A 72,089-nucleotide genomic window follows, 5' to 3' on the forward strand; every position below is an offset into this window, starting at 1 on the left:
GATTTCTTGTTAACAAACTATAGTTTTACTAAATCTATTTTGTGCACGATACAAGTAATTTTTCAACAATTTTTAACAGATTATTTCACTTATAATTCACTGTATCACAATTCCAGTGGGTCAGAAGTTTACATACACTAAGTTGACTGTGCCTTTAAACGGCTTGGAAAATTCCAGAAAATGATGTCATGGCTTTAGAAGCTTCTGATAGGCCAACTGACATCATTTGAGTCAATCGGAGGTGTACCTGTGGATGTATTTCAAGGCCTACCTTCAAACTCAGTGCCTCTTTGCTTGACATCATGGGAAAATCAAAAGAAATCAGCCAAGACCTCAGAAAGAAAATTGTAGACCTCCACAAGTCTGGTTCATCCTTGGGAGCAATTTCCAAACGCCTGAAGGTACAATGTTCATCTGTACAAACAATAGTACGCAAGTATAAACACCAGCCGCCATACCGCTCAGGAAGGAGACGCGTTCTTTCTCCTAGAGATGAACGTACTTTGGTGTGAAAAGTGCAAATCAATCCCAGAAAATCAGCAATGGACCTTGTGAAGATGCTGGAGGAAACAGGTACAAAAGTATCTATATCCACAGTAAAACGAGTCCTATATCGACATAACCTGAAAGGCTGCTCAGCAAGGAAGAAGCCACTGCTCCAAAACCGCCATAAAAAAGCCAGACTATGGTTTGCAACTGCACATGGGGACAAAGATCGAACGTTTTGGAGAAATGTCCTCTGGTCTGATGAAACAAGAATATAACTGTTTGGCCATAATGACCATCGTTATGTTTGGAGGAAAAAGGGGGTTGTTTGCAAGCCGAAGAACACCATCCCAACCGTGAAGCACGGGGGTGGCAGCATCATGCTGTGGGGGTGCTTTGCTGCAGGAGGGACTGGTGCACTTCACAAAATAGATGGCATCATGAGGAAGGAAAATTATGTGGATATATTGAAGCAACATCTCAAGACATCAGTCAGGAAGTTAAAGCTTGGTCGCAAATGGGTCTTCCAAATGGACAATGACCCCCAGCATACTTCCAAAATTGTGGCAAAATGGCTTAAGGACAACAAAGACAAGGTATTGGAGTGGCCATCACAAAGCCTTGACCTCAATCCTATAGAAAATGTGTGGGCAGAACTGAAAAAGCGTGTGCGAGCAAGGAGGCCTACAAACCTGACTCAGTTACACCAGCTCTGTCAGGAGATTTATAAAAACATTCTTTCAGTTTGTTGTTATGGGGTATTGTGTGTAGATGGCTGAGAGAAATAAATGATTTAATAGATGTTGAATTCAGGCTGTAACACAACATAATGTGGAATAAGTAAAGGGGTATGAACACTTCTGAAGGCACTGTAGGTCTAATTAAGTGCAGATGATTTCCCACTGTTCACGTCTACTGAGCTAAAATAGTTTTACCGTAGAATAGTTTTCTTTGGAACCTTGGAAGAGAAGTGAATGCCTCTGCCTTTCGATGATACAGTAAGTTACAGTGGTTATCTGTTGGGATTGATCCCTAGGCTAGTGTTGCTGTATTGCTGTTAGCTATGCGTGAGAATAACCCCTGGCCCCACCCCTCTTATGTGGGGAACATGATCAGGCTTTTGGTCATCAGTGCATTGGGAAGCCCCTCCATCCCAACCGAAAGCCCACTGTCAGTGCCTAACAAACACGCAAACTTCCGCTCATGCAGGCACAGAACTACAAAGTCCCATACACACATATATCCCCCACATTCTTAACAATGTTTCATTATACAGTATATACATACACGTTGCATGCAACAATTCCACACTCGTAGACACACAAACACGCTCCAAGGAACACACATTCATGCAAGTTATCCCAAGCACACACTCTCACAAATTCAAACCCAGCCCTTTTACAGAAATGGGTGGGGCTTTCCCTTCACACAGTCCCTCAACCACACTTCCCAAAAATGTGTGAGAGCGAGAATGAGAGACAGAGAGCACAGGGCGGTGCAAGCAAGGGGGGGAAATATTGATGAGGATGATGGACCTGATGACGAAGAGTAGAGCATTGTGAGGATGTGTGGTTCTGGACGAGACAGGAATCTCTAATGAAATCAGATCTGACAGTCAGCAGAGGAGATAAAAGATAGCAGACGGTCCCCACCAACTGATTTCTCCGTTCACTCCACTGCCAAGGACTGTTCAAGGTAAGCTCTGCTCTACCACAGACTACAGCGTTTTGTTTTACAATAGTTAGCAGGATACTGCTTAATGATCGTCAAGTGTTTTTTAAACTTCATTGTGAAGTTTTAATTGTCCAGGCAAAACCAAAAGCTATCACTGTGATTATAAAGTAGACGACTGTTAAGTGTGGTTTTCTGTAACCATCAATAAATTGTATTATTTTGGGGTCTTACTGTATGCAAATGATGTGGGAATCAGTTTTTGAAGAGACCTGAAACTCCACTTTCAGCCCTTAACAGATTTTGTTCAGGAACTTTTGTAAAAAATCGTCTTTCATGTCACTTTCTATTACATTTGTGATATTGTTAGTCTGTGTAACTTTCCACATATGCTCACCCTCCTGTTTGCTGGATGGATCTTTTGTGACAGGCAAATTGCTGACGCTTCAGTCATGGAAATTGGGAGAAAAAAAAATCACAGCAATTAATGATGAACTGGAAATGTTTTAGCCATTATACTGTAGAAAGTTCCAGCCCACTCCAGACTGTGGTTTGGTGAGGCTGGGAATGATTATATCAGAGAGGAGACATGGTTTTTAATGTCAGCCGTCTTTCAAATAGGGACCTCATGAATTGAATATTGCTGAGGAGTCAGAAAAGGCATGTAAAATAGGCATAGTTTTCAGATCGTTCTGTGTGTAACTGCAACACAGCAGTGTTTATACCTTCTTTATGTGCTTGTGTTGTGTTTCACAATCTCAGAATGACCCCTGCTTTCCAATGGTGCTGTTAAGTCATATCTGTCATGTCTTCCCTCCCAATACTTAGCGGGGAACTGCGATATGATAACATTCAACTACAGTTTCTTAAGAGAAAACATCTGCCATTATCATCTGCCATTATCAGAGATAATGGTGTTAAAAGATAGATGGGAGGTGTTGAATGGAATTGAAGGATGGGACTAATAACAACAAACAATAACAAGATAACTAATAATGTAGGCACGCTGTGTCCATAATAAGTGTATGGGTTGTAGGTGGGGAGCTTTTGTGAAGGAGCACAGTTAGAAAGATATGGCATATAGAAGCAAACCGGACGGACATCATGAAAATGATCGGAGAGGTTGAGAGTAGAAGAAGTTCAGGAGAAAGAACAAACAAAATGTAATTACTGTAAAATTGACTGTGTCCATAAAATGTAGATAGTGGGTATGGGCTGGAAGTAGAGGCTTAGGCGTTGTTGTTCACTAGTTTACTCCAAGTGGGGAAAGGGTGGCGGGGTTGGAAAGTAATAAAGGGGAATATATATATATATTTCTTAAGGATATGTATGTATGTATGTATGTATGTACAGTGGGGAATAAAAGTATTTAGTCAGCCACCAATTGTGCAAGTTCTCCCACTTAAAAAGATGACAGAGGCCTGTAATTTTCATCATAGGTACACGTCAACTATGACAGACAAATTGAGGAAAAAAAATCCAGAAAATCACATTGTAGGATTTTTTATGAATTTATTTGCAAATGATGGTGGAAAATAAGTATTTGGTCACCTACAAACAAGCAAGAGTTCTGGCTCTCACAGACCTGTAACTTCTTCTTTAAGAGGCTCCTCTGTCCTCCACTCGTTACCTGTATTAATGGCACCTGTTTGACCTTGTTATCAGTATAAAAGACACCTGTCCACAACCTCAAACAGTCACACTCCAAACTCCACTATGGCCAAGACCAAAGAGCTGTCAAAGGACACCAGAAACAAAATTGTAGACCTGCACCAGGCTGGGAAGACTGAATCTGCAATAGGTAAACAGCTTGGTTTGAAGAAATCAACTGTGGGAGCAATTATTAGGAAATGGAAGACATACAAGACCACTGATAATCTCCCTCGATCTGGGGCTCCACGCAAGATCTCACCCCGTGGGGTCAAAATGATCACAAGAACGGTGAGCAAAAATCCCAGAACCACACGGGGGGACCTAGTGAATGACCTGCAGAGAGCTGGGACCAAAGTAACAAAGCCTACCATCAGTAACACACTACGCCGCCAGGGACTCAAATCCTGCAGTGCCAGACGTGTCCCCCTGCTTAAGCCAGTACATGTCCAGGCCCGTCTGAAGTTTGCTAGAGTGCATTTGGATGATCCAGAAGAGGATTGGGAGAATGTCATATGGTCAGATGAAACCAAAATATAACTTTTTGGTAAAAAATCAACTCATCGTGTTTGGAGGACAAAGAATGCTGAGTTGCATCCAAAGAACACCATACCTACTGTGAAGCATGGGGGTGGAAACATCATGCTTTGGGGCTGTTTTTCTGCAAAGGGACCAGGATGACTGATCCGTGTAAAGGAAAGAATGAATGGGGCCATGTATCGTGAGATTTTGAGTGAAACCTCCTTCCATCAGCAAGGGCATTGAAGATGAAACGTGGCTGGGTCTTTCAGCATGACAATGATCCCAAACACACCGCCCGGGCAACGAAGGAGTGGCTTCGTAAGAAGCATTTCAAGGTCCTGGAGTGGCCTAGCCAGTCTCCAGATCTCAACCCCATAGAAAATCTTTGGAGGGAGTTGAAAGTCTGTGTTGCCCAGCGACAGCCCCAAAACATCACTGCTCTAGAGGAGATCTGCATGGAGGAATGGGCCAAAATACCAGCAAAAGTGTGTGAAAACCTTGTGAAGACTTACAGAAAACGTTTGACCTGTGTCATTGCCAACAAAGGGTATATAACAAAGTATTGAGAAACTTTTGTTATTGACCAAATACTTATTTTCCACCATAATTTGCAAATAAATTCATAAAAAATCCTACAATGTGATTTTCTGGAAAAAATTGTCTCATTTTGTCTGTCATAGTTGACGTGTACCTATGATGAAAATTACAGGCCTCTCATCTTTTTAAGTGGGAGAACTTGCACAATTGGTGGCTGACTAAATACTTTTTTCCCCCACTGTATATATATATATATATATATATATATATATATATATATATATATATATATATATATATATATTTTTTTTTTTTAAACATGGGGGATTGGAAGTGATGCAGACAATTACATTGATGGAAGTTACAATCTATCTGCAATATTAAGCTGATCTACCCCCCAAAATAAATAATATTAATATTAATAATAATAATAAAATATATAACATACAACATTTAAAAAAAAAGAGTCATAGATAAAGCCAGGGAACGATTCTGTAATTATTGTCCTTCCTGCTTAAAATGGCCTAAATAAAACCCAATTTCTGTGGCTGTGTTCAGTGGAAGGACAACCACGCTGCCTTGGAAACACGTTTCCTCAGAAACACTCATACGTCCCAGCCACAGAGAAAATAACATTCTGCTGCCATTTGACTTTAATAACGGACCAGGGTCATTATGGAGAGAGCACCATCCTCCAACTAAAACACTTGGTGGTGCACTAAGCCACACTTAAATGTTTTATATTTTATGTTGAATTTTGCGCTTCTTTTACTGGTACTTTTCAACATTAAATTAGTGCACTTATTTTTGACATTTTTCCTTACAATACTTGCAGTTGTTTCCTCTTCCTTACTTGAAGCGCTTACTCTACTGTGAGTGGCTCTGGATGAGTGTCTGCTAACTAGGGTTGCAAAGCTACCGGTAATTTACCAAAGTTACCGGAATCTTCTGTAATTTTGGTAATTAATAGGCAACTGATGGTCATTTTGCTAATTTATACTTGAATAACTTTTTAAAAAATTATTCATATATAGTATTCATTTTTTATATCTGTGTCAATATTGTCCATGAGTTTCTAGTGGATAGACCATATGGTTCAAGAGAAATTAGCTTGATTAATGATAAAAACATCTAATCAACAATAGCATTATTTTCAATTAACTTTGCAACTCTTCCAACTATTGTCCTTTTTCACAACTGCCACCAGTTTGGCCGCAAAACATTTACAACAAAGATATATTGACATAGTAAAATATATCAAAGTGCGTAAAAATATATATAAAGAATATTTAATGCTGAAAACCTCATATTAATATTCACTAAGTTGATGGTTTATAGTTAGGATAATAATTGACAGCTTTGTAATATTTTGTAATTCCACAATGAGGGCCAGAGATAATTACAGACACCTGTGAAAATCTGAGGTACCCAAAAAGGCCACAAGATGTCATCAGTAAGCTACCAAAATTCTGGTAGTTTACTGGTAAACTTCAAACGTTTCCAGTAATATACCCTCTGCAACCCTACTGCTAACTAACTGACTAAAATATATTTTTTAAATGTAGCCTTGCATGCCAGGCCTTTAGGCTGGTGTTAGGCTGGTGGACTAGTCTGTCTGTTCAGATGATACTGTAGGGGTAACATGTGTAAGCATGGTGAGACAGAAATGTCTTTCTTACTTTGAACTCTGGCAAGGGAGAAACTACATAGAGAAATAACAGCCACTGTGGATCCAATCAAAGATAGAGATACATGAAAACCACAACATCACATTCTTATGTAGCCTATCTCACACAGTGTCTTTAAACTATGAATGTATGGTAGTATTTGTGGTTTACCCTCATTTGAACAGAAATGTGTGTAATTTCTAGTCCCATTCAGTCCAACGATTAAGTACTATTAAAGGAGAAATCAGCAGTTGAAACAATAACAAAGCGTTTCCCCGCCCCTGTTTCGATAAAAAGCTGAGGAGTGGGGCTGGAGAAATTTAACCACTCTCAAATTCATAGACAGATGCAAGGATTGACCATCTATGATATCAACATTATAGTTTTAACCGTGTTTTGAGGTTATATAGTGTTTGTTTACATTTACTTTGTTTACAAACATTGGAGTAAAACAAGATTATATTTGGGGTTCTGATGGGCTACGACAGTTGAACTAAGCTCATGAGGTATTTCTAAGTTATATTCTTCAAGAATCAATGGTTACATACAGTATATATACAAAAGTATGTGGACAACCCTTCAAATCAGTGGATTCGGCTATTTCAGCCACAACTGTTGCTTGCAGTTGTATACAATCGACCACACAGCCATGCAATCTCCATAGACAGACATTGGCAGTGGAATGGCCTTACTGAAGAGCTCAGTGACTTTCAAGTGTCACCGACATAGGATGCCAACTTTCAAACAAGTTAGTTTGTCAAATTTCTGCCCTTCTAGAGCTGCCCCGGTCAACTGTAAGTGCTGTTATTGTGAAGTGGAAACGTCTAGGAGAAACAATGGCTCAGCCACAAAGTGGTAGGCCACACAAGCTCACAGAACGGGACCGCCGAGTGCTGAAGCGCGTAGCGCGTAAAAATCATCTGTCCTCGGTTGCAACACTCATTACCGAGTTCCAAACTGCCTCTGGAAGCAACGTCAGCACAAGAACTGTTCGTCGGGAGCTTCATGAAATGGGTTATCATGGCCGAGCAGCCTAAGATCGCCATGTGCAATGCCAAGCGTTAGCTGGAGTGGTGTGAAGCTTGCCGCCATTGGTCTCTGGAGCAGTGGAAACGCGTTCTCTGGAGTGATAAATCACGCTTCACCATCTGGCAGTCCGACGGACTAATCTGGGTTTGCAGGATGCCAGGAGAACGCTACCTGCCCCAATGCATAGTGTCAACTGTAAAGTTTGGTGGAGGAGGAATAATTTTCTGGGGCAGTTTTACATTTTCGGGCTAGACCCCTTAGTTCCAGTGAAGGGAAATCTTAACAATACAGCTTACAATGACATTCTAGACAATTCTGTGCCTCCAACTTTGTGGCAACAGTTTGGGGAAGGCCCTTTCCTGTTTCAGCATGACAATGCCCCCATGCACAAAGTGAGATCCATGCAGAAATGGTTTGTCGAGATCGGTGTGGAAGAACTTGACTGACCTGCACAGAGCCCTGACCTCAACCCCATCGAACACCTTTGGGATGAATTGGAACGCTGACTGCGAGCCAGGCCTAATCCCCCAACATCAGTGCCCGACCTCACTAATGCGCTTGTGGCTGAATGGAAGCAAGTCCCCGCAGCAATGTTCCAACATCTAGTGGAAAGCCTTCCCAGAAGAGTGGATGCTGTTATAGCAGCAATGGGGGAACCAACTCCATATTAATGCCCATGATTTTGGAATGAGATGTTCGACGAGCATGTTTCCACATACTTTTGGTCATGTAGTGTATCATTAATTAATACTTCCAAAAAATGGATGTAACAACTGCCGATTGCCCCTTTAAGTCAACAGGTGGCCTGATTCTAGTACTAGACGGTAGGCTAGTCTGTTTGGCCTGCACCCTCCCATGGTCTTATATCCACAAACCAATTTTACAAAAGATTATTTCAAGAGATTATGATACAGCTTTATTTGTCTGATGCATTTTTCACCTCACTCATTTCATTTATTAAGTCTAATTTTACTTTGTGGATTTTTGTTTAGTGTCACACGCAAACACATACTGGTTTATAAAATGTACATTTTGTTTGTGTGTGCATGACAAAAAAGCTAACCCCTCTTCCTCTTTTCTAGGAGCATCAATGGACCTGTCAATTAACATCCACCCCTTTCTCCTCCTCCTTGCCATCAGTGGAGTTCTTGGAGCGTGCCCAGATGGATGCCAGTGCAGAGACAGCAAAATCCTCTGCCAAGGCAGGTCAATCACAGAGTTCCCGTCCTCAGTGCCTGGCTCTACCACCACCTTCTACATCTCCAACACCAACATCATCGCTCTCAAACCCCATGACTTGGCTGGTTTTGCCGAGGCACTTGGCATCTTTGTGGTCAAAGACACTGGGATCAGAGAGGTGTTCCCTGGCACCTTTGACCTCAGCCATAACCTGGGTGCCCTGGGCTTCACAGGCACTGAGCTGAATGACCTGCCTGAGTCCCTATTTCTAAATCTGGTGAAGCTGGAATCTCTGACTCTGAGCGGCAACAAGCTCCTGGTGCTTCGCCCCGCCTGGCTCTACTCCCTCGCTGCTCTTAGGACCCTGGACATAGGCAAGAACCTCATCACGTCTATACCTGAGGAGGCCTTTCGCTCCATCACCGAGCTGCAGCATCTCAGCCTAGCCAGGAATAACATCAGTCAGCTCTCAAGGAACACCTTCAGGGGCCTGAGCAAGCTCAAATCCCTGCGTCTAAACCGGAATGCTCTCAAGGAGATCCCTGCCGGAGCTTTGGATGACCTGGTGAGCCTGGAGGAGCTTTCTCTGCAGGATAATGACATCACTCATCTCCCCGCTAACCTGTTCTCCCAGCTGCAGAGCCTACAGAAGCTTTATCTCTCCAGCAACCGGCTGACTTCCCTCCCACAGGGGATTTTCCTCAACCTCCCAAACTTGGCCCAGATCTCCCTGTATAAGAATGAGCTCCAGAGTCTGTCCCCAGGGGTTTTCGGCCCCATGGCCCTGAAGGAGCTGTGGCTATATGACAACCGGCTGACACACCTGGAGGACAACACCTTCAGCAACCTGACCCAGCTACGTCTGCTGGTGCTGAGCCAGAACCAGATCAGCTCTGTGTCCACAGGGGCCTTCAGTGGGCTGGCTGAGCTGGGGGAAGTATCCCTGCACACCAACCTCCTCACCAGCCTGCAGGAGGGCACCTTCCAGGGGCTGCCAAAGCTGGTCAACATCTCCCTCAAGCACAACTACATCCGCGCCCTCCCCGCCAGGCTTCTCCAGGGCCTGTCCCAACTTGGCCAGCTGGTCCTCCACAACAACTCCCTCCCCAACCTGCCCTCAGAGCTCCTCAGCACCCTAACGGTGGCCAAGGAGGTGCTGCTGGTTGACAACCCCTGGAGGTGTGACCAGGACATCGTGCCACTGCGAGACTGGCTGAGACGGCACCCCACCAAGACCAACCTCAGCGCTGTGGTGTGCCTCACGCCCTCTTACCTGAGCGGTGACATTATAGCCAACCTGACCAACGACGAGCTGATGCAGGACACTACGACCGTCCCTGATATCACCCCCACAGAGAAGAGGAGGAAACCCCACACCCCACCTCCCAAGACGAGCACCCCCTTTCCTGCTGCAGAGGCCACGCCCACCCAGGAGCAGGGGGAGGACACCAGTACTGGGCGGGGGAACGGAGAGGGTGTGTCCAGGAACACGCAGATCATTATCACCGCAGTGGTCTGCACCGCCGTCATCACCAGTCTCATTGTCTGCTGCGTCTGCTGGAGGAGGAACAAGAGAGGAAGCCGCAATCTTGGCCGCAGGAACAAAAACAACTCAGTCATCTAGACTGGCCCAGAGGCCGGAGCACCACATAGGAGGTGTAATGTACGCTAACATGCCAGAGCAAACAACCTTATGATGCCGTTGTTCCCAATCATCTTAGCACAGGAACCCATCATGTCTCTATTAAGAACCCATGACCAAGGACAGACTAGCTGGGCCCTGCCTTTTGGGAAACTCCACTCTGATGGAATAAGTGGCTCTGCTTGGGATTCCATAATATGATTGCTATTACCTGATTTTACAAGTCCCTCTTGAAGCTCTTTAGCAAGCTTGTTGTGGTCTGATGTTTTGCAAAAAAAAAAAAAAAAAAGATATCTCATAAACTGTAACAATAATCACATGGAAATGGCATGGATGGTATGCACAAAATGCCATGCATGTTTTCCTTTTGACTACTGGAAAAATATTTCATACTGAACAAATGTAATTTTCAACATATAGTCTAATCACATAGCTGTTGATTTTCAAGTAAAGCTTTTTTAAATCTGATTTACTAACTGAAATTAGGCTACTTATTGTGTAATTTTATATCAAGGCTTATTGCAGTAATTAATAGATATACACTACCGTCCAAAAGTTTGGGGTCACTTAGAAATGTCCTTGTTTTCCATGAAAACATACATGAATTGAGTTTGAATAGGAAATATAGCAAAATGAATAGGAGATGTAGTCATTGACAAGGTTAGAAATAATGATTTTTAATTGAAATAATAATAGTGTCCTTCAAACTTTGCTTTCGTCAAAGAATCCTCAATTTGAAGCAATTACAGCCTTGCAGACCTTTGGCATTCTAGTTGTCAATTTGTTGAGGTAATCTGAAGAGATTTCACCCCATGCTTCCTGAAGCACCTCCCACAAGTTGGATTGGCTTGATGGGCACTTCTTACGTACCATACGGTCAAGCTGCTCCCACAACAGCTCAATAGGGTTGAGATCCGGTGACTGTGCTGGCCACTCCATTATAGACAGAATACCAGCTGACTGCTTCTTCCCTAAATAGTTACTGCATAGTTTGGAGCTGTGCTTTGGGTCATTGTCCTGTTGTAGGAGGAAATTGGCTCCAATCAAGTGCCGTCCACAGGTTATGGAATGGCATTGCAAAAGGGAGTGATTGCCTTCCTTCTTCAAGATCCCTTTTACCCTGTACAAATCTCCCACTTTACCACCACCAAAGCCCCCCCAGACCATCACATTGCCTCCACCATGCTTGACAGATTGCATCAAGCACTCCTCCAGCATCTTTTCATTTGGTCTGCGTCTCACAAATGTTCTTCTTTGTGATCCGAACACCTCAAACTTCGATTTGTCTGTCCATAACACTTTTTCCAATCTTCCTCTGTGAAGTGTCTGTGTTCTTTTGTCCCTCTTAATCTTTTCTTTTTATTGGCCAGTCTGAGATTTGGCTTTTTCTTTGCAACTCTGCCTAGAAGGTCAGCATCCCGGAGTCGCCTCTTCACTGTTGACGTTGAGACTGGTGTTTTGCGGGTACTATTTAATGAAGCTGCCAGTTGAGGACCTGTGAGGCGTCTGTTTCTCAAACTAGACACTCTAACGTATTTGTCCTCTTGCTCAGTTGTGCACTGGGGCCTCCCACTAGTCTTTCTATTCTGGTTAGAGACAGTTTGCGCTGTTCTGTGAAGGGAGTAGTACACAGCGTTGTATGAGATCTTCAGTTTCTTGGCAATTTCTCGCATGGAATAGCCTTCATTTCTTAGAACAAGAATAGACTGACGAGTCTCAGAAGAAAGTTATTTGTTTCTGGCCATTTTGAGCGTGTAATTGAACCCACAATTGTTGATGCTCTAGATACTAGTCTCAAGAAGGCCAGTTTTATTGCTTATTTAATCAGCACAACAGTTGTGATAACATAATTGCAAAAAGGTTTTCTAATGATCAATTAGCCTTTTAAAATTATAAACTTGGATTAGCAAAAACAACGTGCCATTGGAACACAGGACTGATGGTTGCTGATAATGGGCCTCTGTATGCCTATGTAGATATTCCATAAAAAATCTGCCGTTTCCAGCTACAATAGCCATTTACAACATTAACAAAGTCTACACTGTATTTCTGATCAATTTGATGTTATTTTAATGGCCCAAAAAATTGCTTTCCTTTCGAAAACAAGGACATTTTAGGTGACCCCAAACGTTTGAACGGTAGTTGCATTCGGAAAGTATTAAGACCCCTTCACTTTTTCCAAATTTTTGTTACTTTACAGCCTTTTCTAAAATGGATTAAATTGTTGTTGTTTTTCTCATCAATCTTCACACAATACCCTATAATGACAAAGCAAAAACAGGTTTTTAGAAAGTTTTGCACAAATAAAAAACGGAAATATCACATTTACATAGGTAGCTCTCCGAATGCACTGTAGGCTGGTTTTATCTCATTGCAAACGGTTATGCTTCACAAATACAAATCAAGTAAAATGTTATCTGAAATAAATATGCTACATAGTAGTGATATTCTGAAATGCTCAAGAGACAAGGGTTTATTGTGTGGCACAGTGTGATAAAAATGCTATTTTAACAACATTGTGTTCAATTGATGTGGGGGCATTCCAATTCTCTTCTTCAGTATTTGATCAAGTTGTACATCACAAACACTTGTTCCTCAGGAAAACTGAAGCTTGGCTATTGGAGTGAGAAGTCAACACACTAATCAAATTTGGATTGCATTCCGAGTAGGCTACAAAAGAGATTCATGATCAGATGGGTTTATGCCAAGGTTTCATGATGGGGTTGGCTGGGGTTCACATTAAGAGCTCTGCTATGACCTTGGCACACAGTGGTTGTGTGGGGGCAAGATTCTGACTTTATCCTTGTACATTCCATGTGTCTAATGCTCGCTGATGGTATTTAGCGGCGGAATGTAAACCACAAATCAACCAATGGTTTTACAGTTAATTAGAGTAGACTATAAAACACTCCCATCTAGTAGCCACATAATACGTTATATTTGACCTGTCATGCTCAACAAAATTTCACAAACCATAAAATCCAGGGCCTAAAGCAAGGTTAGTTGACTAGCTAACTAGGCTAAAATAGTAGGCCTAAATAGCATTAGGCTAATTATTTGTCACACAGCTAATGTACCTAGAAAATAAACACATTACTATGAGAAAACACACATTAACCTAGACAATAGCTATACTTGCCTAGCTAGTCAGACTGACCAAAGGTAGCTAGCTAGCTAGGTAGCTGAACAGAAAAGAAAGCTACCTTACAAAAATATATATTGTCTAACGGGGTGTCTCTCAAGTCCAACCTAGGGTTACAGTCAACTTCAATAGCTAAGTCACAGTCATGGTCTTCACCGGCATCTGTGTAGGGCAGGGTTCTTCAATTCCGGTCCTGGAGGGCCGAAACACCTCTGTTTTTCATCCTCTCCTTCTAATCAGGGGCTAATTCAGACCTGGGACACCAGGTGAGTGCAATTAACTACCAGGTAGAAATAAAAAACAGAAGTGTTTCGGCCCTCCAGGACCAGAATTGAAGAACCCTGGTGTAGGGAGAAGAGTTGAAGGGTTAAGAATTGTACATCATTTCAGAGTAACATGGGACATTGTCTACAGAATGTTCTGATAGTCTAGCAGTCTCGCAGGAATCAAATGAGCCGTTCTTGCCTGTATAATACACAGCATGGGGCACATGTACGGTTATAGGAGACATTGCCACAATATCAGAACATGCCAAAACAGCCTCAGTAGCAGCCGCTACCGATCTCAAACAGGAAACCATTCCCCTGATCACAGTATCGAGTCTTTTAGAATAATAACCAACAGGTCTATATATCCCACCCTATGATACTGTGTCAAAACTGCTGACATAAACCCACCCGTCTCCAAAGCAAAGAGGTGGAAGGGTTTAGTATGGTCTGGCAGACCCAAGCAAGGGGTAGACATTAATGTTTGTTTCAATTTTACCAATGCCCACCTCAGCCTCATCAGTCCATACCACAACTTCACTCACCTCCATCTTTCTCCCATAAATACAATCCTGCAGCAGTTGAACTATCTCTGCATAGTCTTTCAACCACGGATGACAGAAACCAGCCACATCCAACAAAGACATGTGCTGCTTGGTAATAGGTTTAGGCAAAGTTTGAATTGCCTCTAATCTATCTTTGGAGAGTGCGCGACCCTCAGATGTAATGTCATGACCAAAATATTTAACGGTGCTCCAGCATAATTGCATCTTACTGGGGGAAACTTAATGACAATTTTCTGTCGAATAAATCAACAATGCCAGAGTGTCCTGGTGACATATCTCCTCTGATTGCGAGCAAACCAACAAATCGTCAACATACTGAACAAAAATACTCGCTCCAGGAGCAACAAAAGAAGAGAAGAGAAAAGAAAGAAAGCATTAGCCCCCCCCAAAATAAAAAATAAATACCTGGAGGCACCTGGGATAAAAATGGTAACAGTGTTAGGCACCAGCTTTAACAGCATCGTTGACTATTCTAAGGTTTTGCACAAAACGATAATGACCAGATGGTTTCCTAACAGGTAAAATTGGTGTGCTACAGGTTGTATTTGGGCAGGGAACCAGAGCGCCTCTTTCAACTAATGCACTATGAAAGCCTTTCGGCTTCATTGCAAAGAGTTTACTGAGCTTTGTAAGGTCTGTGCATCTTCAACGATTATCTTATCGTTACCTCCTATGCATACATATGTATCTTCAATGGTGCTCTCTATAGTCTCTATATTCTCCATAGTTTCTATAGTCTCTGAGTCTCTATAGTCTCTATAGAATATATATAGTCTCTATATTCTCCATAGTTTCTATAGTCTCTGAGTCTCTATGGACTCTAAAGAATATATATAGTCTCTATATAATATATATAGTCTCTATAGAATATATATAGTCTCTATAGTCTCTCAGTCTCTATAGTCTCTCAGTCTCTATGGACTCTATAGTCTTGCCGCTATTTCCTATACATATAGAATAACACCTCATGCTCAATAACACCTCATGCTATTATCAGTGGTTCTCAGACCACGTAGACACTTCTCATAAATGCCTACAGACAATTTTCAGTGGGGATTTAGTCTTCTAAAGACTATGGTACCTTTCTTAATTTGTATGTTTAGTTTTATTGTTTATTTTTTATTTTTTATACAAATTCATTTATATTGACTTACTCAAATCAGTTGAGTTGTCCTTCTAGGTTTCGTAGATGTTGTCTTTCCTCTCAGATGCGTCCCACAGTGAAGGTCTGTTAAGGGTGGGTCCTCATCCTCTTTTAGTGAGATGAGAATTTCCCTTTACACCCTCCCAAGAATGCGCCACCGGTGTTCCCTCTCAGATCTTCACTGACCTTCACTTTCATCTTCAAACATTTTCCCTCACAATAGGCAATTTTTAGATTGAGGTTTAGGGTGTATAGGCTATCTTGAATAATGCAGCATGTAAGCTTTCAGCAAACTTTCGGCAGGTAAAGGAAGACATTGCCACCTGAAGGCTACTTTCCTAAATGAATGAAATAAACTCTTCTAGCTACTACTTCATGAACCTGCTAGTTTATGAATACAATACGTAAATTCATAATTATGAACCAAATCTGCTACACTTAAAGAGGAATGATTTCCCCTGCTGCATGTGATGTGTGTCTGTGACTTCTGCAGCGGTACCATTCAAAATGAGCCATTGTTTAGATCAGACCAGTGACCTTTGACACAGTGCCACTGTATCCTGTATCTCATAGTGTGTTCTGGAACTCACTGAATCACTGGTCATGGCATAACCAACCAAAGGACGCATACACATTTCAAATTAACATTGACATGACAACACAAAATCCACAGCTACTCTAATTGAACCTGTATGGACACTGGCATGTGTATGTGATTATTAGAAACTAGGAAGAATATAGAATACAGTACTAGGGCAAAACCATAAAACCACTGCCATTTAGCTTCAACATTTTAGTATAGCCCCCACCAATGTGTGTTCTATGGGCTCACGGCTCCTTCTTATCTCTGAAAGCAGAGGGTTCTCTATCCACGCCCCATGATAGCACACTGGAAGCCTGCTGTGGGACTTAGATAGAGCTGATAAACAGGAGTAAACTATAAAACGGTGTGTTTGACTGACTCTCTCTATAACTGTCTTAATCGCCTCTCTCGGTTATAAGCCTCAAGACGAGAGGAAATCATCAGGTATGGCTGTTTCCTTTTGTGTCAGATGTCACTTAGCATGACATGTATTAGTTGACTAGCATGTACAGTATACCATCAATGCTCTGCTTAGAATTTATTGTTTTGCTGCAGGTATCACTTTAGAGATGTTTTTCTCGGTGAATCAGTAATATAAAGGTGAATATATAAAGTTAATTGCAATATCAAAACAAAATCTTTCTATAAAAAGTTGTATATATTTTCAGGAAAAAATGACTAGAAGACACACCTTCATCTGTTTTCTGCCTTTGCTGATTGGGTATTCATCTCAGTCCTGTGACAAGGAGACCCACTGCCCCAAAGAGAAGCAGGGTGTTTATGGCAGTGATGTGACACAGATCCCGGTAAGTCTGAAAGCAGGTGTCACAGAGGTCTTCTTTGTGGACAGTCAAATCACTGTCATCCCAAAGGGGGCCTTCGCCACCAACACGAAGCTGGAAAAGGTGGAGTTCATCAACACCCCCACCGTGTCCATAGAGAACGGTGCTTTCGAGGGATTGGTCGACCTCAAGGATATTGAGATCTCCAATACCCGACTAACATCCGTGCCTGTAGACGTCTTCCAAGGCCTGCACAACCTGGAAAAACTTCTGCTGAAACACAACATGATCCGTAGTCTGGAGAAAGGATTGTTTGATGGCCTTAAGAAACTGAGAGATCTCCAATTACACATAAACGAGATCAACACCATCGAGGAGGGGACGTTTGATGACCTAGAAAACCTTCAGACCCTCCATCTGGCCAAAAACAACCTCAGTTCTGTGTCCTCCGCCCTGTTCTCAAAGCTGCACAAACTGCAGGTACTGAGGCTCTATGACAACCAACTGACCGCCATTCCTGACGATATATTCGAAAATCTATCCAATTTAAAGGAGATCGCTCTACAGAGTAACAAAATAGCTGCAATATCAGCCAATTTGTTCCCGCATAAAGACAAATTAAACAAGATACTTTTGGACAATAACATGTTGACTGAATTGCCTCCAGAGATGTTTGTGGGCTTTCCTCTGCTTAAAATATTGACACTGAATGGAAATAAACTTGCAAGTCTACCTCCTGTCCTCTTTGGAGAGTTGCCTAAACTGACTGAGTTGAGTCTCATTCAAAACAGTCTTACCAGCCTTCCTCAGGGAGTATTTAGTCCTCTTAAGAAACTCAGGAAGTTGGATCTGTCTAACAACCAATTGTCCACCGTGTCTGAAGAGTCTTTTGAGGGCCTTGAGAAGCTAACAGAACTCAATCTTCAATACAACCAGATCAAATCATTGAAAGCAAACACCTTTGAAAAGCTGACATCACTAACCACCCTTAGACTGGCTCATAATAGCCTGGGGACACTTCCAGAGGATATATTTGAACCCTTACCAAAACTCAGCAAAGTCTATTTAAACAACAACATTTGGCATTGTGACTGCAGGATGGTCCCACTCTTCAAATGGATGAAGGCAAACCCTGGCAAGATCAAGTCCACGTCTCCTGAGATCTGTAATCAGCCAGAGGATTTAAAGGGACAAGAAATCATGTCTCTCACAGAGGATCAGCTCATATGTCCTATATCTCCTCTGACCACCACCCCTTTACCCACCATAACCACCACCACGACCACAGCAACCACCACAACCCAAACAACCACACCACTTGTAACCACCATGCCCACTACTACAGTCACAACTACATTTCCAACTACTCAGCCACCTACAACCACTCAGCCAACTACTCTGCCCACTACGACACCAACAAGCACAGAGCCTACGACTACTCAGCCACCTACAACTACTCAGCCAACTACTCTGCCCACTACGACACCAACAAGCACAGAGCCTACGACTACTCAGCCACCTACAACCACTCAGCCACCTACAACCACTCAGCCAACTACAACCACTCAGCCAACTACAACCACTCAGCCAACTACAACCACTCTGCCAACTACAACAACTTTGCCAACCACAATGGCCACTACAACTGAAGCCACCACCCCAACTACAACCACTATTGTGACCACCACACTAATAACCACAACTCCGATACCCACCACCAAAGGGACAACCACAGCACTGACCACAACCACATTACCCACAATCACAACCGCAACAACCACCACTTTAGCTCCTACCACAACCACAACCACCACCTTAGCTCCTACCACAACCACCACCGTAGCTCCTACCACAACCACCACTTTAGCTCCTACCACAACCACAACCACCACCGTAGCTCCTACCACAACCACCACTTTAGCTCCTACCACAACCACAGCTCCTACCACAACTACAACCACCTTAGCCACAACCACAACCACAACCACAACCACAACCACAATGACCACAACCACTGTCACAACCCCAATACCCACCACCACACCTTCTACCACTCTCCCAACAACCACCATCACAAGAACCACTCGGAGAGATTCAACGCAGCCACCAACCACGCCAAGGATCTTCAGCTGTCCCGACATATCACCTTCTCGTCGCCCGTCCCCCTCCTACTACACCCACCAGGCCTGGAGCAAGGCCTCACAGTGCAGGGCCCGGATGATATCATACACATGCATGCTGTTGGTGGAGATAGGCTGCATCCTGGTGCTGGCTAAGTTCACCCTGTCTCTGTATCGCTTGCTCCAGCGCAGGGAGAGGCTGTACACCCGGGTAAACCTGACTCAATTCTCCTACAGGAAGGAGGTGATGCTGAGGCCAGTCAAGGTGACAGAGACTGTGGGTTTGTGATCGTCCTCAGACAATTGCTTTCATTTTTTGTGAAATTCTAATTTCTGGATAAGGCTTAAAATACAGGACAAAATATTGCTATGTCACATGATTGTACAAAACACAAGGCCCTAGTAATGGGATAAGGTGGAAGAAAATAGGGAATGTTGGTCATCTTTTCTGAAAAATAAATGAACACAAACATATCTTTGGGGTGCAGCACCCCAGGAGTAGTCCAATACAGTAACACGTTATGTAAGACATAAACATATTGTCCATGCCGGGGTAATTGTTGCTCATAGTGAATAGGCCTACTTAGTTCATACTCATCTAATAGTTTAATGCCCATACAATATCTACTGTTCACTGAGTATACCAAACATTAGGAACACCTTCCTAATATTGAGTTGCACCCCCTCCCCAATTTGCCCTCAGAACAGCCTCAATTCCTTGGGGCATGGACTCTACAAGGTGTCAAAAGTGTTCCATAGGGATGCTTGCCCATGTTGACTCCAATGCTTCCCACAGTTGTGTCAAGTTGGCTGGATGTCCTTTGGGTGGTGGACCATAGTTGAAGATACTGTTCTTTATTTTCAAACAAAATAAATGTTGTTCCTGTGACCAACAGTCATGGTAGAAAAGTCTATCTGCATTGTATACTGATAAAAATAAATAAAAAAAGAGACCTGCCACTGGCATTAAACAAAGCCTTTGTGTCCATGTATGCTGGTGATTCAAACACATACGCATCAGCAACCACAGCTAATGAAGTTACTGAAACCCCTAACAAAGCGTTGCAGTCTGTTTTGGAATGGGTGGCCAGTAATAAACTGGTCCTGAATATCTGTGAAACTAAGAGCATTGTATTTGGTACAAATCATTCTCTAAGTTCTAGACCTCAGCTGAATCTGGTAATGAATGGCGTAGCTGTTGAACAAGTTGAGGAGACTAAATTACTTGGTGTTACCTTAGATTGTAAACTGTCATGGTCAAAACGTATAGATTATATGGTTGTAGAGATGGGTAGAGGTCTGTCCGTAATAAAGAGATGCTCTGTTTTTTTGACACCACACTCCACAAAGCAAGTCCTGCAGGCTCTAGTTTTATCTTGATTATTGTCCAGTCATGTGGTCAAGTGCTGCAAAGAAAGACCTAGTTAAGCTGCAGCTGGTCCAGAACAGAGCGGCACGTCTTGCTCTTCATTGTAATCAGGGGGCTAATATTAATACTAATATTAATATTAATACTATGAATATTATTATTATTACTATTATTAATACTATTAATACTAATACTAATATTAATACAGTCTCTCTTGGCTAAGAGTTGAGGAAAGACTGACTGTGTCCCTTCTTGTTTTTATAAGAAACATAAATGTGTTGGAAATTCCAAATTGTTTACACACAGCACGGACACACACACTTACCCCACCAGACATGCCACCAGGGGTCTTTTCACTGTCTCCAGGTCCAGAATAAATTCAACGAAACGTACAGTATTATACAGAACCATTAGTGCACGGAACTCTCTTCCATCTCATATAGCGCAAGTGAACAGCAAACCTGGGTTAAAAAAACGAATAAAGCAACACCTCACGGTACAACGCCTCTCCCCCAGGTGACCTACTTGTTGTGTGTATGTAATGACATGTATGTGTAACTGATAGATGCACACACACACTACATGTTCATGTTTTTAAATGTATTTAAATTGTAAAGTCTTTTTTAGTCTGTAATGTATTTTTCGTTTTGTGTCGCACCCCAGTAAGACTAGCTGTTGCCATTGGCATCAGCTAATGGGGATCCTAATTAATCTAATCTAATCAAAAGGAACATTAGGGGCTCTATTCAATCAGATCCGATTTAGCCGATATCCACATAGCTACACTTTCTCATTCTGAACTTCTAACGCGAGTGGGACAGTTGTGGCTTCATGACATTGATCAAAAGCAGCCGCACACTGATTTGACAGCTCCATTTACAACTTCAACACCAAAAAAACATCAGCTATGCAGGTGTTGTATCACCAGTTAGCGCTGGATCTGATTGAATCCAGGCCACGATGGAGTACTTGGACTGTTGCTTTATACTGCATGTCCACACTAACAAGCCTTCCACATAACAAATGAATCTGTATCGGCTTCCTGCTGATTCTAGAACTAGTCACAGGGGCACAGCTGCCATCCACGTGGCACATCTGTAGCATGTTACACACTACCTTTACCCTCTGGCTCAGCGTTTCCCAAACTCTGTCCTGGGTAGCAGCACTACACAGCTGATTCAAATAATCAACCAATCATCAAGCTTTGATTATTTAAATCAGGTATGTAGTGCTAGGACAAAAAAACTAAACATGCAGCCCTTGGGGTCCCCCAGGACCGAGTTTGGGAAACGCTGCTGTAGCTATAACCCTTCCCCAGGTAACATTGCATGGAAACCTCAGGTGTGCCAGTTTAGGGTTAAAACTAAAATGTGAAACATCTGGAGAGGATTGAGGAGAGGGTTGGGTATGTTGTGTGCACCAGTATGTTGTGTGCACTACCATTCCCCACCAGCAGGTGGAGTTAGAGGTGAATGAAAGGTGGTTCATCATGAGACGATGAGTGGGAAAACACAGCATACTGTCACCACAGTACACGGTAGTTATGTAATCTGAAATAGACCAATAATTATCCTACTCATTACAATAATGTGTATGGGGATGACTCAGAGAGGCATTCCTTCAAAGCACAGATGTTGTATGAAAAGACTGACTCTAATAGTACCCCAGAAATGAGTATGGTTGTCTGGACTGACTGAGGCAAAAATAATGTGAGTGACCAGATGGATGCCTCCACATGAGCTCAGCATAACTCAATGGCTACAAAACTTCCTTGACATTCTTTCACTAGAGCTCTCCATAGCTTGTGTGAACAGCGGGAGGGAAGGGGGAATAGGAATGGGTCGCACCTTCCGAGAAGGGGGGAGGAAGGTAGGACAGACAGGACAAATAATGCTTATTTTAATATATTTTTTTGCTGTTTTTTGTTTCTTTATACATGGACTATTGTAATAGTATTGCCTGTCAGTGATCTGAAACCCTCACAAAAAAAGAATTACAAAGTTGGGAAGAAAAAAAAGAAAAGACTTGTTAAGTTATGAAATGAAAGCAGTTCACTGAGCCATGGACAAAGTGGTGAAAAGCCAGTAGAGCAATAACACATGACAGTGTATGGAACCTCTCAATCCCACAGGCTGGGGATCAGTCAACACAAAGGTAGTGGAGTGGAGACCCTGAGAAGAGCAGTGTGTTTGGGGTTACCCAGGTCAGTGCCCGGTCATGGCCCTGGAGGGAGTGCGTCTGTTAGCCAACCGCTAAACGCCTCAATTAAGCCCTTTATGAGGAGCTCAGCTAGCAGCTAGCACAGGTGCAGGGCAGGAAGCCAGCCTCATTAACCAAGGAAGAAGAAGAGGAGGGGGGCACGGGCCAGCGGTGAACCCACTGTCATCACATGTTATTGGAGGGCTGAATGATGCCATTGTCCTTGCTCATAGAGAGGGAGAGAGAGAGAATGGGGAGAGGAGGGGACAAAGTGGAAGGGATGGAGAGTTGACCAGTCCTGACCTATTGCGCAGTAGAGTTGCGACTCTCTCGAACTCTTCAAAGCTCTTCAAAGTGCCCGGGGCGATCAGCTGTGTGGCTGTGACAGGACCCAGGTCACATGTCAATGGAGGCATGGGCTTCATCCCAAATGGCACCCTATTCCCTATTTAGTGCACTGCTTTTGGCCAGGGCTTTGGTCAAAAGTGATGCACTATATAGGGAATACGGTGCCATTTGCGGCATGGCCAGGGAGATTGAATTGGAGGCAGCCTGTTCAATGCTCATTAGAGGCTGCATCCTCACATCAAATGTAATAAATACATATTGCAGGTGCTACTACAATAGATTATGATTTAAATCAAGTTATGCACGCATATAGATCCAGTTTCAGTCCAAGCACTGTGGTATATGGAGAACTACTGTCAGTAGGTCAAATATTACTAGCAGAAGTATACAATTAGTATGGAATATCTCTTCATTCTCTTGATTTGATGGAAAGTCTTTCTGACGTTACAGTCTAGAATAGCCATTAGATGGCAGGATTGGATCATATTGGCGGACTCAATACTAATGGTTTTGTACAATGTGTATAAGTACATATCTCTTAGGCCCTCTGGAAAACATTGTATAATATTTCATATAAAGCATAATCACTATTGACACAGTATGTGTTGAGTTTATGCTATGTTTAGGAGAATATGCACCTAAATACTTATGTTCAGCCTATTTCCTTATTTTATTCAGTATGAATACCACAGACATAGTGGCCCCATTCCAATTATTCCACTAGGTGGTGCTGTCCTCCTATGAGAACCAACAGATTTTGAGAGATAAAGTTTCTCCTGTCAGTTTTTAGTTACTACTGCTATGTCAAAGGTGCACTCTGCTCAGTTAGAGGAAGCATTATACCAAAAGACAGAACATATATGAATATACATGACAGCACCCACCATAGCACAACGATGACTCAGCTGTATGAATCATCTGAGAACATCAATCTACCAGCAAACCATCAGTAGAGAGAGGCTGGATGGAAAGAGAGAATTTGTTTGTTTATAAAAGCCACTTACTTTTCAGCTATTTTCATTTGGGAATCATTTCCATTCCAGTCACAGAACATTTCTATACATTCTAATGTTCTTTACAGAACATTTCTATACATTCTAATGTTCTTTACAGAACATATCTAAACACTTTAATGTTCTTTACAGAACATTTCTATACATTCTAATGTTCTTTACAGAACATTTATATACACTTTAATGTTCTTTACAGAACATTTATATACACTTTAATGTTCTTTACAGAACATTTATATACACTTTAATGTTCTTTACAGAACATTTCTATACACTTTAATGTTCTTTACAGAACATTTCTATACACTTTAATGTTCTTTGAAGCAAAACGACATTTATGGCGGAATGACGTGTGCTGATTCTGTATCGAAATGTATTTCCAATTGATCCTAACGGGGACTGAGTGTTCGTTCCTCAATAAGATGACTAAGATGATATATCACAGATTGAAAATGAATTCGGGTGTGTACTAAACGGCACCCTATTCACTATAAAGCTGCACTACTTTCTACCAGAGTCTATATGGAATATGGTGCCAATTGGGGTGACGCATGGCTGTGTGTCACTGCCATGTTCTCCATCTGTAAGGGTTTAGAACGAGGGGACTGTTCCGTTGTTGATTTGTACTACGATCTTACCAAACGATCTTACCAAACGATCTTACCAAACGAGGCCAACCACACATACGTCAGAAGTATCTCCAAAGAGGACGCATCCCAGTTTCACAGTTTCAATGAGCGCCTCCCTCGCACGTCAACAGTCAAAACCAGCACATGCCAGGGATTCTTGGGTAACTCAATGCAGATTTGAAAGATGCACATGCTCCGTCTCAAACACACTTGCCCGGATCAATTACACATTGACAACTGCATATTACCACATCCACACACTTGGATGTGTGCAAGCAATCCCACATGTACGCGCACGAACATGCATGCACAGCCTACACTCGCACACACTGTACAACACACACTGTATTCGCCATTAAAGATCTCCAAATAGTGGGCATGGTATTCTTGCTGCTCTTCTTTCCGATTCAAGGGACTAGGGGAGATGAAACTGTGTGCTTACAACAAGTTAAAACCTAAACAAATACAAGTGTCCTCAAAGGAGACAGCTTCTTTTTTTCCCTGCCTCTCTTTAGGGTTGAGGAGTTGACAAAGGCAAACAAAATAGGCCACAGTAAGCAACTTCTCCACCCCAGCGACCCTGGACACAGCAGGTAGCCTGGAGAAAGGGAGTGGAGAGGGGAAAGAGTCCATCATAGAAGAGGAGGCGGACAGAGATGGTGACACCTTGAATACGTCGGAATAAACCCACGGGTCAGAGGTCACCAATGTAGACAAGCTCCACAAACCCTGAAGCCCATTGGAAGCCTCAATTAAAACCAGTGCGGTAATTTGACTGTTTTGTCCAGAAAACAGACAAACAATAATCACTGGAATTTTGGGGAGTTGCAACCCACCCTTTTGCCCTCAGAACAGCCTCAATTCGTCGGGGCATGGACTCTACAAGGTGTCGAAAGAGTTCCACAGGGATGCTGGCCCATGTTGACTCCAATGCTTCCCACAGTTGTGTCAAGTTGGCTGGATGTCCTTTGGGTGGTGGACCATTCTTGATACACACGGGAAACTGTTGAGCGTGAAAAACCCAGCAGCGTTGCAGTTCTTGACACAAACCGGTGCGCCTGGCACCTACTACCATACCCCGTTCAAATGCACTTCAATCTTTTGTCTTGCCCATTAACCCTCTGAATGGCACACATACACAATCCATGTCTCAATTGTCTCAAGGCATAAAAATCCTTCTTTAACCTGTCTCCTCCCCTTCATCTACACTGATTGAAGTGGATTTAACAAGTGACATCAATAAGGGATCATAGCTTTAACCTGGATTCACCTGGTTAGTCTATGTCATGGAAAGAGCAGGTGTTCATCATGTTTTATCCACTCAGTGTATATTTGCTATGTGTATATTTGTATTTATGCATGTATGTATTTTTTATTGGACCATACAGATCCATTGAATTGAAAATCCTGCCTCTGAAATGTCTGTCTCAGTCAAATAAAACCATAAAGATGTTTATGTCTGATAGATGATAGATGATAATATGAGGGGTATAGTTGTAGCCAGAGCCATCTAAATATATGCCTCCGGTTGTAACCATGGAGACATCCTTGTTTAGCAGTATGCGGTATGCACATGAATTTCCCCATTCCCAACATGAAATGGATAAAACGTTATAAGACCTTCGGCCGCAAAGGAAAGCTACAGTTTTATGATGCAAATCACAAACACAAGCAAAATGAGTCTGAGTCACAAATGTCACCTTATTACCTGTATAGGGCACTACTTTAGACCAGGGCCCTATACCCTTTATAGGGCACTACTTTAGACCAGGGCCCATGGGGAATAGTGTGCAATTTGGGACACAGACTGAGCCTTGTAGAATCAGCCCAGTCAGCACAATCACCAACCTGATCAACACACTGTGGTCTGACCAGGACCAATCACCAACCTGATCAACACACTGTGGTCTGACCAGGACCAATCACCAACCTGATCAACACACTCTAGTCTGACCAGGACCAATCACCAACCTGATCAACACACTGTGGTCTGACCAGGACCAATCACCAACCTGATCAACACACTGTGGTCTGACCAGGACCAATCACCAACCTGATCAACACACTGTGGTCTGACCAGGACCAATCACCAACCTGTTCAACACACTGTGGTCTGACCAGGACCAATCACCAACCTGATCAACACACTGTAGTCTGACCAGGACCAATCACCAACCTGATCAACACACTGTGGTCTGACCAGGACCAATCACCAACCTGATCAACACACTGTGGTCTGACCAGGACCAATCACCAACCTGTTCAACACACTGTGGTCTGACCAGGACCAATCACCAACCTGATCAACACACTGTGGTCTGACCAGGACCAATCACCAACCTGTTCAACACACTGTGGTCTGACCAGGACCAATCACCAACCTGATCAACACACTGTGGTCTGACCAGGACCAATCACCAACCTGATCAACACACTGTGGTCTGACCAGGACCAATCACCAACCTGATCAACACACTGTGGTCTGACCAGGACCAATCACCAACCTGATCAACACACTGTGGTCTGACCAGGACCAATCACCAACCTGTTCAACACACTGTGGTCTGACCAGGACCAATCACCAACCTGATCAACACACTGTGGTCTGACCAGGACCAATCACCAACCTGATCAACACACTGTGGTCTGACCAGGACCAATCACCAACCTGTTCAACACACTGTAGTCTGACCAGGACCAATCACCAACCTGATCAACACACTGTGGTCTGACCAGGACCAATCACCAACCTGATCAACACACTGTGGTCTGACCAGGACCAATCACCAACCTGATCAACACACTGTGGTCTGACCAGGACCAATCACCAACCTGATCAACACACTGTAGTCTGACCAGGACCAATCACCAACCTGATCAACACACTGTGGTCTGACCAGGACCAATCACCAACCTGATCAACACACTGTGGTCTGACCAGGACCAATCACCAACCTGATCAACACACTGTGGTCTGACCAGGACCAATCACCAACCTGATCAACACACTGTGGTCTGACCAGGACCAATCACCAACCTGATCAACACACTGTGGTCTGACCAGGACCAATCACCAACCTGATCAACACACTGTGGTCTGACCAGGACCAATCACCAACCTGATCAAAACACTGTGGTCTGACCAGGACCATATTCATAAAGCGTCCTGGACTAGGAATGCTGATCTAGGATCAGGTCACCCCTGTCTACAGATGAATGATCTTAATTTGATAACTATTTTGTTACTGCACAGCAGGAAATCTAAATTTGTAGTGTATTTGAGTTTTAAAAAGGCGTCTAAAGTTTGTAATTTCTGCTTTGAAAATTCAGAGGTGTCCATAAATTATAATACACATAATAATTCACATTTCCTGTTGCTGCAGGATTATTTTCCTGCTGTAACAAACTGGCTCAAATTAAGATCCTACATATGTATGTAATCTTATAAATGTTGACCTAAATAAAACAACTGATCCTAGATCAGGACTCCTACTCTGAGACACTTTATGAAAACAGTCCTTGACCACAAAGATATTCTCAACCAGACCGTCAGTGAGCCCACATTCAATTAATACAAACTGATGATCAGAAATAGTCTAACTAACATTCTGAAAATACTTTTTCAGTTGCCAATGTAAATCAACATTATGTAAGGAGAGTTTTAAAGTAGCCATGTAAACTGTGATGGGAAAACCAAGATGATGACTAGAAACAGAAGTCTCCAGACCCTTGCTGTACCTTTTTCCATACACACTTAACACAAGCAGTTGGACAGAGAGAGAATCTATGAAGCCAGGGCCCGGCATGCTAATTAACCAATTACTAGCACTAATTGCCATCTCCTGAGGAGAGGTTAAGGAGTGGGATCAGGGCCTCCCTGGGCGTCGATGGCTGACTCTCTGCCACCGTGTCATCCATGCTGGGGCCTAATCGAGTTATTATATCAACAAATCTCTCATCAGGGGCCCAGAGCCTGACACTCCCAGAAAGACACCCAGAGGGGGACGACAAATTTCCAGCAGCAGGAAGCTGGAGCTGGCCTGCCAGGCTGGATGAATGGTACCTGCAGCTCCCGGTCAAGCTCCCGTTGGGAGGACACTCACGCTGGGCACCACAGCCACCACTCTACCCCGCTGCTCTGGAGGTTGTGAGTGTTATAGTATAGGAGTGGAGGAATCAATGAGGAATACAAGGGGGACATTATTCGCAATGAGCAATACAAGGGGAACACAATGCGGTGAGTTTAGAGGGGAGCGCAGCCCCTGTGGCTGTGAGAGGCGACTGATGGTCAGGGTTTTAGGTGGCCCTTGTCTGGGAGGATGTTCGTGTACTGTTAATCTGGGGTCAGGGACGCACCTCAGCCCTCACACATCACTCACTGACAGCAGCACTCATTGATGACCATACCAAGTCCTCTGTCATAAACTTTCAGACGGTACGTGAATTAAGTTATTTAATCTTTCTCTCTCACTGACCAATGCTACTTGATGGCTTTCTGTCTCAGAATAGAGCCTTTGACTGAGTCACTCTGGTTCCTAGCTGAGGTGAACGACAAAACTGCCGATTGATCCAAATTCAATACTTTTGGAATATATGGAAGTTGTGGGGAAAGACAAGGGCTTAATTAAAGCAAGTGAGTGTAAAAAATATATTGAAAAGGAGCGTGTCTGTGCAAGTCAAGCTAGATAGAGATAAAACTTAAGACAATAAAATGACAAACCACTCTATTACTGTTAAATTGTTATGTGTTAAAACATATTCAACTAAACCAAACTAAACCAATGACATTGCTAGATGGCACTGCAAGGCCGTTCATCGAGGAATCCATGGTTGAGAACATTTTGTTATCTAACTCTGAGAAGGAAAGGCTGTCCGGAGTAGCATGTGTGTGTGGTGAAGTGGATGCTGATTCCATATTTCTAAACCATATTCCATATTTCTAAACCATATTCCATATTTCTAAATGATATTCCATATTTGAAAACCATATTCCATACTTCTAAACCATATTCCATATTTCTAAACAATATTCCATATTTCTAAACCATATTCCATATTTCTAAACTCTGTGTGGTCAAAGAAAACTGTGTTTGTGTTCCCCTTGCTGACGGTGCATGGAGGCATGACTCTGAAAATTCCCTGGAGGCACAGAAGTGTGATAAGGAGGAAGAATGGGTTCTGGCTTAGCATTCCAAATGTTTGACATGGTCTTTTACCACCCCACCCCATCCCCCCTACACACACACACACACACACACACACACATACACACACACGCGCACACACACACACACACACACAAGGATGCACTTGAACATACACACAGACGAGTGTATGTGTGCACACACTCACACACACACACACACACACACATACACGCATGCACACCTATATCAACAATGGAACTAGTCCAGGTGCCATCAGAGTTTTGATTTCAGCCGGAGATACATTTTTTATCCTGAGGTATGGACTTGTTCTGAGCTTAGCCACAAGCCTCTGACCTCACCACTCGTTACTGCCTCTTACGGGCCCATTCATTTAATTACCTTTTCATAGAAAAGTAGAGACTGCACGGAATTAGCCTGTCCACTCCGCTACCTCTTAAAGTTAAGATGCCCCTTTATGCCTCTCTATTGAGCCTCCCTCTCCCTGGGAGTGTAGCGTAGGGCAGGGCAGGTACAGATGTAGGATCGTAATTTAATCACCCTGTTGCAGGAGAACTTTCCTGCAATGCAGGAAATGTAAAGTTTGTAGTTTATTTGAGGTTTAAAAAGGCTTCTGAAGTTTGTAATTTCCACTTTGACATTTCAGAGTTGCTGTATTAACCCCTATAAAAATGTCCATTAATTATAATCCACATAATAATTCACATTGCCTGTTGCTGCAGGATTATTATCCTGCTGTTGTAAACTGGCTCAAATTAAGATCCTACATCTGTATGCAGCAGCCCCGTGGGGGTCTGACCTCTGGCCCTCACTCTGGAGAGGGACTCATGCCCCATCCAGCCATCACAGCCCTCCGCAGCTGCCTGCTGATCCCAACAATGAGGCCATTTGGCTGGGCCGCTGTGGGCAGAAAGACCCCCTGGAGCTCCAGCCTCCATCCGGAGGTCTTTCACTGCTCTCCCTCTCTCGGCCAGGGCCAAGCTTCCAGTCTGAGGGGGGGCCCGGTTCTCACAGAAAGAGAGGGAAACTCTCTTTATGAAATAACGAAGGAGATACAAGAGAGACAATGGTCTTTTAGAGGGGCGTCTTAACCCACAACAAACAGTGTCAACATCTGTGAAGTGGGATAGACACAGTGTCCGATCTGAGATAAAAAAGAGCCTTTCCATCTGGGCAGTAACTGAAAAGGCTACAGTGTTTTTGTTGTTTATGACAGGGGATTTTGGTGAAGTCTTTTCAGTGGCAGTTGAACCGCACTGTGACGCGCCATGGAGGACTTTGTCTCACTCGAGAGCTAGGGCGAAAGATAGAGCGGAAGCTTTCTTCCAATGGCGCTCTCCTTTCGGAGGGGTGAAACAGATTCAAGTAAAACGCATCAAAGTCCCCAGGGGAGTGTGGCAGGATGGAAGGAGTGAGGGGTGATGTGTGTGTGTGTTAGTGGGGTTGTGCAAGGACACATGGTAAGTGTGTTGAGTCCCAGCTAGCACATTTGGTTCCTTGGAAGTTGTGGGAGCGTACTTTTGGTTTACCATTGGTTCTGGAAACAAAGCCATACATTTCCTGACCGGTAAAACAGAATGTTTTCTAAACCTGTTCTGGGAACGTACATTTTTAGGTTGCAGGGAGGTTCTGAGAGCGTTTTATTTTGGTTCCCTGAATGTTTTCCTGGGAGGTTTTATTAACGTTTTGAGAATGGAAATAATAGGTTATTTGAAGATAATTAAATAATGTTCTGAGAACATGTTTGCATGCAAAATGGCATAAGGATAACAAAGTCAAGGTATTGGAGTGGCCATCACAAAGCCCTGACCTCAATCCTATAGAAAATGTGTTGGCAGAACTGAAAAAGCATGTGCGAGCAAGGAGGCCTACAAACCTGACTCAGTTACACCAGCTCTGTCAGGAGGAATGGGCCAAAATTCACTCAACTTATTATGGGAAGCTTGTGGAAGGCTACCTGAAATGTTTGACCCAAGTTAAACAATTAAAAAGGCAATGCTACCAAATACTAATTGAGTGTATGTAAACATTTGACCCACTGGGAATGTGATTAAATAAATAAAATTTGAAAATAAATCATTCTCTCTACTATTGACGACGGACTCACTCAAACTGTCAAAACTAACCCAAAACTTTACACAACGTTAGACACGGACACGAATGATCTGCTTGGCGTGTTAACACACTGGTGGTTTGTTGTAACCGAGTATTGGTGCTAAACCGTGTTATTGGAGGCTGGCATGCTTGTTGGCTATGGCGTCATAGGATTCGGTGCCCTGGACGGTTTTCACGGAAGAATACTGTACCAAGTTAGCTAGCTAAATAAACTAAGTTAGTCTATTCCTAGAAAACATTGAACCGCTGTAGTTAACAACAATTATAATTTCTAAAGTGGAAGTTGGGAGAGTTATATTTGAGTGTTTCAGTGAAACGTAAGTGAGGGAGGCCCCGCTCTCTCGCTTTCCCAGATGTTTAGTTCATTTCATTCCGATCTCCTTTGCATTATTGTAGCCATTTTCTGTAGCCTGTCAACTATGTGTCTTTCTATCCCTGTTCTCTCCTCTCCGCACAGGCTATATATACGCCTCACACCGCGTGACTGCTGCCACTCTAACCTGGTGGTCCCTGCACGCACGACCCACGTGGAGTTCCAGGTCTCCGGCAGCCTCTGGAACTGCCGTTCTGCGGCCAACAAGGCAGAGTTCATCTCAGCCTATGCTACCCTCCAGTCCCTCGACTTCTTGGCGCTGATGGAAACATGGATTACCACAGAAAACACTGCTACTCCTATTGCGCTCTCCTCGTCTGACCATGTGTTCTCGCATACCCCGAGAGCATCTGGTCAGCGGGGTGGTGGCACAGGAATCCTCATCTCTCCCAAGTGGACATTCTCTCTTTCTCCCCTGACCCATCTGTCTATCTCCTCATTTGAATTCTATGCTGTCACAGTCACTAGCCCATTCAAGCTTAACATCCTTATCATTTATCGCCCTCCAGGTTCCCTTGGAGAGTTCATCAATGAGCTTGACAAGTTCCTTTCCTGAGGATGGCTCACCCCTCACAGTTCTGGGTGACTTTAACCTCCCTACGTCTACCTTTGACTCATTTCTCTCTGCCTCCTTCTTTCCACTCCTCTCCTCTTATGACCTCACCCTCTCACCGTCCCCCCCTACTCACAAGGCAGGCAATACGCTTTACCTCATCATGCTGTTCTTCTACTAATCTCACTGCAACTCCCCTCCAAGTCTCCGACCACTACTTTGTATCCTTTTCTCTCTCGCTCTCCTCCAACACTACTCACTCTGCCCCTACTCAGATGGTAATGCGCCGTCGCAACCTTCGCTCTCTCTCTCCCGCTACTCTCTCCTCTTCCATCCTATCATCTTTTCCCTCTGCTCAATCCTTCTCCATCCAATCTCCTGATTCTGCCTCCTCAACCCTCCTCTCCTCCCTTTCTGCATCCTTTGACTCTCTATGTCCCCTATCCTCCTGGCCGGCTCGGTCCTCCCCTCCTGCTCCGTGGCTTGACGACTCATTGCGAGCTCACAGAACAGGGGTCCGGGCAGCTGAGTGGAAATGGAGGAAAACTAGACTCCCTGCGGGCCTGGCATCTTTTCACTCCCTCCTCTCTACATTTCCTTCCTCTGTTTCTATTGCTAAAGCCACTTTCTACCACTCTAAATTCCAAGTATCTGCCTCTAACCCTAGGAAGCTCTTTGCCACCTTCTCCTCCCTGCTGAATCCCCCCCCCCCCCCCCCCCCCCCCCCCCCCCCCTCCCTCTCTGTGGATGATTTCGTCAACCATTTTGAAAAGAAGGTTGACGACATCCTATCCTCGTTTGTTAAGTCAAATGACACCGCTGGTCCTGCTCACACTGCCCTACCCTATGCTTTGACTTCTTTCTCCCCTCTCTCTCCAGATGAAATCTTGCGACTTGTGACGGCCGGCCGCCCAACAACCTGCCCGCTTGACCCTATCCCCTCCTCTCTTCTCCAGACCATTGCCGGAGACCTTCTAACTTACCTCACCTCGCTCATCAACTCATCCTTGACCGCTGGCTATGTCCCTTCCGTCTTCAAGAGAGCGAGAGTTGCACCCCTTCTCAAAAAACCTACACTCGAACCCTCCGATGTCAACAACTACAGACCAGTATCCCTTCTTTATTTTCTCTCCAAAACTCTTGAGCATGCCGTCTTTAGCCAACTCTCTTGCTATCTCTCTCAGAATGACCTTCTTGATCCAAACCAGTCAGGTTTCAAGACTGGTCATTCAGCTGAGACTGCTCTTCTCTGTGTCACGGAGGCTCTCCGCACTGCTAAAGCTAACTCTCTCTCCTCTGCTCTCGTCCTTCTATACCTATCTGCTGCCTTTGATACTGTGAACCATCAGATCCTCCTCTCCACCCTCTCCGAGTTGGGCATCTCCGGCGTAGCTCACTCTTGGATTGTGTCCTACCTGACAGGTCGCCCCTACCAGGTGGCGTGGCGAGAATCTGTCTCCGTACCATGTGCTCTCACCACTGGTATCCCCCAGGGCTTAGTTCTAGGCCCTCTCCTATTCTCGCAATACACCAAGTCACTTGGCTCTGTCATATCCTCACATGGCCTCTCCTATCATTGCTACGCAGACGACACACAATTCATCTTCTCCTTTCCCCCTTCTGATAACCAGGTGGCGAATCGCATCTCTGCATGTCTGGCAGACATATCAGTGTGGATGACGGATCACCACCTCAAGCTGAACCTCGGCAAGAAAGAGCTGCTCTTCCTCCCGGGGAAGGACTGCCCGCTCCATGATCTCGCCATCACGGTTGACAACTCCGTTGTGTCCTCCTCCCAGAGTGCAAAGAGCCTTGGCGTGACCCTGGACAACATCCTGTCATTCTCCGCTAACATCAAGGCGGTGACCCGATCCTGTAGGTTCATGCTCTACAACATTCGCAGAGTACGACCCTGCCTTACACAGGAAGCGGCACAGGTCCTAATCCAGGCACTTGTCATCTCCCGTCTGGATTACTGCAACTCGCTGTTGGCTGGGCTCCCTGCCTGTGCCATTAAACTCCTACAACTCATCCAGAACGCCGCAGCCCATCTGGAGTTCAACCTTCCCAAGTTCTCTCACGTCACCCCGCTCCTCCGCACACTCCACTGGCTTCCAGTTAAAGCCTGCATCTGCTACAAGACCATGCTGCTTGCCTACGGAGCTGTGAGGGGAACGGCACCTCCTTACCTTCAGGCTCTGATCAGTCCCTACACCCAAACGAGGGCATTGCGTTCATCCACCTCTGGCCTGCTGGCCCCCCTACCTCTGCGGAAGCACAGTTCCCGCTCAGCCCAGTCAAAACTGTTCGCTGCTCTGGCACCCCAATGGTGGAACAAGCTCCCTCACGATGCCAGGACAGCGGAGTCACTCACCACCTTCTGGAGACACTTGAAACCCCACCTCTTTAAGGAATACCTGGGATAGGATAAAGTCATCCTTCTACCCCCCCTTACCCCACCCCCCAAAAAAAAGAAAAAGAAAAAAGAAAAAAATGTAAAGTGGTTGTCCCACTGGCTATCATAAGGTGAATGCACCAATTTGTAAGTCGCTCTGGATAAGAGCGTCTGCTAAATGACGAAAATGTAATGTTTCAATAAGCGCTTTTAATAACACTGCTAACTGAGTTTGGGTTAACTGTTTTGAACTGCAAGCACAGATAGGACACATGGAAATAACACATTAACTTTTTTATTGTGGCATGGCGTCAGGGAGATTCGAACCCATAATCTTCTGTTGTGGAATTAGTTCACTGCGCCACCAGGGTGGAGCTAGCATGCCATGTTTTTAAACTGATACAAAGCTGTTCATTTGAGTCTATTCAAACAGACCCCATTTCAAAAGGAAAAAAAGCACTCATTAAGATCAGATGTGGCCAATTAGTGGGCACGGCCAACATACCTGAACACACTTAACAAGATTAAGAATAGAGAGCTTTGTTGATGCTGAGAAAAGAATGTATGTTTTTAAATAACATTCTTGAATGTTATTTGAACGTTACTAATAATTTATTGTCGTTATAATGGAAAGTTTTGTTAATGTTCTGAGAACATGACTTTAAATTGTACCATGAGGAAACCTGCAGAAAATGTTATGCTGAGGTACTGGAATTCCCACAGACTAACGTTATTTATTAACGTTCTCTGAACTATTTGAGTACATTCCCAATGTCAAACCAGTTGGATAACGTTCCTAGAACAGTACCAAATATTCAATTAAATATAATAATTTTGTTCATGTCATGAAATACTAAGAAAATAAAATAATTTTGTCAAGTTCCTTAAAGGTGCTGAGAAATTTCCAAAGCCAAGCAACTATCCTGCACCATTCTCAGAACGTTGTGGGAAGGTTGTATGCATAATAACCACAGGACAACCACGCTCTCACCAAGCTCTAACAAACATATGGTTCTCAGAACGTTATGTGCTAACTGGGGTGTGTGAGTTTGTGTGGGGTGGCCACAGACAAACCCAGAAGCATGGGAGTCTAGTATGTTCTCAGGGGGGAGACTGTTGGTCACAGTCCATCTCTTTCACTCCATCTATCTCTCTAGTGTGTTGTCTTCCCTCAGCCATGCTAGCCCTAACACACTGGGCACAGACGTCATTTCAACATATCGTTTTGGTTTACATTTGGTTGAGTTGTCTAATGTGTTGAGTAACTAACGTGAATTCACGTGAACTCAACAAAAAAAAGTAACCATGTCATTGGATTTACGTTAAAAGTTGGGTGTAAAAAATACAAAATTCCCTTATGTTGATTACCTTTTTTCAAATACAGTCACTTTTCCACATTGCTTCAACATCATCACATAAAAAAATAAAATGTAGCCTCCTCCCACTCACCCCAATTTATCAGTTACTGCCAATTTGGCCTAACTGAGAGCTTGTGGGGATGCAGGTGCTTATCATTAGTTTCAGTTTCTGTCTGTCTGTCTGTCTGTCTGTCTGTCTGTCTGCCTGTCTGCCTGTCTGCCTGTCTGCCTGTCTGCCTGTCTGCCTGTCTGCCTGTGGGAGTTATACCAGATTATGTCACCACACGCTGACTGACACAGCATCCCTGTCATGAAATGGTTCCATTCAATCTTTTACAGCAAGCAACAAATGGGTTTCTCAGGGATTGTACAGAGAGGAACTTCCTGGGTAGTCAGTGAGAGGTGGAAGTTTGTGTGAGAGACTATGCTCAGGACGTAGGGACGTAGGGACGTAGGGACGTAGGGACGTAGGGGCGTAGGGACGTAGAGACGTCGGGATGTAGGGACGTCGGGACGTAAGGACGTAGGGACGTAGGGACTTAGGGACGTAGGGGCGTAGGGACGTAGGGACGTAGGGACTTAGGGACGTAGGGGCGTAGGGACGTAAGGACGTAGGGACTTAGGGACGTAGGGACGTAGGGGCGTAGGGGCGTAGGGGCGTAGGGGCGTAGGGACGTTGGGACGTAGGGGCGTAGGGGCGTAGGGGCGTAGGGGCGTAGGGGCGTTGGGACGTAGGGACGTAGGGGCGTAGGGACGTAGGGACGTAGGGGCGTTGGGACGTAGGGGCGTAGGGGCGTTGGGGCGTAGGGGCGTAGGGACGTAGGGGCGTAGGGGCGTAGGGTCGTAGGGACGTTGGGACGTAGGGGCGTAGGGGCGTAGGGGCGTTGGGGCGTTGGGGCGTAGGGGCGTAGGGACGTAGGGACGTAGGGGCGTAGGGGCGTAGGGGCGTAGGGGCGTTGGGACGTAGGGGCGTAGGGGCGTAGGGACGTAGGGGCGTTGGGACGTAGGGACGTAGGGGCGTAGGGGCGTAGGGGCGTTGGGGCGTAGGGGCGTAGGGGCGTAGGGACGTAGGGACGTAGGGACGTAGGGACGTAGGGGCGTAGGGACGTTGGGACGTAGGGGCGTAGGGGCGTAGGGGCGTAGGGACGTAGGGACGTAGGGACGTAGGGACGTAGGGGCGTAGGGACGTTGGGACGTAGGGGCGTAGGGGCGTAGGGACGTTGGGACGTAGGGACGTAGGGGCGTAGGGGCGTAGGGGCGTAGGGGCGTTGGGGCGTAGGGACGTAGGGACGTAGGGGCGTTGGGACGTAGGGACGTAGGGGCGTAGGGGCGTTGGGGCGTAGGGACGTAGGGGCGTAGGGGCGTAGGGACGTAGGGGCGTTGGGACGTAGGGGCGTAGGGGCGTAGGGGCGTAGGGGCGTAGGGGCGTAGGGACGTAGGGACGTAGGGACTTAGGGACGTAGGGGCGTAGGGACGTAGGGACGTAAGGACGTAGGGACTTAGGGGCGTAGGACGTAGGGACGTAGGGGCGTAGGGGCGTAGGGGCGTTGGGACGTAGGGGCGTAGGGGCGTAGGGGCGTTGGGACGTAGGGACGTAGGGGCGTAGGGGCGTAGGGGCGTTGGGGCGTAGGGGCGTAGGGGCGTAGGGACGTAGGGACGTAGGGACGTAGGGGCGTAGGGACGTTGGGACGTAGGGGCGTAGGGGCGTAGGGACGTTGGGACGTAGGGACGTAGGGGCGTAGGGGCGTAGGGGCGTAGGGGCGTTGGGGCGTAGGGACGTAGGGACGTAGGGGCGTTGGGACGTAGGGACGTAGGGGCGTAGGGGCGTTGGGGCGTAGGGACGTAGGGACGTAGGGGCGTAGGGACGTAGGGGCGTTGGGACGTAGGGCCGTAGGGGCGTAGGGACGTTGGGACGTAGGGACGTAGGGGCGTAGGGGCGTAGGGACGTAGGGGCGTAGGGGCGTAGGGACGTAGGGGCGTTGGGACGTAGGGGCGTAGGGGCGTAGGGGCGTAGTGACGTAGGGACGTAGGGACGTCTGGACGTAGGGACGTAGGGACGTAAGGACGTAGGGACGTAGGGACGTAGGGACGTCTGGATGTAGGGACGTCTGGATGTAGGGACGTAGGGACGTAGGGACGTAAGGACGTAGGGACGTAGGGGCGTAGGGACGTAGGGACGTCGGGAGAAAGAAAACAAGAAACCTCCTGCTTCAACAATTGCTACCGTTGAAGTTTGAGAAGTTTGACCTGGGGTCGCCTGAGTGGAGTTTAGTGGTCTGCTGAATGTCTCTCCCCTCAGTTCCTCCTCTCCCTCTCAGACAAACAGACAGACGGACGGACGGACAGAGGGACATTATTTCTACAAGCAGTGCGGCCAGTTCCTGTGACATGGGGGATAACCAGTCCAACACGCAAAAAAAATGAAAGGATCGTCAAAGAAAACAGCCTCTTAGAGCGGATGCCTGTGCAGCTTTACCGGCTACTGAACCAGGCCGTAATGTTCATTACCGACCCTGAGGGAGAGGACAGAGGGTAACACCTTTGTTCACCCAGGACAGCCTGGGCAGCATTAGGGATGACTGACCTGTAGCTAATGTCGCTGGCTGAGAGTTGAGGGTTGGGGGGGAGAGGGAGAGGGGTGCCCTCCAAATGATAATCTCTTGTATTCCTTCTCCCATGCTGCTCCTCAGTTCCACCCCCCTCATTGGCACCTAAGCTCCTTATCGCCCAAATTACAATTATTGCAGGAAAATCCCATACACCCCTTCGCTCACCCCACGTCCCCTGTCCACCCCCCGGCGAGGTAGGCCCGCTCTAGGAAGTACTTGCTGATTAAGTGCCTCTAATACGCATATAATCAATGTTTCATTGCACATCAACTGCTTTTCAATAATGGAGTTACTCACTGGGTTTTTTTATTGCATTCTTGTTCAGAGGAGTAAAAAAGAAAACTAATCCCTTTCTCCACGGCTTTATCGTTGCATAAAAACAGTAAATGTGCCTGTGCTAATGTAATACGTGGGTTTAGGAAGATGGGGAAAAAATAAAAGGGCACTTAAAAACACACATTTGGTGGTTGTAAACTGTAAACTGTTGTGGACTGTAAAATGTTGTCTAGTGTTATGGCAGAAACTATACATTCGTTGTTTCTGAAGCATTTTATATGCTACATCAAACTGGGAAAGAATGTCCGATCCTCAACAACAACAAACCTCTCTCTCTCTCTCTCTCTCTCTCTCTCTCTCTCTCTCTCTCTCTCTCTCTCTCTCTCTCTCTCTCTCTCTCTCTCTCTCTCTCTCTCTCTCTCTCTCTCTCTCTCTCTCTCTCTCTCTCTCTCTCTCTCTTCCTTTCTTTTTCCTTTTTCCCTTCTGGACTTGCATTTAATGTGTTCACACAGGCAGACCGAAAATAGACCCTTCTCTAAAGCCCAATCCCCAGTCCTAATGAAGCAGGCTGTGCACTGACTGCAGCTAGCTCACACCTGGTCCAGCTGTTAGCATTAAAGCTGCAGCGCTGTCAGAGGCTAATAAAGCAGTTCGCTGGCGGCCATGTTTCTTCCTCTCCTTAAATCTCCAAACAAGCCTCTGAAATCACTTTAGAGCATCCTCCATTAATTGGCCTCTTACCTCTTACCTCAGAACGTTCTAAAGTCACACACACACACACACACACACACACACACACACACACACACACCCTCTCTCTCACATACACAAACAGACCCTCAGGTGAGGGGGTAACAGAAATACAAACTGATATTGGTTTTCTCTTCAGCGAGCGGTTCTCGAGCGATGGGGTGTGTGTGTTTGAGGAAGTGCAGCGCATGCTTATCTGGCTCAGGATCAGCATTACACAGGTTTGCTCATTGTCAGCATTGTTAGGGTTAGAGGGCCTTTGTGCTGCTGGTTCCCACTATACAGCCTGGCTGCCTGCCTGTCTGTGTGCCTGGCTGCCTGCCTGTCTGTGTGCCTGCCTGCCTGCCTGTCTGTGTGCCTGCCTGCCTGCCTGTCTGTGTGCCTGTCTGCCTGCCTGTCTGTGTGCCTGCCTGCCTGCCTGTGTGGCTGTCTGCCTGCCTGTCTGTGTGCCTGCCTGCCTGCCTGCCTGTGTGGCTGTCTGCCTGCCTGCCTGTGTGCCTGCCTGCCTGCCTGCCTGTGTGGCTGCCTGCCTGCCTGTCTGCCTGTGTGGCTGCCTGCCTGTCTGCCTGCCTGTTTGCCTGTCTGCCTGCCTGCCTGTCTGCCTGCCTGTCTGTGTGGCTGCCTGCCTGCCTGCCTGCCTGTGTGGCTGCCTGCCTGCGTGCCTGCCTGTGTGGCTGCCTGCCTGTCTGCCTGCCTGTGGTGGCTGCCTGCCTGCCTGCCTGCCTGTGTGGCTGCCTGCCTGTCTGCCTGCCTGTTTGCCTGTCTGCCTGCCTGCCTGTGTGGCTGCCTGCCTGTGTGGCTGCCTGCCTGTGTGGCTGCCTGCCTGCCTGCCTGTGTGCCTGCCTGCCTGTGTGCCTGCCTGCCTGCCTACCTGCCTGCCTGCCTGCCTGCCTGCCTGCCTGTGTGGCTGCCTGCCTGTCTGCCTGCTTGTGTGGCTGCCTGCCTGTGTGGCTGCTTGCCTGCCTGCCTGCCTGTGTGGCTGCCTGCCTGTCTGCCGGAGCTGGAGGAGTGCCTGAGAACCTGTCCAACACAGCAGCTCTGTGTGTGATTTAGCATATGTCAACATGAGGAAGATGGACTGCCTCCTAGCAAGGGCCCATTGAGGGGAGTGAGAGAGGGGAGTGACAGAGGGGGTGAGAGAGGGAGGGAGTATGTGTGTTAGGGGACGGGGTGGGGTGGGGGGGTGTGTGTGTGTGTGTGTGTGCCTGTGTAAGTGTGAGCTCTTGTGCGTGTGTCTGGGTGTGTGTGATGTGTGTGTGTGTGTGATGTGTGTGTGTGATGTGTGTGTGTGATTTGTGTGTGTGATTTGTGTGTGTGATGTGTTTACGTTGTCTAGAGAGCCAGGCAGTGGAAGTTTCTATGGTAGCCTGGTTGGGAGTTAACAGCTCATTAACACCAATTCATTATGGGCTGTTGCTCCCTCCCTTGAGAAGCATTAGGACAGGCAGGGCAGGCACTTCACACACAGTGTAAATCACTGGGCCCTTCCACACTAGGCTCACTCAGAGGGGTTTAAGATGCTGAGGCCCAGCCAACCAGCCTCCCAGTGAGTAATACTCCCTGTGTCTGTTTGTGTGTGTGTGTGTGTGTGTGTGTGTGTGTGTGTGTGTGTGTGTGTGTGTGTGTCTGTGTTTGTGTTTGTGTTTGTGTGTGTGTGTGTGTGTCTGTGTGTGTGTGTGTGTGTGTGTGTGTTGAGTGATAACTGCCTCAGAGGGCGGGGTGAGGTAGGGGATGGGGTCAGAGGTTATGGGGTCACAGGGGAGTGGTGATAGGGTATGGTGTTGTCTTCTCCTCACCCTGTGTCTTGCTGTCCTTTTCACCCCCCCCCCTTGGTGCAAACAGGGGTTAGAGGTAAAAGGTACATGCTCTTGCAGTCATACAGTATGTGAGGCTACGGACCTCTGCCCTTACAGGACCTGCTTAAACATGCCAAGCACAACAACAAAAAATGCTGAGGAATTTGTCAGTGTACAGAAATTACGATTGGTGTGTTCTTCACATGCCTTCACTGTGACCCAGAAATCTTGGAGAGGTGTTCAGTAAGTAGGGGTCATGCAGCATTGTCTCCTTGGAGGACAGGACCCAGCAAGACTGCCACATCTAAGCCTCTTCTACCCACAACGCAAGGGTGGCTTTGTACGGCTGTCATCAGGGCCCAAATTTGAGGAAATCTCTCAATGGCTGCCTGTCGTCTGTCCTACAGTTCAAAAGCAGACCAGAAAAAGAGAGAAAGAAAGAATCCTCTTATTATTAGGGAAATAAATTGTGGCATATGGACGAGCCGCACACAATTCCTCCAGAGGTGGTTTATATTGAGGTTTGGGCAACATTTTGGTGCGGAACGTATTTCTACTTTAGCAAAGAGGCTGATGAGGTAAGGGATCATTATATACCAGGCTTTTCTTTTGAAGTGTTCCATTTCTCCGACCCCCAAACTGGAAGAAAAGAAAAGCCATGAAACCTATTTTCCATTACGTCTCTTCTTTAAAGCTCTGCCCAATGCCGAAGTGACAGACCAAAAACATATTGGCCCAAGCCGTCACCTGTCAATCACACATCAATGCAAAATAAGTCGATTTGGAGCCCTCAGCACTGTTAGATCCCCGAAAACCACAAAAACAACGACAAAGTTAGATCTGTGTTGCGCTGGCCCGATGAATGATGTTTCCCTCTGTACCTCTCTTCTCCCCTTAATTACAATGAGTTGGTGCCATAATAGGATTGTCAACCACCAAGGAGTGACAGCTTAAAAGAAATGCTTTCCAGTTGAAATGTGCCTTTGAGGGCCGATTTTCCAGGGCTTTTTCTTCCGTCACTTTAAAGCTCGATCCAGTTCAGCAACCCTTTCAGTGTAACTGGGATACAAATCCATGCCGCTGCAGCTATCAGAGGCCCAGAATGAGCATCAGAAATCTGCATTACATCTGGCTCTTTTTTAAAGGGCTCTCTTTTGGCTTCTCATGGAGCGGAGGCCCTTCTATTGCTGAGCGACGCGGCCCACTTTGGTCTGCCAAGTGTCTCTGTTACTGGGATTCGTCATAGGGGAGTCCGAGAATCGCAGGCGAGACAATGCTAGCGGACACTATTTCATCCCAGACAAACCTTTCTAACTTATCTCTGAAACACCATTGTGATGCCGACTGCCTGCCAAAGAACTAAAGAGCCTACCTCGGGCACAGCCCGTCAAAAAAAGACCTAGCCGCTATTTGCTGAGGTGATTTCTCAGTTAGCCAGTCGTGTTAGCAGGCTTTTCTTTGGTCCTTCCAGTTCCCTCTTTTCTTGCCTCTAGCAGAAGGTTCAACAGATTCCAGTAGTGGTTCTGTTTTAGCCATGGTGCCTTAGCTAGGCAGGCAGCGGATGCTAGCGATAACAGTTCTCAGCCAAGGGCTACTACTGTGCCTTGGCTCCTTTTGTGGGCGATTTCAAGGCCCACTCACGCCATCCCGCACCATCCGCCCTCCTAGAGGCTCCACAAAAGGGACACATTTGCAACCTTTCACAGCGATTTCCTTCCCCTTTGTTAAGGAGGAGAAAATCACATTCAGATGCCACCTTAAGAAAACCCGCAGATCATTTTGAACAGTTCAGGAATAGATTGGGTCCAAGCAGAGACAGATGTGGGGAGAGAGATAGTAATAGGGTACTCTACCAGTGCCTCACGTTCAAAGACCACCACAACATATAGCGTTAGCGTGTTTGTAAATGCTAAGTGCTTTTTCAAAGTGTGATGCTACACTAGATACTGTTCTCTTTCAAGTATCAAACATGTTTGCCATGAAGCATGTCACTTTTGACCTTCGATGTACTAAACACACACACTGGTCATGTTAGTCAATGGACATACATTTTATATTTTTTTATTTAACCTTTATTTTTTGCATTGTTAATTTTGGCACTCTTTTTTAGATGTAGTCTAGTCTTAGTCATGTTGACTAAAATATAATTAGGTCTTAGTCACATTTTTGCCATTTGAATAATGATTTAGTCTAATTATTGTCAAAATTATGAAAACAGTAAGCCATTTTAGTCAACTAAATGCCCTTTCATTTAAGTCACATTTTAGTCACATAATAATAATAATAATAATAATAATATGCCATTTAGCAGACGCTTTTATCCAAAGCGACTTACAGTCATGCGTGCATACATTTTTTTGTGTATGGGTGGTCCCGGGGATCGAACCCACTACCCTGGCGTTACAAGCGCCGCGCTCTACCAGCTGAGCTACAGAGGACCACATCACATGTGTATTGCCTCATTAACCTATAGTAAACATAAATCACTGACTTCCATGTGCATAAACATACTTAGCCTTGTTCTACCAATATATTTTTCTGCAAAACATACTATTGTCTTCCCAACAGCAGAAATATGACAAAACATATATAAGAATACATAACAATTATCTGGCCATGTAAATTCCTAATTCAGCCTACATAGATATCACAGGCAGCCGGTGGCACCTTAATTGGGGAGGACAGGCTCATAGTAATGGCTGGAAAGGAATTAATGGAATGGTATCGAACACATCAAACCCAAGGTGTCTATGTGTTTGATATCATTCAATTTACTCCATTCCAGCCATTATTACGAACTGTATTCCCCTCAGCAGCCTCCACTGATAGATATTGCACATTACATACAAAACAGACACACACAAGCAGAGAGAGAGAAAGATATATATATAGAGAGAGAGAGAGAGAGAGAGAGAAAGAGAGAGAGAGAGAAAGAGAGAGAGAGTGAGAGAGAGAGAGAGAGTGAGAGAGAAGAGAAGAGAGTGTGAGAGAGAAGAGGGAGAGAGAGAGAGAGAGAGGGTGAGAGAGTAGAGAGAGAGCGTGAGTGAGAGAGAAGAGAGAGAGAGAGAGAGAGAGAGAGAGAGAGTGAGAGAATAGAGAGAGAGCGTGAGTGAGAGAGAAGAGAGAGGAGAGAGAGAGAGAGAGAGAGAGAGAGAGAGAGAGAGAGAGAGAGAGAGAGAGAGAGAGAGAGAGTTGGTGAGTTGCTGAAGAGGAGCAAGGCCCTGTGGCTGTAACCTCTGCCACATCTCAACATGCGGCAGCCTCCCTCTTCTCTCCCTCTTCTCTCCCTCTCTCCCTCTCCCCTATCCAGCCTCCAGCCTCCAGCCCTGCAATAAATACATTTTCTATCACAGGGGCCCGGGAGAGGAGGAAGAAGAGGACAAGGAGGAGGACAGGGGGCCCAGATGGCTTCAGATTGAGACACCCCCAGGATGACACCCCCACTGCAGCACGAGCCTCAGACAGCCCACGCAGAGGGCACCTCAGCCCCCTCGACCCCCTTCAGTCGTGCCCCCGACCCACACCTGCCATTGGCCTACCCTCACTTCCCAGTCAGCCATATAACAGTTCCATGCCATCCAGCCAGCCAGCGGACCGGGCCAAGCCTGGGCTTTGATGGAACACCTGCAATGAAACAGCATCGTTACTGCCCGCGCCGTAACCCGAGAGGAGGGTAAGCATCCTAAATGGCACCCTATTCCCTATTTAGTGCACTAATTTTGACCAGAGCCCCATCAAAGCCCATATGGTGCCATTTTGAACACAGGCGAGAGATGAGGGGAGATGAGTGGAGATGAGGGGAGATGAGGGGAGATGAGGGGAGACGGGTGCTGGGCAGAGACCCATGGTGGTGCCGGGAAGTGGTACACCGGTACACATGTGGGTGTTTTGAGGGGGAAGACAGCCAGACATGCCACCACTAGCGGCTTTTAAGATTATTATAGGTAGTGGTAGTCAACACAGTAGAGCAAACGGGATACTTTAATAGTTACTTCACTATTAACCTCCCTGGTTGTAATGGTGATATTAGGGTGCATTAAACTGAGAGTGGGAGGGAAGGAGAGCGAGAGAGAGGGAAAGAGAGAGAGAGAGAGAGAGAGAGAACGAGAGAGCGCGAGAGAGAGAGAGCGAGAGAGAGAGAGAGCGAGAGAGCGTGAGAGAGGGAGCGAGAGAGCGCGAGAGAGACAGAGAGAGAGAGAGAGAGCGAGAGCGAGAGAGCACGAGAGAGAGAGAGAGAGAGAGAGAGAGAGAGAGAGAGAGAGAGAGTGATCGACGAGAGAGAGAGAGAAGATTATTGTAGGTAGTGGTAGTCTAGAATGCTATTTGGCCCTAAACAGAGAGTCAGAATACCTGACCACTGTGACTGACCCAAACTTAAGGAAAACTTTGACTACGTACAGACTCAGTAAGCATAGCCTTGCTATTGAGATAGGCCGCCATAGGCAGACCTGGCTCTCAAGAGAAGACAGGCTATGTACACAATGCCCAGAAAATGAGGTAGAAACTGAGCTGCACTTCGTAACCTCCTGCCAAATGTATGACCATATTAGAGACACATATTTCCCTCAGATTACAGAGATCCGCAAAGAATTCGAAAACAAACCCAATTTTGATAAACTCCTTTATTTACTGGTTGAAATACCACAGTGTGCCATCACAGCAGCAATATTTGTGACCTGTTGCCACAAGAAAAGGGCAACCAGTGAAGAACAAACACCATTGTAAATACAACCCATATTTATGTCTATTTATTTTCCCATTTGTACTTTAACTATTTGCACACTGTTACAACACTGTATATATACATAATATGACATTTGAAATGTCTTTACACTTTTGGAACTTCTGAGTGTAATGTTTACTGTTAATATTTATTGTTTATTTCACTTTTGTTTACTATCTACTTCACTTGCTTTGGCAATGTTAACATACGTTTCCCATGCCAATAAAGCCCTTAAATTGAAATTGATTGAATTGAGAGAGAGAGAAGAGAGAGAGAGAGAAGAGAGAGAGAGAGAGAGAGAGAGAGAGAGAGAGAGAGAAGAGAGAGAGAGAGGAGAGAGGAGGGAAGTAGCGGGGAAAAGGAAGGAGTGAAGTGGTGGGTGGGTGAGATCCTATCTGTCTACACGCTGTCTCTTGGGGTGTCACTTGCCCATCCTCCTCTCTATAGCTACATTACATCCGCAGACCTCAAATCAAATCACAATCCAATCACATGCGCCGAATACAACAGGTGTAGACCTTACAGTGAAATGCTTACTTACACGCCCTTAACCAACAATGCAGTAATTTTGTGCATGACACAAGTCATTTTTCCAACACTTGTTTACAGACAGATTATTTCACTTATAATTCACTGTATCACAATTCCAGTGGGTCAGAAGTTTACATACACTAATTTAACTGTGCCTTTAAACAGCTTGGAAAATTCCAGAAAATTATGTCATGGCTTTAGAAGCTTCTGATAGGCTAATTCACATAATTTGAGTCAACTGGAGGTGTACCTGGTGATGTATTTCAAGGCATACCTTCAAACTCAGTGCCTCTTTGCTAGACATCATGGGAAAATCCAAACAAATCAGCCAAGACCTCAGAAAAACAATTGTAGACCTCCACAAGTCTGGTTCATCCTTGGGAGCAATTTACAAATGCCTGAAGGTACCACGTTCATCTGTACAAACAATAGTACGCAAGTATAAACACCATGGGACCACGCAGCCGTCATACCGCTCAGGAAGGAGAAGCATTCTGTCTCCTAGAGATGAACGTACTTTGGAACGAAAAGTGCAAATCAATCCCAGAACAACAGCAAAGGACCTTGTGAAGATGCTGGAGGAAACAGGTACAAAAGTATCTATATCCACAGTAAAACGAGTCCTATATCGACATAACCTGAAAGGCCGCTCAGCAAGGAAGAAGCCACTGCTCCAAAACCGCCATAAAAAAGCCAGACTACGGTTTGCAACTGCACATGGGGACAAAGATCGTACTTTTTGGAGAAATGTCCTCTGGTCTGATGAAACAAAAATAGAACTGTTTGGCCATAATGACCGTTGTTATGTTTGGAGGAAAAAGGGGAACGCTTGCAAGTCGAAGAACACCATCCCAACCGTGAAGCACGGGGGTGGCAGCATCATGCTGTGGGGGTGCTTTGCTGCAGGAGGGACTGGTGCACTTCACAAAATAGATGGCATCATGAGGAAGGAAAATGATGTGTATATATGGAAGCAACATCTCAAGACATCAGTCAGGAAGTTAAAGCTTTGTCGCAAATGGGTCTTCCAAATGGGCAATGACCCCAAGCATACTTCCAAAGTTGTGGCAAAATGGCTTAAGGACAACAAAGTCAAGGTATTGGAGTGGCCATCACAAAGCCCTGACCTCAATCCTATAGAAAATGTGTGGGCAGAACTGAAAAACCGTGTGCAAGCAAGGAGGCCTACAAACCTGACTCAGTTACACCAGCTCTGTCAGGAGGAATGGGCCAAAATTCACCCAACTTATTGTGGGAAGCTTGTGGAAGGCTACCCGAAACGTTTGACCCAAGTTAAACAATTTAAAGGCAATGCTACCAAATACTAATTGAGTGTATGTAAACTTCTGACCCACTGGGAATGTGATGAAATAAATAAAAGCTGAAATAAATAATTCTCTCTACTATTATTCTGACATTTCACATTCTTAAAATAAAGTGGTGATCCTTACTGACCTAAGACAGGGAATTTATACTAGGATTAAATGTCAAGAATTGTGAAAAACTGAGTTTAAATGTATTTGGCTAAGGTTTATGTAAACTTCCGACTTCAACTGTATATGTAGGTAGAGTTATTAAAGTGACTATGCATAGCTAATAAACAGAGAGTAGCAGCAGCGTGCAAATAGTCTGGGTAGCCATTTTATTAGATGTTCAGGAGTCTTATGGCTTGGGGGTAGAAGCTGTTTAGAAGCCTCTTGGACCTAGACTTGGCGCTCTAGTACCAAGTCTATACCAGGCAGTGATGCAACCAGTCAGGATGCTCTCGATGGTGCAGCTGTAGAACCTTTTGAGGATCTGAGGACCCATGCCAAATCTTTTCAGTCTCCTTAGGGGGAATAGGTTTTGTCGTGCCTTCTTCACGACTGTCTTGGTGTGTTTGGACCATGTTAGTTTGTTGGTGATGTGGACACCAAGGACCTTGAAGCTCTCAACCTGCTCCTCTACAGCCCCGTCGATGAGAATGGTGGCGTGCTCGGTCCTCTTCTTTTTCCTGTAGTCCACAATCATCTCCTTTGTCTTGATCACGTTTAGGGAGAGGTTGTTGTCCTGGCACCACACGGCCAGGTCTCTGACCTCCTCCCAATAGGCTGTCTCGTCTTTGTCGTTGATCAGGCCTGCCACTGTTGTGTCATCGGCAAACTTAATGATGGTGTTGGAGTCGTGCCTGGCCATGCAGTCATGGGTGAACAGGGAGTACAGGAGGGGACTGAACATGCACCCCTGAGGGGCCATCGTGTTGAGGATCAGAGTGCGGTTATTACCTACTCTGACCACCTGGGGGCGGGCCATCAGGAAGTCCAGGATCCAGTTGCAGAGGGAGGGGTTTAGTCCCAGGGTCCTTAGCTTAGTGATGAGCTTTGAGGGCACTATGGTTTTGAACGCTGAGCTGTAGTCAATGAATAGCATTCTCACATAGGTGTTCCTTTTGTCCAGGTGTGAAAGGGCAGTGTGGAGCGCATTAGAGATTGTATCATCTGTGGATCTGTTGGGGTGGTATGCAAATTGGAGTGGGTCTAGGGTTTCTGGGATAATGGTGTTGATGTGAGCCACGACCAGCCTTTCAAAGCACTTCATGGCTACAGATGTGAGTGCTACGTGTCGGTAGTCATTTAAGCAGGTTACATTAGTGTTCTTGGGCACAGGAACTATGGTGGTCTACTTGAAACATGTTGGTTTTACAGACTCAGAAAGGGAGAGGTTGAAAATGTCAGTGAAGACACTTGCCAGTTGTTCAGCGCATGCTCGGAGTACACGTCCTGGTAATCCGTCTGCACGTATCCACAAAGCGTCTCAGAGTAGAACAATAATGGTAAATGCTGAGAAATTTGACTCCTCCTCCTCCTCTGGGTAAAATAAAGCATGAAGCCTCTTTAGTCATTACGGTCCCTCCTAGTCGACAGATTTTTAGGAGACCTCATGAGCTGTCCTAAGCAGTAAAGCTGCCTACTGTGCAAAAGCGATTCGGCAAGTGACTTGATGCCTACTATGAAAAAGCGATTCGGCAAGTGACTTGATGCCTACTGTGCAAAAGGGATTTGGCAAGTGACTTGATGCCTACTGTGTCAAAATTCGGCTTTTAACAACCATCAGAATTGGTTTAATGCCAGCATTGTAGGGAATAATTATGGGTAGGGCAAGGTGATCGTGTCAGGTGCAAATTATATCAAACATTTTATCATTGCAACATTTGATATACAGTCACAGTCACTGTGGTTGTCTGAAGTGTGTAAAGCAACGTGGTCTCAGAGCGTTTTGTATTATTACGTGCTTAAATCGGCAACAATCCATTTAGTTTGATATGTTACGTTTCATATATGTTATGTATTAATTTGTTGAAATACATCAACCATTTCGTATGATATGTTACGAACTACAATTCTTATTATATGTTACGAATTTACAAAACATACAACATGTTAGGAATTTGCTAAACATACAATATGTTACAAATTTGCAAAACATGTGATATGTTACGAATTCTAGCTAGGTGGTTAGGTGGCTAACGTTAGCTAGCTGGCTAACATTAGCTAGGCTAGGGGTTAGGGTTAGGGGTTAGGGTTAAGGTTAAGTTTAGGAGTTCGGTTAAAGGGTTAAGGGTTAAGGTTAGGGGAAGGGTTAGCTAAAAGGGTTAAGGTTAGGGTTAGAGTTAGGGGAAGGGTTAGCTAACATGCTAAGTAGTTGCAAAGTTGCTAAAAAGTAGTAAGTAGTTGAACATTTGCTTTTAGCTGAAATGCTAAAGTTGTCTGTTATGAGATTCGAACTCGCAAACCTTTGGGTTGCTAGAAGTTCACGTTATACTACTTTTGTTTTTACCTTAAGTAACAACCTGTCTTATGTAACCATACCAAATGTAACACACTGTATCATACTATTTTAAGTGTCCTTGATTTACATTTACTATGTTACATCTTGTCTATGAGACCAGGCTGTCTATAGAGTTCACAGCTGGCGATGCCAATGAGCGTCTTCATTTGCAACAATGCCAATGAGCGTCTTCCTCTTCTTTAAATATGTATTGGCGGCTCTCAACCAACTGGAAGGTGCATACACTGCCACCTACTGTACTGGAGGGTGACGCCTGTCACGGCCTCCCCATTCATCTATTTCTCTTACCGAGCCCTGTGTTTCAACCTACTGTTATGGAATGTGAATTGATTACACTTTGTGACACAACCCAATGAGCTCCACTATTATCTTTCCTTTGCGGTAACTCATTCCACTATGAAATTTCAGACTTGATTTTCCCTCACGAAAAATATACAACCCTTACAAAAATGTCCATTAATTATAATTCACATAATAATCTACATTTCCTGTTACTGCAGGATTATGTTCCTGCTGAAGCAAAATGGCTCCAATTAAGATCCTACATCTGCACAGGCCCTGGGCTAAATTGAATACACACTCCCATTCTGTGGTCCTCTGTAGCTCAGCTGGTAGAGCACGGCGCTTGTAACGCCAAGGTAGTGGGTTCGATCCCCGGGACCACCCATACACAAAAAAATTAAATAAATGTATGCACGCATGACTGTAAGTCGCTTTGGATAAAAGTGTCTGCTAAATGGCATATTATATTATTATTATTATTAAGAGTTTGTGCCAGCCAGCTTGATCAAAGTGACTATGGTAAAAATACCATTAATCAAGCATACCCAGTAAGTTGATCCACTTTTCTCATATTGCATTATACGTCAATTTTATTCTAATTAAGTTGAAACTCTAACATAATCTATACAGTACTTAAGTATAGAACTATAGACAGTATTCAACATGATAGATACAATGAATAAATTATCTTAACTAATTATCTTAAAGCCTCTTAACTATTTCTTACAGTCAAACAGATTACTTAGAAAAGGGCAGTTGAAGTAGAATGGAAAAAGGTTTCCCCACTGGATAGGCAAAGCAAATTCTACTTTCCCATGTGAACTCAACAAAATACAGGAAAAACACTAATGACCTTGTTCATGATTGTAGACTCAGCAAAGATGTAAACTGCCATGATGACGGTTGATACCTGGGCCCGTATCCACAAAGCATCTCAGAAAAGGTCCTAGGAATGCTGTTAAAACCTGTTTTAAAGGTCCAATGCAGACATTTTTAATCTCAATATCGAATCGTTTCTGGGTAACAATTAAGTACCTTTCTGTTATTCTTTTAAATTAAAATGGTCAAAATGAAACAAAAATTGCTTCTTAGCAAAGAGCAATTTCTCAAGCTAGAATTTTACTAGGACTGTCTGGGAGTGGTCTGAGTGGGAAGGGTAAAACGGAAAACTAGATGTTATTGTAAGAGAGGTTTGGAACTCTCTTTCTTATTGGTCTATTAACTAATTTACCACTTGGTGATGTCACCAGGTAGGCCAAAACTCTATCCCACCAAAACAGGCTGAAATTTCAGGCTGTCGTTTTAAAAACAGCTCTTACACTAAAATGGCATTATGTTAATTTTCACAATTTCACAGTATTATTCCAACCTCATAGTGTGGAAATATATATAAAACACAGGAAAATCATGTTTTTGAGAGTAGGTTTTAGGATGTAGGTTTTAGGATGATGTTGAGACACTACCCAGACAAACTCTGAGCCAGGAGTCAAATGAACTCATACAAGTTTATCTCAGATGGTAATCATGACAGTTTGAGGTACCACAAAGGAAAGATAGTGATGATGCTCATTGACGTTGTTGCAAATGACTGGGAATAACCAATCGCAATAAGGCATCACCAGCTGTGAACTCTATAGCACACAGTGACTGTGATTGTACATCAAATTTTGCAATGATAAAACGTTTGATATAATTTTAGTTTGACAAGAGCACTTTGCCTACTCCCAATTATTGCCTAATATGTTGGCATGCATAACTTGTTTTTGCTTTTTGTAGTGTATTGATATGTGTAATTTTGTGTATATTTTTGTAATTACAGGGCTCTTCTGAAAAACCGACGTTGGTCTCAGCATGACTTCCTGTCAAAATAAAGGTTAAACAAATAAATAAAAACATTCTGATGTTTGTTAAAAGTGGAATTCGGACTATATATTACTGTTATATCAACACACTCGTCACTCCCGTCTAACAACTCTAAATCTCTTTGGCACAGTAGGCATCAAGTCACTTGCCAATAATTTTGCATCCAATGTTGCATCCAACATTTGAAAGGTCTATAATTTTCATCCAACACAATTCAAGTTAACATAAACCCTAGATGCCTTTAATTGGCCAATTTATAGGCATGCCCAATGTAGGCATCTTTTTTAACAACGTGATGTTGCACTCCAAATTGATAATTAGAAATAACATGATGAAGGTAATTAAATAATCAAAAAAATGTGTTTATTTATTAGTCTAGTAGTTATAAGTATTTAGGCATTTAATGTGAAATAGGCCTGGTGAAATGTTTGTCAAAAGTGCTACTGTAGATACTGTTACACGTAGGTCTAGATTATTTCTGGACTGATCAGATTATTTCTGGACTGATCATACCAAAACAGAAATATCAAAACATTATTTTAACAACTCCAAAGCAATTTCATGTGGTGCAGGAACCAGTGACTCTCTGCAAGACACCTGTTGGTAACTCTTAAATGGTAAGGACAGCTCATGAGGTCTCCTAACTATCTATTCGACTAGGTGCTTTGTTTTACCCAGGAGTAAAATGTTTATATTCTCTGTATTTTTAGCAGCGTGATGAATAATAGAAGTGACAGATACAACCAAGTTAGGGTTAGGAGCTTTGAGTGGGGCTAACGGCTTGCAGGTTTGAGGAGTGCACTGCTCCCAATCTGATCGTGCAAATCTATCAGACTACGTCAATGTGAACATACACCCAATAAGCAACAACATAATTACCAAACTAGTAAAAAATAACATATTCCCCCCCCCCCCCCCCCCCCCCCCCACTAACAAACAACTGTCATTCTTGCATTCCTTCACATTTTGTCTGAAAGCGAACTATTTGTGACCCCTTCCAGGAAGCTAGGCATATGCCGCACGTCACTACTTCACAGGAGAGGCATTTGAACATGAAACATTTTTTTGTTATATCAAAATGCGTTTTTGGGCAGAAATGCCTTCTGGAACATGTGAACTTTCATGTGCCTTAATAACAAACGTTTATGCCATCTGTAAATACGAATACAATTATTAAATTACGAGCCTAGTTGGTTTAGCCACGGAAAAAGACAGGAACCTTCCCGCTAGCCATGATTGGCTGAGATAATGGATGGGCTGGACATGCCGAGAGATGAGTTTGGGTTGGTCTGCCATGTAGTATGCTTCTGTCTATAACATGAGCTGCTCAGTATGTGTAGATAATCCTTTCTACCACAGCTTTTATGAAAGATATCATGAAGAACTGCAAATGTGCTGCTACTGCTTACAACTAAATTTAACAGGCACTATCGACAAAGATCAGTGGACAAAGTTGTGATAGACTACTTTCTGGAGGACGATCGTGCCATGCTGACTCTCTCTGACTCTACAAATTAATCAGATGATGAGGAAATCCCTGATTTAGGTAAAAACATTTTCATTGAACCAGACATGTAGAGTCTTCTGATGACAGTGATGGGGAAGAAACAGTGTTGTTGTCACGGAAGAAGTTGACAGAGTTTTGAAATCAGTGGAATGCCTGGTGGAAGCAACGTATGATTGCACAGACAGCTGTTCTATAAAACACCTGTCTCCGGATTACATCTTCAAACTAAGGGCAACCATGGCATCCATGACAGAGAGGGAGAAGCGTTCATCCATGTATATGGGTAAGTCTAGCTACATTTTCAAGTATTATGGTGCTTTCAAGACAACTGGGAACTCTGAAAAATACGAGGTCAAATCACGACGTCAGTGATCTTCAGGCCAGAAAGTCAGAGCTCTAGAAAGAAGCCAGAGTTCCCGATTTGGAATTCCGAGTTAGATGACCGTTCAAAACAATTTTTCCCAGTCAGAGCTTGTTCCCAGTCGTCTTGAATGCACTGAAGTCGGTAGTTGGAGATTTCTGAGTTCCCAGTTCCAAGTTCCCAGTTGTTTTGAACGCGGCGTTATACGTTTTTTAATTTTGTCAGAAAATCGTTTTCATTGCAAATTAAAGCGTACTGTTAGCTAGCTAGCTAATATTAGCTGTTTCGCTAGCTAGCGTTATGTGTATGAGCTGTGTAGTAATATTATTCGTATCTCAGAAATTAATTTGTATTGCTAGTTATAGCCTATTGTTAGCTAGCTAGCTAACATTAAACCTAGATGTTTAGCATTAGCTACCTGCAGATTCATGTATGGTGCATGGTAGTATGGGTTGAGATTATGGGTCTACACAAAAGACTCCACTATAAAAGTAGCCATTTCACTGTACCGTTTACACCTTCTGTATCCTGTGCATGTGACAAATAAACTTTGATTTTATTTGATTTTGTGTGTGTTTACCAGAGATGGTAATGTGAAGAACAACATGACCTGCACCTAAGTCAGATTGGGATATAGACCAAGGACTAAATAAAGTGTATTTTTACTACTACCTTTTTGCTACTACTTTCACCACTTTTAGTCTTAATATACAGTGAGGGAAAAAAGTATTTGATTACCTGCTGATTTTGTACATTTGCCCACTGACAAAGAAATGATCAGTCTATAATTTTAATGGTAGGTTTAATTGAACAGTGAGAGACAAAATAACCACAAAAAAATCCAGAAAAACGCATGTCAAAAATGTTATTAATTTATTTGCATTTTAATGAGGGAAATAAGTATTTGACCCCTCTGCAAAACATGACTTAGTACTTGGTGGCAAAACCCTTGTTGGCAATCACAGAGGTCAGACGTTTCTTGTAGTTGACCACCAGGTTTGCACACATCTCAGGAGGGATTTTGTCCCACTCCTCTTTGCAGATCTTCTCCAAGTCATTAAGGTTTCGAGGCTGACATTTGGCAACTCGAACCTTCAGCTCCCTCCACAGATTTTCTATGGGATTAAGGTCTGGAGACTGGCTAGGCCACTCCAGGACCTTAATGTTCTTCTTCTTGAGCCACTCCTTTGTTGCCTTGGCCGTGTGTTTTGGGTCATTGTCATGCTGGAATACCCATCCACGACCCATTTTCAATGCCCTGGCTGAGGGAAGGAGGTTCTCACCCAAGATTTGACGGTACATGACCCCGTCCATTGTCCCTTTGATGTGGTGAAGTTGTCCTGTTCCCTTAGCAGAAAAACACCCCCAAAGCATAATGTTTCCACCTCCATGTTTGACGGTGGGGATGGTGTTCTTGGGGTCATAGGCAGCATTCCTCCTCCTCCAAACACGGCGAGTTGAGTTGATGCCAAAGAGCTCGAATTTGGTCTCATCTGACCACAACACTTTCACCTAGTTCTCCTCTGAATCATTCAGATGTTCATTTACAAACTTCAGACGGCCCTGTATATGTGCTTTCTTGAGTAGGGGGACTTTGCGGGAGCTGCAGGATTTCAGTCCATCACGGCGTAGTGTGTTACCAATTGTTTTCTTGGTGACTATGGTCCCAGCTGCCTTGAGATCATTGACAAGATCCTCCTGTGTAGTTCTGGGCTGATTCCTCACCTTTCTCATGATCATTGCAACTCCACGATGTGAGATCTTGCATGGAGCCCCAGGCCGAGGGAGATTGACAGTTCTTTTGTGTTTCTTCCATTTGCGAATAATCGCACCAACTGTTTTCACCTTCTCACTAAGCTGCTTGGCGATGGTCTTGTAGCCCATTCCAGTCTTGTGTAGGTCTATAATCTTGTCCCTGACATCCTTGGAGAGCTCTTTGGTCTTGGCCATGGTGGAGAGTTTGGAATCTGATTGATTGATTGCTTCTGTGGACAGGTGTCTTTTATACAAGTAACAAACTGAGATTAGGAGCACTCCCTTTAAGAGTGTGCTCCTAATCTCAGCTCGTTACCTGTATAAAAGACACCTGGGAGCCAGAAATCTTTCTGATTGAGAGGGGGTCAAATACTTATTTCCCTCATTAAAATGCAAATCAATTTAGAACATTTTTGACATGCGTTTTTCTGGATTTTTTTGTTGTTATTCTGTCTCTCACTGTTAAAATAAACGTACCATTACAATTATAGACTGATCATTTCTTTGTCAGTGGGCAAACGTACAAAATCAGCAGGGGATCAAATACTTTTTTCCCTCACTGTATATACACTGCTAAAAAAAATAAAGGGAACACTTAAACAACACAATGTAACTCCAAGTCAATCACACTTCTGTGAAATCAAACTGTCCACTTAGGAAGCAACACTGATTGACAATACATTTCACATGCTGTTGTGCAAATGGAATAGACAACAGGTGGAAATTATAGGCAATTAGCAAGACACCCCCAATAAAGGACTGGTTTTGCATGTGGTGACCACAGACCACTTCTCAGTTCCTATGCTTCCTGGCTGATGTTTTGGTCACTTTTGAATGCTGGCGGTGCTTTCACTCTAGTGGTAGCATGAGATGGAGTCTACAACCCACACAAGTGGCTCAGGTAGTGCAGCTCATCCAGGATGGCACATCAATGCGAGCTGTGGCAAGAAGGTTTGCTGTGTCTGTCAGCGTAGTGTCCAGAGCATGGAGGCGCTACCAGGAGACAGGTCAGTACATCAGGAGACGTGGAGGAGGCCGTAGGAGGGCAACAACCCAGCAGCAGGACTGCTACCTCCACCTTTGTGCAAGGAGGAGCAGGAGGAGCACTGCCAGAGCCCTGCAAAATGACCTCCAGCAGACCACAAATGTGCATGTGTCTGCTCAAACGGTCAGAAACAGACTCCATGAGGGTGGTATGAGGGCCCGACGTCCACAGGTGGGGGTTGTGCTTACAGCCCAACACTGTGCAGGACGTTTGGCATTTGCCAGAGAACACCAAGATTGGCAAATTCGCCACTGGCGCCCTGTGCTCTTCACAGATGAAAGCAGGTTCACACTGAGCACGTGACAGACGTGACAGAGTCTGGAGACGCCGTGGAGAACGTTCTGCTGCCTGCAACATCCTCCAGCATGACCTGTTTGGCGGTGGGTCAGTCATGGTGTGGGGTGGCATTTCTTTGGGGGGCCGCACAGCCCTCCATGTGCTCGCCAGAGGTAGCCTGACTGCCATTAGGTACCGAGATGAGATCCTCAGACCCCTTGTGAGACCATATGCTGGTGCGGTTGGCCCTGGGTTCCTCCTAATGCAAGACAATGCTAGACCTAATGTGGCTGGAGTGAGTCAGCAGTTCCTGCAAGAGGAAGGCATTGATGCTATGGACTGGCCCGCCCGTTCCCCAGACCTGAATCCAATTGAGCACATCTGGGACATCATGTCTCGCTCCATCCACCAACGCCACGTTGCACCACAGACTGTCCAGGAGTCGGCGGATGCTTTAGTCCAGGTCTGGGAGGAGATTCCTCAGGAGACCATCCGCCACCTCATCAGGAGCATGCCCAGGTGTTGTAAGGAGGTCATACAGGCACGTGGAGGCCACACACACTACTGAGCCTCATTTTGACTTGTTTTAAGGACATTACATCGAAGTTGGATCAGCCTGTAGTGTGGTTTTCCACTTTAATTTTGAGGGTGACTCCAAATCCAGACCTCCATGGGTTGATACATTTGATTTCCATTGATAATTTTTGTGTGATTTTGTTGTCAGCACATTCAACTATATAAAGAAAAAAGTATTTAATAAGATTATTTCATTCATTCAGATCTAGTGTGTGTTATTTTAGTGTTCCCTTTATTTTTTTGAGCAGTGTATATATATATATATTTTTTTTTCTTTCTGGGGGATGGATCAGCTTAATATTGCAGATAGATTGTATCTTCTATCAATGTAATTGTCTGCATCACTTCCAATCCCCCATGTTTTTTATATAAATACTCCCCTTTATTACTTTTCAACCCCGCCATCCTTTCCCTACTTGGAGTAAATTAGTGAACAACAATGCCCAGGCCTCTACTTCCGGCCTATACTTACTATCTACACCTTATGGACACAGTTAATTTTACATTTAATTCTATTATATGTATATATATATATATATATATTTTTTGCTCCTGAACTTCTTCTACTCTCAACCTCTCCGATCATTTTCATGATGTCCATCCGGTTTGCTTCTATATGCCATATCTTTCTAACTGTGATCTTTTCCAAAAGCTCCCAACATACAACATATATACTTATTATGGACACAGTATGCTTACATTGTTAGCTATCTTTGTTATAATTTGTTGTTATTTGTTATTAGTCCCATCCTTCAACTCTATTCAATACCTCAATACCTCCCATCTATCTCTTAACACCATCCATATAGGATTTCTATTTGCCATATATATTTCAACCTTTCTATTCTCATTGCTTCTACAGATTGTGAATTAAAAATAAACATTTTTGCTAAAAGTGTTATTATATTATTGATCGATTGACTAGGACTTTTCAGATCACCCAGTAATGCTATCTGCAAGGTTAGCTCCAGGTAAATATTGCAATCCTTTAGCCATTCCTGGACCTGTGTCCAAAAACAAGCTACAAATGGACAGAACCAAAACAAATGATCTAATGATTCTGTCTCTTCACAGCAAAATCTGCAGAGCTGGGAAGATTGTATCCCCCGTGTAAATAACATTATATTGGTAGCAAGAATTTTATATAATAATTTAAATTGAAAGATTCTAATTTTTGAATCCGGTGTCGTTTTGCGTATCAGTTCATAAACACTATGCCATGGGATCAGTACGTCAAAAATCTCTTCCTAACTATTTTGCAATCTATATGGGACGGCTGTCAATCCTTTGGTCCTTAAGTGAAACTGATATACTTTTTTTATTTATCACAGTTTTCCTTAACCAATTATGTTCTTTAATGCAAGGCCGACAGACAAGTTCCTTACTTTCTCCCCCTTCCACTTTCCTCTTCCATTTTTGCGGTAAGGCTGTAATATTTGGTTGTGGTCCTCTGTAGCTCAGCTGGTAGAGCACGGCGCTTGTAACGCCAATGTAGTGGGTTCGATCCCCGGGACCACCCATACACAAAAATGTATGCACGCATGACTGTAAGTCGCTTTGGATAAAAGCGTCTGCTAAATGGCATATTATATTATATTATTATTATTACACTACCTTACTCACTCTGTTTAGCACATGACCTCACATGTGAATCCTTAAAGAGATGGGCGGGGCTAAGGCTTAAGAGGGTGTGAATGATGCTGAATGGGTGGAGACAAAGAAGAGCTCTCCAGTAGGTGTACCAAAACATTCACGGGCCATTTTCTCAAAAGTGGGGTTACAAGTTTATCAACTTTCAAAGCAAAATTACTTTCCCATTGTTCCTCAACTGAAGTGTATGATATACAATTTTCTAGCGCAGTCTCTACTTTTATCCAATGTAAAAAACACAATTTCAATTTTGCTACATAGGACCGAATCAAGTTGTTGGGTCACATTTCGCAAAACAGCACACATTACATTAATCAGAGAGCATTATGATCACCAATCAACAAATCAGGGAGCCTGTCACTGAGAGGTCAATGATGAATTTGTCAGAGAGGTCTGTTTTTTTTTTTTTATACAAAGGAGACATAGCTGAGCTTCTAGGGCTGTCATTGGGGACTGGGGTCATGAGCTCTGACTTTGAGCACCGTGACCGGGACTGGTAATTGTCTAAATTGGTGGGAAAAGCTCTGGCATTCTAGGAGTAGTGGTGGCGGAGCGACTCTGTTTGTGTGGGTTGAGCGGAGCGCACACACAAACACACACACACACACACACACACACAGAGCTATACGCTAGATCACAGGGTGAACGTAAAGGAATTTCACCCTCTAATCCAGGCATGGGCAACTCCAGTCCTCAGGGGCCTGATTGGTGTCACACTTTTGCCCCAGGCCCAGCTAACACACCTGACTCCAATAATCAACATATCATGAAGAAAATCGTCAAGGACCTTAGCCATCCAAGCCACAGTCTGTTCACCCCGCTACCATCCAGAAGGCGAGGGCAGTACAGGTGCATTAAAGCTGGGACTGAGATACTGAAAAACAGCTTCCATCTCAAGGCCAGACTGTTAAATAGTCACCACTTGAATAATGTTTACATACTGTTCTACCGACTTCATATATACAGTGCATTCGGAAAGTATTGGGACCCTTTCCCCTTTTCCACATTTTGTTACGTTACAGCCTTATTCTAAAATTGATAAAATACATGTTTTTGCTCATCAATCTACACACAATACCCAATTAATGACAAAGCGAAAACAGTAAAAAAATTAAAAAATGTTAGCAAATGTATAAAAAATAAAAAATGGAAATACCTTATTTACATAAGTATTCAGATCCTTTGTTATGAGACTCGAAATTGATCTCAGGTGCATCCTGTTTCCATTGATCATCCTTGAAATGTTTCCAGAGTGGCGCAGTGGTCTAAGGCACTGCATTTCAGTGCTTGAGGCGTCACTACAGACCCACTGGTTCGATTCCAGGCTGTATCACAACCGGCCGTGATTGGGAGTCCCATAGGGCGGCACACAATTGGCCCAGTGTCATCCGGGTTTGGCCGTTGTAGGCCGTCATTGTAAATAAGAATTTGTTCTTAACTGACTTGCCTAGTTAAATAAAGGTAAAATAAAAATAAAAATAAATACATTCTACAACTTGATTGTAGTCCACCTGTGGTAAATTCAATTGATTGGACATGATTTGGAAAGGCACACACCTGTCTATATAAGGTCCCACAGTTGACAGTGCATGTCAAAGCAAAAACCAAGCCATGAGGTCGAAGGAATTTTCCGTAGAGCTCCGAGACAGGATTGTGTCGAGGCACAGATCTGGGGAAGGGTACCAATGCAGCATTGAAGGTCCCCAAGAAGACAGTGGCCTCCATCATTCTTAAAGGGAAGAAGTTTGGAACCACCAAGACTCTTCCTAGAGCTGGTCGCCCGGCCAAACTGAACAATCAGGGGAGAAGGGCCTTGGTCAGGGAGGTGACCAAGAACCTGATGGTCACTCTGACAGAACCATCTCTGCAGCACTCCACCAATCAGGCCTTTATGGTAGAGTGGCCAGACGGAAGCCACTCCTCAGTAAAAGGAACATGACAGTCCGCTTGGAGTTTGCCAAAAGGCACCTAAAGGACTCTCAGACCATGAGAAACAAGATTCTCTGGTCTGATGAAACCAAGATTGAACTCTTTGGCCTGAATGCCAAGCGTCATGTCTGGAGGAAACCTGGCACCATCCCTATGGTGAAGCATGGTGGTGGCAGCATCATGTTGTGGGGATGTTTTTCAGCGGCAGGGACTGGGAGACTAGTCAGGATCGAGGCAAAGATGAACAGAGAAAAGTACAGAGAGATCCTTGATGAAAACCTACTCCAGAGCACTCAGGACCTCAGACTGGGGTGAAGGTTCACCTTCCAACAGGACTATGACCCTAAGCACACAGTCAAGACAATGCAGGAGTACCTTCGGGAACAAGTCTCTGAATGTCCTTGAGTGGCCCAGCCAGAGCCCGGATTTGAACCTGATCGAACATCTCTGGAGAGACCTGAAAATTAGCTATGCAGCGACGCTCCCCATCCAACCTGACAGAGCTTGAGAGGATCTGCAGAGAAGAATTGGAGAAACTCCACAAATACAGGAGTGCCAAGCTTGTAGCGCCATACCCAAGAAGACTCTAGGCAGTAATTGCTGCCAAAGGTGCTTCAACAAAGTACTGAGTAAAGGGTCTGAATACACATGTAAATGTATTATTTCATATTTACAATGTCGGCCTGCCCTGGCCAAACCCTCCCCTAACCCCTACAACGCTGGGCCAATTGCACGCCGCCCTATGGGACTACCGATCACAGCTGGTTGTGATACAGCCCGGGATCAAACCCGGGTCTGTAGTGACGCCTCTAGCACTGCAATGCAGTGCCTTAGACCGCTGCACCACTCAGGATCCTGTTGGAGCTAGGAACACAAGCATTTCGCTACACCCGCAATAACATCTGCTAAACATGTGTATGCGACCAATATAATTTTATTTTTTTTGATGATTTTCAGTTTAGAATGCAATCAGTGTAATCAGCTGTATTTGCTAGGGATGGAGAAAAGGTGTTTTATAGTGAATTTCTTGCAATTCTACACATTTTGCCATGCGGCGGAGAGAATATTTTTCTATTTTATAACTAATTTCGTGCAATTCTGCTCATTTTGCCATGGGGCAGAGCAAAACATTTTCCGTTTTACAGCTAATTTCCTGCAATTATACATATTTGCCATAGGATAGAGACAAATGTTTGCAGTTTTTAATATGATATCTGATGATCAGATCGGTAATTCGACCATGATTACTACAAGTTTAAATATCTGGCTGCTAGACTAACTAACCAATCTAAAATAAATTGCTGACATGGGCTAATTGAGCCGTCAGTGACTGATATAACAAGAGAAAAATGTGCAGATGCACAATCAAATTTTCGAACTTGCACCTTGTGCAATCTACTATTCTAACTCTCAAAAGTAAGTTGAGACCCCGACTGACCACCCCCCCGCCCCTAAATTTTTAAAATTGGAAATGTATTCTACAAAGGGGGGCCGCGGACCGCCAGTTGCCCATCCCTGCTCTATCTCTAACAGCTTATAGCAGCTATCCATCACCCAGCACAGTAGCAGCCGTCCATCACCCAGCCCAGTAGCAGCTGTCCATCACCCAGCCCAGTAGCAGCTGTCCATCACCCAGCCCAGTAGCAGCTGTCCATCACCCAGCACAGTAGCAGCTGTCCATCACCCAGCACAGTAGCAGCTGTCCATCACCCAGCCCAGTAGCAGCTGTCCATCACCCAGCACAGTAGCAGCTGTCCATCACCCAGCACAGTAGCAGCTGTCCATCACCCAGCCCAGTAGCAGCTGTCCATCACCCAGCACAGTAGCAGCTGTCCATCACCCAGCACAGTAGCAGCTGTCCATCACCCAGCACAGTAGCAGCTGTCCATCACCCAGCACAGTAGCAGCTGTCCATCACCCAGCACAGTAGCAGCTGTCCATCACCCAGCACAGTAGCAGCTGTCCATCAACCAGCACAGTAGCAGCTGTCCATCACCCAGCACAGTAGCACTCATGGGCGGCGCACAATTGGCCCAGCGTCGTCCAGGGTAGGGGAGGGAATGGCCGGCAGGGATGTAGCTCAGTTGATAGAGCATGGCGTTTGCAACGCCAGGGTTGTGGGTTCGATTCCCACGGGGGGCCAGTATAAAAAAAAAACATGTATTCACTAACTGTAAGTCGCTCTGGATAAGAGCGTCTGCTAAATGACTAAAATGTAAAATGTAAAATATAGCACCCCAGGCCCCTGTACTCAGAGTGCGGAGCGTGAGGCTACGAGCCCCATGACTGGGCAGAGGGGCTGGGGACACGGTGCAGGGTTTTGGGAGTTTGTGTGTGTGTGTGTGTGGGAGGTGAGGGGGTTGGGAGAGTTAATGTGATTTGGGATGGCATGGAGGGGAGTACAGAGAGAGAGAAGGGAGAGCGGGGGCTATTTTGACAGACACTGGCCTCCTGCTCAAACTGAAGCCTGCAATTACACAGAACATAAACACGGCCTGCTCGGGGACGAGAGGCCACGTTGTAAGTACAGGCCTCCGCTCTGCTCTGTGTGTCTCCCAAATGGCACCCTATTCCCTATATAGTGCACTACTTCTTGGGCTCTTGTCAAAAGTAGTGCACTATGTAGGAAAAACGGTGCCATTCGTCAGACCAAAGCTCTGACGACTGATGGGAACAGAGGACAGCGTGCGCTGGGAAGAGTTTGGTGAGGTGGCTGACGCCACAGGGGAAAAGCCAGACACCCTGAGAGGGCCATGATCAGGGGAAAAGCCAGACACCCTGAGAGGGCCATGATCAGGGGAAAAGCCAGACACCCTGAGAGGGCCATGATCAGGGGAAAAGCCAGACACCCAGAGAGGGCCATGATCAGGGGAAAAGCCAGACACCCAGAGAGGGCCATGATCAGGGGAAAAGCCAGACACCCAGAGAGGGCCATGATCAGGGGAAAAGCCAGACACCCTGAGAGGGCCATGATCAGGGGCAAAGCCAGACACCCTGAGAGGGCCATGATCAGGGGAAAAGCCAGACACCCAGAGAGGGCCATGATCAGGGGAAAAGCCAGACACCCAGAGAGGGCCATGATCAGGGGAAAAGCCAGACACCCTGAGAGGGCCATGATCAGGGGAAAAGCCAGACACCCAGAGAGGGCCATGATCAGGGGAAAAGCCAGACACCCAGAGAGGTCCATGATCAGGGGCAAAGCCAGACACCCTGAGCGGACCATGAGTGTACTGCACACTCAGGTTTACAGAGAATTACACAAAGAGAGCAGCTTACACATGCGCGCGCACACACACACACACACACACACACACACATACACGCACACACACATACGCATGCACACACAAATGCATGCAGGCCTGCAGGCACTAAGGCACACACACACCCACACACACACCCACACACACACCCACACACACACCCACACCCACACACAAACACCAAATAAAAAAGTATACCAAATAACCCACAGAAACTATAGCATCCTCCCCTGGAAACAACACTATAGACTCCAGCTTATTCACCATATAATGGCTTAATATAGTACTGCATACTCATCCCTACCTCCCCTACCTTCCCCACCTCCCCCACCTCCCCTTCCTCCCCTACTTCCACACCTACCTAGGGGGGTTAACAAAGCCACCAGGGTCCATGTTCTGTTTCATGGCCCAGAAAAGCCCCCAAAAGCCCCCATAAGAACCACCACTGGGATTAAAACAATTACCACCAGCCTTAAAGGGCCTCTAAACCAACTGTGTCACGGAGACAATGCAATGACTGCCACTGCTATTTACAGTAATGAATTGGGCCCCATTATGAGAGCACAACTCTTTAGGGACACCTGATTGAGGACTCTGAATGCAGGCCTGAATGGATGTCAGGGAGGAGAAAGGCAGACAAAGGGCTTTCTTGAGCAACAGTGAGTGTAGAGAGTAGATAAAAGAGTGGCAGAGAGATCCTTTTTACTCACCAACCCTCATCGACCACATCTTATTTGGATAAATAAGGGATGGGGGAATGGAGAGAAGGAGGAGAGAGAGAGAGAGAGAGAGTGAGAGAGAGAGAGAGAGAGAGAGAGAGAGAGAGAGAGAGAGAGAGAGAGAGAGAGAGAGAGAGAGAGAGAGAGAGAGAGAGAGAGAGAGAGCCAGAGCCAACCCCCAGCCAACCCCCAGCCAACCAGCCACAAGCATTGGTAACCAAATAACCCGGATTAGGCTTCTTCAACGGCCTGGACCCGATGAGTGAGGGAGAAAATAAAGCGGACAAAGGAGGGAGGCAGCAGTAAACAGTACACACAACAAAGGTAGATACACACAGACAGAGAAAGGGGGGGAAAGAAAGGGGAAGGAAGAAGAAGGGAGGAGAAGGGAGGGGAAGGGAGGAGAAGGGAGGAGAAGGAAGGAGAAGGAGGAGAAGGGAGGAGAAGGGAGGGGGAGGAAGGAGAAGGGAGGAGAAGGGAGGGGAAGGAAGGAGAAGGGAGGAGAAGGGAGGGGAAGGAAGGGGAAGGGAGGAGAAGGAAGGAGAAGGAGGAGAAGGGAGGAGAAGGGAGGGGGAGGAAGGAGAAGGGAGGAGAAGGAAGGAGAAGGGAGGAGAAGGGAGGGGAAGGAAGGGGAAGGGAGGAGAAGGAAGGGAAGGGAGGAGAATGGAGGAGAAGGGAGGAGAAGGAAGGAGAAGGGAGGAGAAGGGAGGAGAAGGGAGGAGAAGGGAGGGGAAGGAAGGAGAAGGGAGGAGAAGGGAGGAGAAGGGAGGGGGAGGGAGGGGGAGGAAGGAGAAGGGAGGAGAAGGGAGGGGAAGGAAGGAGAAGGGAGGAGAAGGGAGGGGAAGGAAGGGGAAGGGAGGAGAAGGAAGGGAAGGGAGGAGAATGGAGGAGAAGGGAGGAGAAGGGAGGGGGAGGAAGGAGAAGGGAGGAGAAGGGAGGGGAAGGAAGGAGAAGGGAGGAGAAGGGAGGGGAAGGAAGGGGAAGGGAGGAGAAGGAAGGGAAGGGAGGAGAATGGAGGAGAAGGGAGGAGAAGGAAGGAGAAGGGAGGAGAAGGGAGGAGAAGGGAGGAGAAGGGAGGGGAAGGAAGGAGAAGGGAGGGGAAGCAAGGGGCAGTGAAATCGAATCCAGCAGATGTTGGGTTTGTTTGAGGGCATTTCTGTTTGTCTTTAAAGGGATACCCACTTGGCACAAACTGGTTAAATCAAAGTTGTTTCCACATCATTTCAAAAAATATATATCTATGTGACAACATTCAATCAACGTAGAAAAATGATTTGATTTGCAAAAAGTCATCAACGTAAATTAATTTCTGAAATGTATGTCCTTTTTCCACCCAACTTTTTCACCCAACTTAACCTAAATCCAGTGACACCAATTCTTGTCGATTTCATGTTGAATTCACGTTAGTTGACAACTCAATCAAATGTAAATCAAAACTAGACCTTGAAATAACATCTGTGTCCAGTGGGTAGTGTGTTAGCGCAATGACTGGAAGTTTACAGGAAGAACTGGCATGCTGGCCGTTCCTACATCCTTCAAGTCATTGTGCTAACGCTATTTGCAATAGCTCCAGAAACTACCTTCAACTTCATTTAAACTGCATGCAGAGTCATACAAAAGGTATCCATGAGTAATCTGACTCTGGGTAAGCACTTGAAATCTTCCCAAGGAGAGGAGAGATAGGTGGACCTGTGTGCGTGTTCAGACAGCGCCATAGGATCAGCTTTACCTGCATTACCGTATTACCGTATTACAGCTTTGCCTGCATTACCGAGTGCCAAACGTGTCACAGTGTCAGGAGCAGGGATCCAGGTGAATGTCTAGCCTACAGAAGGTATTGAATCGCTGTGGTGGAAGTTCAATAGAAGTAAAAGACAAAGAAGTGAGGAGGAAAGACCCATTCAGTTTGTTCTTCAATTCATCCTCCTTGGTTGGACTGCTTTGTGTATCCATGTGTGGTTTGAAGATGTCCCTCTTGTCCTCTAAAATGTTTCTCAGAGGCTACATTATTATTATTATTATTATTATTATTATTTTGGGCTAGATTTTTGCAGGCCCATCCTATGCACTATTTCCCATTACAACAATATAGTCAAAACAAGAAGCTAATTTCCCTTTCCCCTAGACATTGATCTGGAGGTTAATGACTTTGTTCAGTAATGATAAATCATGTTCAATACATGCGCTACATAACTCTGACTGAGACCATCTATAGTGCTGACATGCTCCCGACGTCAACCCTGCTCAAATCCAGGAATTTTCACACAGCTGTGAGTGAAAGAGTGGTGTGTGTGGCGGTGGGGGTGTGTGTGTGTGTGTGTGTGCGTGTGTATGTGTGTGTGTGGGGGGCGGGGATCAGAATTATTTCCTGCTCTTCACTCCAAGTTCCCTCCATCACTCACTTCATCTTTTCATTTACTGACCTCTTGCTCCCTCTCTTTCATTTCACTGGAATCCTATTACCCTCCCAAACACACACACACACACACACACACACACGCCCAGGCACGCAGTGAGCCTGTCCCCAGGCGGTCTGGCTGTAAAGTGATACCACGTCTCAGAGCATTTCGCACATGCCTTCCCGGACAGTTCCCACACTCCCGGCCGTCTCAGCCTGACTGACCTTTGCCAAGTCCACCGTCCCTCCCTCTCTCCCCCCTCTCTCTTCACCTCCCTTCTACCAGGGTCTGCGGTTTGGACAGCTGCAGCCAAGCTGGCTGCTCCGCTCGTGGAAAACATCCGCCACACATGGAGGGCCCTGGCACAGATCCTATGGCCCAGGCTGCTGCTGCTGTGGGGACCTGTTTCCCAGCTCTGCGGACACGTCTGACCCCTCCACCACACCTAGCCCTAATCCCCTGAAGCATGGCTCCAATTTATATATGCCATTTAGCAGACACTTTTATCTAAAGCGACTTACAGCCATGATGTACTAACTGAGCTACATTTAGGGCCTCCCCACCGGGCCTTAGGTGGTACATAAACAGGTCTGGGTTACACAGTGCCTGCCTACCGATCTGCTGCAGCCTGCCTGCCTCTCCTCCTCTCCCCACCTCGGACCCACCGGGCCCACAGCCAGCCTGTACTTATGAGACTGATTCAGTTCTGAACCTGGGCTCTGCTGGCCACTGCTTAGGGCGGCTTTTTTTTACTGCCTTTTTCAAGTGGCGCGGCCAAAGCATGGGTACATGCACGTTCGGGCAAACACAAGTGCAAATGTGCGCAAGCATGCTCTCTCACACACACATACACACTGACAGTGAGAATGAATTACTTACTTACACACATACACACCAGGACTACTTCACTCACAGCGAATATCTCATTTAACTCCCTCTCCCCTAGACCTCTCTCTCTCTCTCTCTCTCTCTCTCTCAGTGCGAAAAATACAATCTTTATCACGTTGCTGATGCCTTGCATCATATTTCACCACTGTTTCAGATTGGATTATGGAGAGTCTATTCTGGGTTCTGTCTTGACAGGGTTGACATGTATGGCATCCTATTCTCTACAAAGTGCACTATGGGCCCTGGTCAAAAGTATTGCACTATATAGGGAATAGGGTGCCTTTTGGGATGCAGACATGACCTGACCTGAGACAGGTTCTAGCGTGTTTGTGGATGACTCCAGGACTGATGCTGTATGTAACACGCTCCACCTGAGTACACATTTAATCCTATTCCCCTGGAATGCTGCTCTGGCTTCTGTATGCCAACTCTGACTGAGCCATGACATGGGTATTCTACTCTGCCCTCACTGGACATGTATCCTATTAAAATGGGTACAATTTGCTATTTGGGCTGTACATTATATCCTTCACAAACTGAACAGAGGAGGGAAAGACTAAAGTTATTGAAAGTGTTGAGCACAATGAACTCCCTGCTAGAGAGCATAGGTCAACCCTTACCTTAGCAATCAGCCCCCTCACCCACCCCCCAATACACTCAGTAAGATATGGGGAGGTGGGCTGGAGGGGCTGCTGCATACCCATGCCCATCCACCTCCTCCACCTCGCTCCATCCCCCACGAGGAGCTCCTCTTGCTCCAAGGCTGTGGCGAGAGCTTTTGTAAACCAAACCTGCTCACTCTGACGCTGGAAAAACCTACACAGAAAGAAAAGCAGTAGGAAAAAAGTATTCAGTTGAAATGCGAGCCGTTGTTTTTTATGTTTTTGCTCAGAACTTTTTGGTTTCGGCTTAAACCTCCCCGGTTGCCAGTCAATGCTCTTTCATCATTTGGCAGTCTGGTGCTTCTGCACTCCGAACCTCCTGGCTGTAGGCAACTGAAGCACCACTCAATTGCCTCAGAAAAAGACCCGCTTCTTTTATGCAAAAGCAGTAACCTCTGGAGTCATCCGCAGCCTTGTGGCTTATCTCTCTCTCTCTCTCTCTCTCTCTCTCTCTCTCTCTCTCTCTCTCTCTCTCTCTTCTCTCTCTCTCTCTTTCTCTCTCTCTCTCTCTCTCTCTCTTTCTCTCTCTTTCTCTCTCGCTCTCTCTCTCTCTCTCTCTCTCTCTCTCTCTCTCTTTCTCTCTCGCTCTCTCTCTCTCTCTTCTTCTTTTTCAGATCCGGTAGCTAGCTCAACCTGGTCTCAGAGCATTTCGTATTATTCTGTACGTAAATCCGAGAGACTTCATTTAATGTGCTATGTTATGTTTCATATGGTATTTTTTCATTTGTGAATGTCCATCACCCATTTCGTATGATATGTTACGAATTACAAATTGTATTGTATGTTACAAATTTGCCAAACGTACAATATGTTATGAATTTTCTAAATGTATATTTTATAATATGTTACAAATTATAGCTAGGTGGCTAGGTGGCTAGCTGGCTAACGTTAGGGGGGGTCAATGCAAATAGTCCGGGGAGTCATTTGATTAGCATTTCAGCAGTCTTATGGCTTGGGGGGAGAAGCTGTTAAGATTGGATCTAGACTTGGCACTCCGGTACCGCTTGCCTTGCGGTAGCAGAGAGAACAGTCTATGACTAGGGTGGCTGGAGTCTTTGGCAATTTTTAGGGCCTTCCTCTGACACCGCCTGGTATAGAGGTCCTGGATGGCAGGAAGCTTGGCCCCAGTGATGTACTGGGCCGTACGCACTACCCTCTGTAGCACCTTGCGATCGGAGGCAGAGCAGTTGCCATACCAGATTGTGTTGCAACCAGTCAGGATGCTCTCGATGGTGCAGCTGTATAACTTTTTGAGAATCTGAGGACCCATGCCAAATCTTTTCAGTCTCCTGAGTGCGAATAGGCATTGTCGAGCGCTCTTCACGACTGTCTTGGTGTGTTTGGACCATGATAGTTTGTTGGTGATTTAAGCTCTCAACCTGCTCCACTACAGCTCCGATGAGAATGGGGGTGTGCTCTGCCCTCCTTTTACTGTAGTCCACGATCATCTCCTTTGTCTTGATCACGTTTAGGGAGAGGTTGCTGACCTCCTTCCTATATGCTGTCGGTGATCAGGCCTACCACCGTTGTGTCGTCGACAAACTTAATGATGCTGTTGAGTCTTGTTTGGCCACAGAGTCATAGGTGAACAGCGAGTACAGGAGGGGACTAAGCACGCACCCCTGAGGGTCCCCCGTGTTGAGGATCAGTGTAGCAGATGTGTTGTTGCCTACCCTTACCACCTGGGGCCGGCCCATCAGGAAGTCCAGGATCCAGTTGTAGAGGGAGGTGTTTAGTCCCAGGGTCCTTAGCTTAGTGATGAGCTTTGAGGGCACTATGGTGTTGAACACTGAGCTGTAGTCAACGAACAGCATTCTCACATAGGTGTTTATTTTGTCCAGGTGGGAAAGGGCTAGCGTGGAGTACAATAGAGATTGTGTCATCTGTGGATCTGTTGG

At 45.2% G+C, this 72,089-nt stretch overlaps 2 protein-coding genes across 2 annotated transcripts; both read left to right on the forward strand.

Moving 5' to 3' along the window:
- Positions 1 to 8,652: 8,652 nt before the first annotated feature.
- On the forward strand, positions 8,653 to 10,685 carry LOC311136802 (uncharacterized protein; the record flags this gene model as incomplete). Its single annotated transcript, XM_084171083.1, has 1 exon — positions 8,653 to 10,685. One exon carries the CDS (start codon positions 8,653 to 8,655, stop codon positions 10,363 to 10,365), a length of 1,713 nt encoding a protein of 570 aa, XP_084027209.1. The 3' UTR covers positions 10,366 to 10,685.
- A 5,757-nt stretch (positions 10,686 to 16,442) lies between these two features.
- LOC311136895 (uncharacterized protein) lies at positions 16,443 to 20,339 on the forward strand. Its single transcript, XM_084171209.1, has 2 exons — positions 16,443 to 16,528; positions 16,753 to 20,339. Exon 2 carries the CDS (start codon positions 16,759 to 16,761, stop codon positions 19,273 to 19,275), a length of 2,517 nt encoding a protein of 838 aa, XP_084027335.1. The 5' UTR covers positions 16,443 to 16,528; positions 16,753 to 16,758; the 3' UTR covers positions 19,276 to 20,339.
- Positions 20,340 to 72,089: the final 51,750 nt, after the last annotated feature.

The sequence above is a fragment of the Coregonus lavaretus genome (assembly GCF_964263955.1).
Source record: "Coregonus lavaretus genome assembly, chromosome: 11".
NCBI lineage: Eukaryota > Metazoa > Chordata > Actinopteri > Salmoniformes > Salmonidae > Coregonus > Coregonus lavaretus.

Excerpts from the sequence above, each read along its gene's own strand:
- LOC311136895 (XM_084171209.1), top strand. The coding sequence starts at position 16,759 with ATGACTAGAAGACACACCTTCATCTGTTTTCTGCCTTTGCTGATTGGG.